Source organism: Lactuca saligna, chromosome 1, assembly GCF_052625555.1.
Source record: "Lactuca saligna cultivar CGN05327 chromosome 1, ASM5262555v1, whole genome shotgun sequence".
NCBI classification, from domain to species: domain Eukaryota; kingdom Viridiplantae; phylum Streptophyta; class Magnoliopsida; order Asterales; family Asteraceae; genus Lactuca; species Lactuca saligna.
In genome coordinates, this window is record NC_136417.1 from 41,129,978 (window position 1) to 41,202,066 (window position 72,089).

Consider the following 72,089-nt stretch of genomic DNA (forward strand, 5'->3'; position numbering starts at 1 on the left):
AGTCGAGGACTTATGACCTTCCAGGGTCGGGTTTGGGTACCGTTTGTAGGCGGAACGCGTGCCATCTTGATGGAGGAGGCGCACAGATCGAAGTTCTCGATCCATCCCGGGGCCACTAAGATGTATTTGGACCTAAAGAAGGAGTATTGGTGGCCCTGTATGAAGAGAGATGTTGCATGGTTCGTAGAGAGGTGCTTGACTTGTCGCAAGGTTAAGGCCGAGCACCAGCGTCCGCATGGTAAGTTGCAACCGTTAGAGATTCCCGAGTGGAAGTGGGAACAGATCACCATGGATTTTATCACCAAATTGCCGAGGACTGCTAGGGTTGTCGATGCAATTTGGGTGATTATGGACAGGTTGATGAAGAGCGCTCATTTCCTTGCCATCAGTGAGAGCTCTTCTGCGGAGAGGCTGGCAGAGTTGTACGTGAAGGAGGTGGTATCGCGGCATGGAGTTCCGATCTCGATTGTCTCAGATCGAGATGTGCGTTTCACTTCCAGAATTTGGAAGAAATTTCATGAGGAATTGGGTACGAGACTGCATTTTAGTACCGCATACCACCCGTAGACCGACGGGCAGAGCGAGCGGACGATTCAGACGCTCGAGGACATGTTTCGGGCATGTGTACTGGATTTTGGCGGGAGTTGGTGTTAGATTAGTGTCTAAGTCCATAACTATATTGCTATGTACTTGACCCGATGGTACATGGTCCTTTTGGGTTGCCTTCACCAAAGCAACTTGATAGGATGAATTATGGAGAGAAAGGATTAAATATGATTTATTAATATATTATGAGAATAATATATTAAAGGAGAAATCATATTGTTTAATTAATATTAGTTAAGAATTAATAAGAATTAAGTTTATGGCTAAAAGAGATTAATTAAACTTAAGGGGCTTGAACTGTCAATTGTATGATAGTTGAATATTGAGCTAATGGACTCCATATTAAAGCGGTAGACGAATTCTATTGGGAAACCCATTAGAAATCGTCCTAGGGCCTTTAAGAAAGGAGTCCATGGGTTGCTTAGGGCTTAAGCATCCAAATTAGGGTTTCCTTGTTTGACAACCCTAATAGCTTCACTATTTAAAGATCCCTAGAGCACCAAAAACGTGGGCAAGTAACTCCTTAGGGTTTTGGATGGTTTTTGGGTGTCTCCTTCTCTTCTCTTCTTCATCCTCTTGCTCTTGGTGTTTGTGAACCATTAGAGGAGTGATATTTGTGACTCTAAGCTTTCTAAAGTAATTACAAGAAGGATTTAGGATTGTTATTGCTACATAACAATCAAGGTACGATCTAAACACTAATTCATATGTTATATTAATTATCATATACTAGATCTAGGGTTTAAAGTCTTGGATGAATAGCATGTACAATAGAGAAACTTAGATCCAAGCATTAGGGTTGCATGAGCACATAGGATGTTCTTATGGCTAAAACCCATCAGTGGTATCAGAGCCTTGATTGGTTTCTATTGTATTGATGCCTTGGTTATTTGTTCAAGCCTTAAAAATTCGTTTTTTTGCCCCCTGCCTGATGAACTCGGCGAGTAGGCCTCAACTCGGCGAGTACAATGTGGTACTCGGCAAGTTCGAGCGTCAGATGGAGCTATTTTCAGGATTTATTGCTGTTTTACTCATGGATACCTGCCTTATCTGTTTTAGGTCATTAAAATCCGATTTTATACATATTTATGAGTATATCCTTGATTAAACAAAAGATAATTACCAATTGATTAGATAATAACTTCCTTATATGACAAAGTTTGATTATTTGTATTAATTAGGTAACTTACTTTGCAAGAAATTGAAATTAGGTCAAATATAGATAATGATGAAATTAATTGTTTGATGTATATTATTTGTTATTTGACCCTTATGTTATGAAAAGTTTCAATTTTCCCCTTTAGGTTTTATAGTTTGAATTTGAACTCAAAAGTTTTTGTTTTGAAATTTAAATAGTTGAAACCCTAGTGTTTTGAAAAGTCTCAAACTTGTCCTCAAGTTTTGGAATTTAAATTTTGATTAAAAAGTTTGATTTTGAAATATTTAAATTCTAAACCCTATTGTTTTGAAATGTTTCAAAACTTGCCCTCAAGTTTTGGAATTTAAAAGTTGATTAAAAGTTTAATTTAGGAATGTTAAATTCTAAAACCCTAGTATTGTTTTGAAAAGTTCAAATCACACCCTTATGGTTTTATTAATTAATTAAGGTGTATAATTAAAGGAGATTTAATAAATCCATAAAGTTTTGGTTTACAATTTAATTGAATTAAAAGTATAATTGTTAAATTTGACCACATAGTATTTTAAAAGTGTAAACTACACCATATACTATATATAACATTAAAAGTCTAACATTATATATATGTATGAGTAAAAATCAGTCTTACCGTTAGTAGGCCTCATTTACGAAGCTGGTATGTAAAGGGTGTTTAAGGAAATTGCCTATAAAATGGCGATTGAATGGGTATCCACTCTTACCCACCGCACTCTTGACTAATGGAGGGTCGTTAGCCGAACGAGTAGGATAGGACAGAAACCTTCCATTATAAGTATAATGAAGTATAAAAGTAACTAAATGCTTTCATAAAATTCCCAATCTTAGTTACTTTAGGTAAAAGTGAATTGATGCAATTCCATGAAATTACACTTTGTGCCCTTGCGAAGACGTTAGTGGAGCGTGTGTGGTTAACCGACACACTAAATGGTTCTAAGCAAAGGTAGCAAAGGGTGACTCAATGTTTGTCATAGTTCGGTGGAGCGTGTGTGGTTAACCGGCACATCGAATAGGTTACTGTAACATTGGGGGCACCATGTAAGTTTGCATGGTTATTCACACCCACTTTGTGAACCTCGACATCCCAGTCACAAACTAGAGGGGCATATCGAGATTTAAACATGCCATTGAAAAGGCTCAATGAATCTCAAAGGATCTAGGAGCTTTCAATACATTTAAGACTTAATCTGTTTTTCGTTTTTCATGGTGGAAAATTAGTGAATCGTCATTCACTTACCTTCAAATGTTATGCAATTAGGGTTACGACATCCCTCTCCTGAGTTGTGGAATATTGTCTTGGGTCCTAGCATTAATATCTCATTTGGGTGATTTATTAAGGACTCAATCAATCAACTAACTTGAATTTGTTTTCTCCCGTTTTGTATATGTCAAAGTACGACAACTATGATCTTCCCAAATCCCATGGAACAAGCATTCCACATGAAGATGATATTCCACGATTCGATCGAGGAACAAGAAATCGTGCTTCACTTCCTCCTCCTCCTCCCGTTGTTATCCCTAACCCACAAGATCGAAGAATTGAAAGGTTCAATATCACTAAAGCCCTATTGGCAATGAAACATGAAGATGGTAAACCCGTGTGTGCCCACGTTCTAGGAATGAAATCACACATCGATAGGTTGATAATGTTGGGTGCATCATTCCCTGATGAGTTGGCTATAGGTTGGGTTCTACAGTCACTCCCTGAATCATATAATGAGTTCAAAAGAAAGTATTATATGATGGATCACGACGCAAACCTCATTGACCTAACTTACATGCTCATTGCTGTTGAATCAGAAATGGTTTGACAAAGCAATGGAGCATATTTGTTGGGGAAGTCAACCAACCATGCTTCCGAGGACATTCTAGGAGAACCGACCTGCGTTTGCTACCAAGAGAAAGGGCGTTGGATAAAAGTCTGCCCTAAGATCCTGAAGAGTCCAGAAGATGGGAGAGGCAAAGAGTATGGCTGTGCTTCAGGTAAAATCCACTATCTAACTCCATTAAGTTCCTATTCGTTGATTCTTAATATATGATGTGATAAGATTGCATTTGAATGTTTTGCAGGATCAGTGAAAAGAGAGGAAGCTTAATGAAAGAGAAAAATGAGTCTAATAACGAAGAAATGGATCTCGATCGCATGGATTCGAAGATTAGATTTTGAGCTTAGAAAGTTATGATAGAGCTGTTAGGAATATTCAATTACATAGTCTTTCAGTTAATTTTGCATTGTAAGGACAAATGTTTTCCGCTGCTTTTATGAATAAAATAAATTTTGGTTTGACTCATTTATTTATTTATTTATTTCCTTGCAATGAAATCGTTATGAAAAATTGATGTTTGCATATTTCTACAACGAATGAATGTGATTCTTAATTACGATGATTGTGGAAATGTCGAGAATTTACCAAATAGGGAGAGTTTCTCATCGCCCAAGTTTCAGTTGGACAGAAACTTGGAATCATGCAACTTGGTTGCATGATGAATGAGAAATTTTATATTTGGAAATTAGACTAATTCGTTGACAAAGTGTCAAGTGAAGGACTAAGAGATCGAGTACACAAAGTTGTGTGTTGATCAAGTCCACCGCAAGAGTAACAAAGATATTCGTCATGATTTACTAGAGGTTTAGTAAATATGATTATACTTATAAGATTAAGTGTAATTCTGAATTGATTGAAAAGGTTTAAATCAATAGCAGAACGAATAAGAAGAATTAAGTAGGCAGAAAGATAAAAGGTTCTCTATTCTAAGAAGAAGGGAGAGTACCTTTTATGATGAGTCTTAATGATTAAGAACCATATCTCAATTGATCATCTAAGTAAATCTTAGTACAATTGTATGTCTGATAAGAGGAATTGAGAATTGAATAAATGGTTAAATCAAGAAGTCAATCATACTTCGTTCATAAACAAGTCTTAAAGTTAAGATTGTGACATTGAGTGACAAGTCTTAAGAAGGTTTATAACACTCATCAAATGTAGAATATGGAAAAAGTTTTCTTATTCTTGCACATTTGAAATTGGAAAGTTGTGATGTCTTAGATAAGACAAAGATCAACTAGGACCAATTTTGTGAAGTGTTTTGTCTTGATAAAAACTACACTAACTCTTGAATATGTGTTTGTCAAGAAAGGTTTTATTGACAAGAGAATCTTATATATCAAGGAGTCAGTGGGAGTCTTAATGGTCTTGAAAGGTTTCAAGAACAAATCAAAATAAACCTTATCGTCTATCGAACATCACTAGCACACGACTTGAGGTTTACAACCTATCGTGTTGACATTATCTTGTTTCTGTGTCGTTCCAATTTAGTTAATTATGCATGTGAGCCCTATGAGTTCTTATTTAAATGCATAAAAGGCAAGGACCTTAATCAATGAAAAGTACATTGATGGGAAAGGGTGAGTTGCTTAACTACTTGGAAGACATGGTGGGCAGTCGTGTTACCATAAGGCAAGAGATCAAGATTGAGAAAGTTTGGTCCATATAAGTTTGAATTTGTCGTAAACTTTCTTTTTGACAAATTCACATGGATAGGAACACATACACCATTAAAATATAAGTGTCATAAGATTCCATCCTTCATGAAAATGACTATGAGGAAATGCTTTCACTAAGAAAGATTTTAAGAAGATATTGATTGTGAAATTGTATTCTAGAATTCGATTATGGTTACGGTATCCCTTTCCATGATTTGAATTGTGAGATTTGGCAATTAGTCTTAATTATTTAGACACACATACGAGCTATCTAAAAGAAAAGTGTATAAGTTCAAGAGAGTCTTGATAAAGGATTATCATAGCATTAGGTATTAGAAACATGAACTTAAGAAATTCAATAAGTATTGTTTTCCGGAAGTTAAGCTGGTTTCTGAATACATGTCAAAGCTAGTGGAAGCATAAGTGTTATGTTTATAATAATCAACATGATAGTGGGAGCATAAATGTTGTGGTTGTATGATTATTATGGCAAGTATTGCAAGATAACAATATTAATTATAGAAAACAAGAGTTATACTTTGCAAAGTCGCAAGGGTTGAAAAGTTGTTTTGCTATAATTAAGGGAGAGAATATTATGCTTCATTTCAAATCTAAAGGTTTAGGTTGTGGAATGTTAATAAATTTAGTCAAGGATACATAGTGCGTTCTCAAAATTTCGATTATGATTATGGCATTCCTCTTCATAGTTCGAATTATAAGAACGTAGCACATAAAATATTATGATAGAAGATTAATAAAGTATTAAATATTCATGTAAGACATTATGCATCATGTCTCATACACTAAAGGTATAGGATCGATTGAAAATGCTATAATATTTGACCATTCTAAAAATTTTCAAATGTCTAGCACATTAAGAGGGAAAAGGACAATAATCGGTTTTGACTAAGATAATTAAACAACTATCAAAGGACAATCCAAAGTTTGTCGAGGATTGGTCGTTTATGAGTAGTTGGAAGCATGATATTGGATGGACCATATCGACATTATTATAAATAGATAAGATTCTATTGAGAATGAGTTGTCATATGGTAAGTATGGAAAGGTTTCCATATTGGGAGTTGGATATTGAGAATCTATGTCTAGAATAGAAATTTTTATGCAAAAGGATGTTCAAAGAAATAGAGACATCACATCTATGGAATTTTCTTGTAACAATTTCCGATAGAGAGCTTTGTAATTCATTGGCAATAGTCATTGTGACCTTAGTGTAGTGACATTACAAAAGGATCATTGCATAAAATGTTAGAATCTAGCATATTCTATAAGTGGCAAGAATTTGATATTCTTACACTTGTGATAAGGATTGGGAGTTGTGAAATGAGTATGATTGGAAATGTGTTCATTTGATCTATTTCACAAAGTAAGGACCATAGGTAAACATTGTGTGCATGCTAAGAGCATGGGACAAGTATAGTTATAGTTCAAGTAAGAAGTTGATTACCAGAACCGACAAATAATGAGTAATCGATATGGTGATAAATAAAAGGTGTTTTATTTATACTCAAAGGTTTGAGGCCATATGGGATTAGTATTATCCTTTTGTTTCACCTTGCATGTTTTGACTTCCTGAATAATTTAATTGGTTAAGAACAGTCAAATTATTTGAACAGGCCACAGTCGTTCATATGTTGGAAGTAGGTAGGAATGAAGACTGTCGTGAATTGGTGTGTGGATTGTCTAAAGAGCATTAGACATAAGCAAATGTTTGCTGCAACATTCATGAGTGCTTATGAATATGATTTGAGAATTGGATTAAACCCACGCTCACTTGGATCACTTCATGGATTTTATCACGAGTGATTGGTGAGACGATAACATCTTATATTCTTGAAACCGAGATGTGTGAGTTGTATCTTGCAAGTCGGTTGCACATTGATAATATGTAAACGCACCGGTAACTCGGTGTTATAAAACATATTGTTGCCTGTGATTTGTTGAGTGAGTGCAAGCGAGCATTGAGTCAAAGTTTATCCGTTCCTTTTATCCAAAGTAGGATAAAAGCGATATTTGTGGGCCCCTCGATGATTTAGTGATGGAAACTAAGCGCTTGGACAAGCCGGGACTAAATTAATGTGTTCAATTGTAGTCTGTTGTCAGTCTTCATAAATCTGAATTCGGGAAACAACACATAGACAGAGAGAATGATTTAGATCCATGTTTCAGTCTATACGATATCTAGAATGGAGGAATATATGATCCCTTATCTAAAGGACACGCCTATCTGATAAGATCAGAGTTGACAGCGGCTTTAGAAAGCTACGATTGCAGATCAGGATCTGAATTCATTCGCGGAATAGGTATTAGACTTATCAAAGTGGGAGACTGTTGGATTGGTGTCTAAGTCCATAACTATATTGGTATGTACTTGACCCGATGGTGCATGGTCCTTTTGGGTTGCCTTCACCAAAGCAACTTGATATGATGAATTATGGAGAGAAAGGATTAAATATGATTTATTAATATATTATGATAATAATATATTAAAGGATAAATCATATTGTTTAATTAATATTAGTCAATAATTAATAAGAATTAAGTTTATGGCTAAAAGAGATTAACTAAACTTAAGGGACTTGAACTGTCAATCGTATGATAGTTGAATATTGAACTAATGGACTCCATATTAAAAGGGTGGACAAATTCTATGGGGAAACCCATTAGAAATCATCCTAGGGCCTTTAAGAAAGGAGTCCATGGGTTGCTTAGGGCTTAAGCATCCAAATTAGGGTTTCCTTGTTTGATAACCCTAATAGCTTCACTATTTAAAGATCCCTAGAGCACCAAAAACGTGGGCAAGTAACTCCTTAGGGGTTTGGATGGTTTTTGGGTGTCTCCTTCTCTTCTCTTCTTCATCCTCTTGCTCTTGGTGTTTGTGAACCATTAGAGGAGTGACATTTGTGACTCTAAGCTTTCTAAAGTCATTACAAGAAGGATTTGGGATTATTATTGCTACATAACAATCAAGGTATGATTTAAACCCTAATTCATATGTTATATTAATTATCATATACTAGATCTAGGGTTTAAAGTCTTGGATGAATAGCATGTACAACAAAGAAACCTAGATCCAAGCATTAGGGTTGCATGAGCACATAGGATGTTCTTATGGATAAAACCCATCAGTTGGGACACATATTTACCCTTGGCTGAGTTTTCCTATAACAACAACCATCACTCGAGCATTGGTATGCCACCCTTTGAGTTGTTGTATGGAAGGAGGTGTCGGACCCCCATTTGTTGGGGCGAGGTAGGGCAACGTGTGATGGGTAGAACAGAGATAGTGCTTCAGACGATAGAATAGATACAACAGGCCAGACAGAGGTTATTGACCGCTCAGAGTTGCCAGAAGAGTTATGCAAATAGGCGACGATCCAAACGCGAGTTCCAGGTCGGTGACTTCGTGCTCCTGAAGGTATCTCCTTGGAAATGAGTGATCCGATTCAGGAAGAGGGACAAGATGGGACCCCGGTATACTGGTCCGTTTAGAGTGATCGCGAGGGTGGGCAGGGCAGCATATCGCTTGGACCTACCCGCGGAGTTGGACCAGATTCATCATACCTTCCACGTGTCGCATTTGAGGAAGTGTATAGCTGACGAGTCGGCAGTGGTACCATTAGAGGATATCCAGGTAGACGCGAGTCTGAATTATGCTGAGAAGCCGATCGCAATCTTGGATCGGAAGATCAAGGTTCTGAGAAACAAGGAGGTACATCTGGTTCTGGTTCAGTGGCAACATCGGAAGGGGTCCAAGATGACTTGGGAGTTAGAGTCGGAGATGACAGGGCAACATCCAGAGTTGTTCGCGGAATGAGACTTCGGGGGCGAAGTCTGGTTCTAGTGGGGGAGAATTGTAACACCCCGAGATTCAGGTACATTTATTCCACCCTTATTCTTTGTCAATTGGTCATGATTGGTCCTGGAGTGGAGGAAGCCTTGCAAGTGAGTATGTTGGGCGTACCAAAGGGGTACGCTGCGCGTACTCATGCGCTTATTTTGGATACGGAGTCGCTAAGGTACGCTGGGCGTACCCATAGTTACGCCGGGCATACCCGGCCCAGATGCAAAACCCTAATAAGACTTGTGCACTATTTAAAGGCTGCTAAGGCTCATTTCTCAGCCTCTATATCAGTGAGTAAAACCCTAAGAGAGATACTTCCATCGTCCTTAGTAAGTGTGTGTGTTCTTGGAGATAATAGTGCCTTGGTGTGTTATTGAAGAAGGAAGAAAGGAGCTTATGGAGGCTAAAAGCTTGAAGTGTATGTTTGGATCTAAGATCTACAGAGAAAGGAGCTGCATTTAGAGGTATAAAGTTCAAAACTTTCCTCTTATTTTTGGCTGTTGTTGCATGTTCCATTTCTAGGGTTAAAAACCCCAAAGGTGGAGACTTTATGAGTGTAAGGTGCTCCATGATCCGAGATCTATCCCTTTTTAGTAGTATTTGTGGTCTAGATCCATAAAGTTCCCATCTTGGTCGTTGATATGAGGTCATGCTTGAGTTCTATGCTTTCTAGGGTTAGAGAATGAAATGTTTTGGGTGCTAGTGACTTATTCAGCCATGCAAAGGCTTAAAGTCATCGACTTTATGGTTTATGAGGCTTAGAAATGGTCAGATCTAAAAGTTGGATGTGGATCTTAACTGTTTAAGACCCCAAGAGCTGAAGGACTAAAACTAAGTATTACGCCGGGCGTAATTCCAGTACGCGCAGCGTAAGGGGTGGCGCACCCTGATCCTCTGAAGGTATCGGTTACGCCCAGCGTACATGTTCGGTACGTGCAGCGTAACCCGAAATGTTGACTTTTGTTGACTTTTAGGGTTTGGTCAACTTTAGGGTATTTGAGCCATGTGAGGGGTAAAATGGTCTTTTACCCTCATGAGAGTATTAAGAGAAGGGATGGTCTAGCCTTGGGAAATGTGTTGATGTCGAGTGTTTATTTCATATGATTAGGCGAGGCTAGATCTTATCCCACGAAGTCTGAGATTTCCGAGATTTACGAGTTAGCGAACTACACGAGGTGAGTCTTCTCACTATACGTTACCTAGAGTGGTATTTATGTGGACCGGAGGGTCTTATGTGTTATGTATGAGATTATGTGAATGTATGTGTTATGTGATAATTGTATGTTATATGATTGTGTAGACCGGACCGGAAGGTCCAACGATACAGACCGGACCAGAGGGTCTAACGATTTAGACCGGGCCGGAGGGCCCAACGAGCTACGGGACTGGAGGGTCCTACTGAGACACATCGACCGGAGGGTCGTACAGTAGCCTCGAGTGGCGTATGTATTGTATGTGGTATTTTGGGGAACTCATTAACCTCTATGCTTACAGTTGTTGTGTTTTGTGTCTCAGGTACTAACGAGGACCGTGGGAAGGCGCCGACGTGACCCGTACACATTAGAGAAAGGATCTGATTTCTTATGATCTTGGGAAGTGTTATATTTTGATAATTATTGGTGAATACTTTTGAGAATGTTTTTACTTAAATTTGGTTGTTGAAAAACGAAAATTTTGTTTTGAAAATCTCGTCGTTACAGAGATGTAGAACAAATGGAAGAAGCGGTAGTAGAAGTTGTTCCAACTCAAGTGAAAGGTACAGGTGGTGTTTTTCCAGGGTGGTCAATGTTGTGTTTTATTATGGGTTTATGTTTTGGTTTATATTTTAAGATAATGTAGTGGGATATGTAGTCACTATGCATGATGTTGTTTCTTTTGCAATGTAATGAACATTTTACTTATGTTGTATTGAATTATTGTGAAATCGAAGTACAACAACTATGAACCACATATGAATAATAAAATTGTCAATAACCAAGGCTAACTTACACAACCAAACTTGAAAGAAAATATGACATTGACCAATTGTAACCATTGCTTAATGCCCTTGCTTAATTACCAATAATTGTTTACAAAATATGAACCAATATAAGTGGATATGTACCACCATTTACAAAATATAAACCAAAAGATGGTATGAAAAATATGAACCAAAAAATGGTATGCAACAGTTTACATAGTACCACCTTTTACAAAATATGAACCAAAAGATGATAACCCCTATCCCTAACCTATAACTAATGCCTTATCTTCACACATTCCTATACCAAAAGGGTCAACTACCTTCTTTTTCAGCTTCTGAAGAATGATCCTCTCTGAGGGTCTCCTTGTTCTTTGTTGCATACTATTCCCAAAATTCCCTTGTTGTACTGGATCATTCACTGGAACACCTTCTTCATTTCCTTGAACATCTTCAGCTTCAACTTCAACTCCTTCTCCACCTTCATCATTTCCTTGCACATCTTCAGTTTCAACTCCTTCTCCATCTTCTTCTTGTCCATCTCCTTTATCTCCTTCTCCATCTTCTTCTTGTCCATCTCCTTCATCTCCTTCTCCATCTTCTTCCCCATATTCTTCTTCTCCATCTCCTTCTCCTTCTTGTCCATCTCCACCTCCTTCCACTTCATCTCCTTGCCCATGTCCTTCTTCTTCTTCATTACCTTTTCCATCTCCACCTCCTTGTCCATGTCCTTCTTCTTCTTCATTACCCTGTCCACCTCCTTCCAGTCCACCTTCAACATTGGCAGCCTAAAACAGAAAAAAAAAATAGTAAAAAACACTTGATCATATACATAAACACTAAATGTAACCTTACCATATATCCAAACTCTTCTAAATGAGGTTTTGTAATTCCAAGGCATCTCATAATGTCTACATTAGTGTAACCTTATTTCCTCAACTCTATAATTTGTTGTGTATTTTAATCCATATCTGCCATATCCAGCCCATCTCCATCACTCATCACATCTACATCCACCATCTCTTCATATTTATATTCTTCATTGACCCTTTTATGGGGTGATACTGTATTTGAGGTTTCATCTCTTTCAAACCAGCTATGAAAGTCACCCCCACCTCTGGGTACCCTACCACCTCCTCTATTTCCCCTTATCTCCCTCTACCACGTCTTGTCCATTGGATTAGACTAGGGTCCAATCTTGGCCTGCCTATTTTCTTCTTGGGTTTAGGATCTGGTTCAACATGTGGATTTTTATAGGTTTTCTTGTTGTGCCCCTTTTGTTGACAGTTTTGACATTGGACAGTTCTGCCCTTTGAGGACACTTGAGAGAACTTGTCATCCCTCTCTGAGTCATGCCTTTTCCTTTTCACAGTAGGCCTGCCTGGCATCCTCCTCTCTAAGGGGGGGGGGGGGTAAGGGCTTAATATAAGGAGCTTCTGTCCATAAATTGCTGCCATTAACAGGTAGAATGTTAGAACTATAATTTGAAATGTACATTGCCTTACCAAACCACTTGCTGATAAATGTCTTTGGATCCTGATGAGTTAACGATAGATGCTTGGGCATGGACACGTGGTATCCCGGATACATCCCAAAGTCTACATGCATAACTCTTTTTCTCTATGCTGACTCCAGATGATTCAAGACTATTTATACCTGTAAATTCATTTTTTCCACTAGGGTGTACCCTCCAAAACCTGCAAATAAAAGTTATTACTAAATTAGCATAAAAGTTATTAATAACTTAGCATAAATGTATACAAAACAAGGAGAACTTACTTCAATTCCTCACCAAATTCTTCCATTTTCTTAATTACAGATGGACACACATCTCCTTCCCATTTTTCAGCTAACTCCCTGAGGTTGTAAAACATGTCCATCATATATAGCCTTATCTCTTCAAGAATGGTCAGTAGTGGCTTCTTCCTAGCATCAAGTATAACTGCATTGAAGCATTCTACCATACCATTTTCTACAGCCTCACAGGCTAATCTAGTGGAAAAGAAAGCCCTGCACCATGTATTTAGCTCCCTTGCCATTAGATGTTCATAAGCACCTGGGCTAATCTGTCTAATCTCATCCATGTGATTCTTGAATTTCCCCTCTACAGTTGATTTGGTAGCCTTCCAGAATAGGTTCCTTAACTCAATTCCACTATATACTTTTCTGAAGTTGGTATAGATATGTCGTGCACACTGTCTATGCTCAACATATGGTAACACCTCCTTTGTTGCCTCAAGAAGACACATGCCCCTTCCTGCATCTATTCCAAGGTAACCTCTAACAACTGAAGGAACCACTTCCCGTTAAACTTATTCTCAATGTCAACTACAACCCAAGCTATGGGAAAAACTTGATTGCTTGGGTCCCTACCTATGGTTGTTAATAATTGTCCCTTACACTGCCCTTTCAGAAAAGATCCATCAATTCCTACTACCCTTCTACAACCCATCTTCCACCCTTCTTTGATTGATTTGAAACATATGTACATCCTTTTGAAAATAGTTGCACCATCATTGTTGTCTTCAACACAAATTTTAATGGTGGTGTCTGGATTGAATCTTAGGAATTCACCACCATAATCCCATACCCTTGCATAGTGATCACCTAATTTTCCCTCAATCATGGACATTGACCTACATCTAGCCCTATAACTCCTTACCCATGAAATCTTAGTGTGAAATTTGTGTTGAACTTTTTCTTGGATTTCCTTATCTTTCAAATTAGGTGTCCTAATAAGTTCTTTAAGGAATTGTCTAGCTAACCATGTTGGTCCCATAAGTTTTCCATTGTTAAAATTCTTGACACATATATGATGTGGATACATTTTCTTTATTTGGAATGACATTTCAATGCTCATCCAAGAGGCTTTAACATAATAAGGACAACCGAATTTCTCATGATCACTAGCACACACACAATGTAGTCTAACACTATCACATTTATTAAACCTAATCTGATAACCTTTAGATATGGCATGATTTGTTAAACAGAGTTTAAGTTGCTGTGGAGATTCATACCTTTCTCCCTCTTGAGGTTTCATTCTATTCCATTTCACGTTTGGATCATGTGTGGAATATTTAAACTGAGCTTCACTATCATTTTCCTCTTCATCCACAACTTCATCTACATTTTCTTCCTCCTCCTGTTCGTCATCCAAAGGTTCTTCTTCCACGGGTGCTTCATCATCTTCAACATTCTCGAATAATGGGATTATGAAGTCTTCATCTTCATCGTCAAGAGACAGTGAGTTCAAGAACTCATCTCTACATCTCCTACTATGTTTCTTTAGAAGGTCTCCATCTAGTTCCATGTCGATTGTGTCAAAGTCCAACACACCTTCCATCTTCAAGGCTCCAACTCGTATCTCCCTCGGACTCGAATTCGTATCTCCCTCACAGTAAAAACCCTAGAATCGTCGCGGTAAAAAGAGAGGTTTTTCCATCTCGATTAACCCTTCTTCATTTAATGATCTCCTCGTCATCTTCCAAGTAAGCGTTAGTAGCCACATCAACTCGATTACCGACTATTAAATGAGTTACCGGCAGAAAAGGTCAATCGGGTTAATAAATGCCAGTAATTCAGGCTTTTGTGTCAAAAAAAATTAGTTTGGGACTTTCGTGTCAACTGGATGAAAATATCGGGATTTTACTGTATATATCCCAATTTAAAATGGCAATCAACTATCGTTATGGTTCACGATTTTGGTCTTTTTTTATATTTTTACCAATAAACATACCTAAATTTTTCAAAAAAATATCAATATGACCGGTAATGAAAGCTTACTTCGGTTTCTAATGACTTCTTCGGTGTCCGAGATACTATATTAGGGTAATGATGTTTTTCAAGTGTACGTATTTACTTATTTTTTGTTGTACATATTTGACGAATAAATTTATATTAATATCAAATTTAGTTAAATTTAAAAAAAAAACTATTTTAAGTGTTTCTAAAACATAAATACATTTTTTTTTCAATGTCCTCATATATATTTTTTCCAATGTACTCTTACATATATATATATATATATATATATATATATATATATATATATATATATATATATATATATATATAGTTTTCACATATTAGTGTTTTTTAATATGTCTTCACAAATTTGATTTCTATTTTTTTACTTATTTTTTTCCAACTATTTAAGGTTCTAAAAACTCTTTTTTTACATATTAATTTTTATAAAACTATAAACAAAAATACTAAATTTATATTAAAAAGGCTATAAGAAAAAGTTTGGGCTACCATTTATATATTATTACAAATCGGAAAAATATAATTAAGTTGATCATGTTCTATCCAGATTCATAATGAAGAAAGTTGAATTGGGTGTTTATTGGTCCATTAGGCCAAATTTGGAAATCCTAGTCCAATATGGACTCAAACTGGGATTCTTAGGGTTTTCAGACTCTTTGATAAACATAATTGATGAATCTCAATGAGCATTGAGTGAGATTTACTTAAAGTACATGTTTTCCAATAGATGAACGATTACACAGGAATAAAATTTCCTAGCTAAAATGCTAGTTGTGATATTATCGTACCAAAAGACATTTGGTCTAACGATGTAGGAGTTCACTGACAAGTGTTCTTATCATAAGGTTAAAGACTCAAGTTTCGTTTTGGACGAAAATTTGTAGATTTATAACTAAAGAACTAGTGGTGTACAAGTTGTTAAAAAAGATTTAAAAATAAAAAAAAGTATGATAAATTTGAGATTTTAAAATAAAAAAGTCATTTTTTTTCTATAATAGTTATTTTTGTTATTTTTCTATAAATATTGCAACAAAAAGTGTTTGAATTCTTTTTCACATGTTATGCATGGCTCTGTGTTATATATATATATATATATATATATATATATATATATATATATATATATATATATATATATATATATATATATATACTAGGCAAATATCCATGCGTTGCGCAAAATACAATAATATATTTGAAATCTTTATAAATATATGTTTTTAAATATATCATTGATGTTGTTATTAGCTCTTATATAAAAAATCTTATAATAAGTTGTTATAAACATTGTTTGTTTTGAATTATATAATAATATAGACATCTTTTAGAATTTTATAATCTCGATTGTTTCAATGGCCTCTACATGCATGTTACTCATGGATAAAATTAAAAAGTGTTTAAGTCATTTTTGGTCACTTAACTTTTGATTTTGTGCTCATTTGGTCACTTAACTCTTTTTAAGTTTTAAAGTATCATCAAATATTTGACTTTATGCTCATTTAGTCACTTAACTTTTTTTTGGTCACTTAAATTTTAGATTTTTGTTCATTTAGTCACGTAACTTTTAAAATTATGCTCATTTAGTCACTTAACTTTTGAAAAAATTTAAAAGTTTTAGTGACTAAATGAGAACAATTTTAAAAGTTAGGTGACTAAATGTGATAAAACCAAAAATTAAGTGACTAAATGAACACAAAACCAAAAGTTTGATCACCTTTTAAAACTTAAAAAGAGTTAAGTGACCAAATAAACACAAAACTAAAAGTTAAGTGACTAAAAATGTCTTAAACCCAATTAAATGTAATACATGGTTTAATGATGTTTTTAGTTGTTGTTATGGTTAATTAATTTCAAAAAGTTTATTTGCTTAAAAATTTAATTTCTATCACTGTAATTAATTAAAACATCAAACATTATTGTTGTTTTTAAAGGTAACGATATAATTTTTGTATATAATTTTACTTTTAACTTTTTTGTTGTAAGTTTAAAACATCCCAAAATATGCTCCCAAAAATTTCATTTTTAAAATAGATAAAATAGTGTTTCCAAATATCATCCATACATCTCAACAAAAAGCAATGTATCAAATTTCATAAAAATCAGAGTAAAGTATCATATGTGGAAACCTGATGGTGCGTGCGATGCAGTCGACCCGAGCTCTTCCGTTTGCAACCGGAAGTACCTGAAACATAAATTGAAAACAGTAAGCACAAAGCTTAGTGAGTTCCCCAAACTACACCATACCATACATAATAAATCACATACTAGGCCCCCGCCCGACATTGAGCCCCACTCATTTTACAGATCTGTTATTATCTGGCCTCGCCTATCACTGGGTCCCACCCGCTATACACATACAATCAATATCACAAAATCATTTTAACACATATAATGATCATAACACTAGCATATGTTCCAGTCCTCATGCCCAAATCAGGACAATGTCGTTGATTGGTGGATCATACATTTGTCCCCTGCCTAAGCCCCGATTAATTTAGCTAATGGTAGAGGTACATGCACCGTTACTAGAGTTGGCATGTGCCCATTTGTCACCGGGAGAAATTTCCACACATGTTCCAAGCTGGACACTGGATAATAGGGCTAGTCCAGTGTAGGTTGGAACCTTAGTGGGGAGTTGGATTGTATGTGTGTTCCACTCCTTCGGGCATGTAGCTTTCAACTACTGATGCCTACTTCGCAAATTATTATGTTTTTTTTTATTCGCACAATAACTCAACCCTATATATATATATATATATATATATATATATATATATATATATATATATATATATACACACACACACACACACATCTTCTAATAACCAAAACCAAAAAATTTCAAATGTCTCTTTTTTAAAAAGCCTATTTGTCACGTGGTATTTTTCTACACATTCTCCAGTTTCCAAGTTATTTTTTTTGTTAACATATCTACTTTGATACAAAATTATCTTAATAACAATATAACATAGTATTTTCAAAATTATTGAAGATAATCTTTTAAAAATACTAAAAAATCTTAGATTGTAATGTATCCCAACAATTCAGAGATATAGTATCCTTTTACCTTATTTACCTAATCGCTCGTTTATTTTTCATATCATATATATGGATTTTTTTTACAATTATTAATATTTTTGTTTATATAGATTTTTTATAAATACAGACCATGGTTTCCACGGGTTATAACATTATATATATATATATATATATATATATATATATATATATATATATATATATATATATATATATATATATATATTACCTATAAATACAAACCATGGTTGTCAAAATCGCGATCCTGATCGTAGGATCGTACGATCCTATGATCCTATGTATGAAAAACGATCCGGATCGTAAAAGGATCGTATTTTGGGTAGGATCGCAGGTAAAATCGTAAAATCGTAGGTAGGATCGTACGATCGAGATCCGATCCGATCCTACCTTCCTTTAAAAAAATTTTTTCAAATGAAATTTTTTTACCATTTTATGTCTTTTACCCTTTACCAATCTACTATTTATCATTTTTATTGTGACTTATGACTAATATTTTAAAGTTTTTATAACTTTTGAACGAAAAATTAAATGTTTGAAATATTTTTTATGATTAATATTATAAATTAGAATTATATTCTATTTTGTGGGATCTTAGGATCTCGATCCCGATCTTACGATTCCGATTTTGCAAACCCAAAAACGATCCTAGGTAGGATCCCGATCTTGACAACCTTGATACAAACATAAATCAAAACCTATTCCCTCGAACCTATATTAATCTTTATATTTCTCTTCATAGTTTTTTTTTTTAAAAAAAAAACTCTAAAGAAATAACAAATTCATTACAAAATTCTAAGTTGTTAACCATTAGTGAGACTGTTGTTAAGTAAAATGTAATGTTTTAATTTTTAATGAAATGTCATGTTTTTTAGTTAATATTTATTTTTTATTTTATGTGATTTTTATATTTTTGAATTTAAAAAAAAAAAAGAAAAGAAAAAAATTGATTGGTAAAACATCACCACACCTAGTTCATAGGTAAAATTTATAAAAACTGTAAAAGCTTATATAACACCTACATGACACACTTTTACCACGGGCAATAAAATTTAAAAATAAAATAAATAATAATAATAATAATAATAATAATAATAATAATAACCTAAGCCTTTAGCCTTAACGAATCTACATAACCTACTTTAAAAAATAATACATTGCAACCTATATTATACAATTGATTATTCATAAATGTATAGCCATCATCGCCCCTTCATAAGTCAAAAGGGGTTGCGACACATTTCATAGAGAGTCAAAAAGGGGTTGCTAATTTGCTAAAATTATTATTGTTATTGTTATTATCATCGCAATTAACACATCAATCACAATTCACAATACACAACTTGCTTTTCTAGCTTGTTTTCCAGTAGTCTACATGAATAACAATAATATGGTGTTCTAAAACTCATAATACAAGATAAAAACTCATCATCAATCATCAATTCATCATGATCATCATCTATTTGTGTTGTGCATGAAAGTTTTCAATGCTTCCATACCATGACCATTGAAAACACAACCCTGCAACACGCATCAAACCAGCTGAAATAACTTCAACAAAAGCCATGAGATATGATCTTTGAGGGGAAAGACCAGCAGTAGCTACTGACAACATGAATCCTTCCAAATTACATGGGACAAAAAAACTCCCAGATTTTATCCCACTCCATGCTTTTTTTGCCACCTCATCCGCTTTCATTGCACCTGATGATGCTGCTATGATGCTTGTCAAACGTGGCTTTCTTTTATTCTCTGTAATAAATAACCACAAAAAAATGTGTATTCAAGTTTAATATTCTTTTTCCAATTTTATCAACACAAATGAAAATGCAAACAGTAGCAGTTTCTAGAACCTTCTGCAAGACCAGGTGTGTCTGTGTCTGGAGGGAAGATAACTGAAACATGAATGTTGTCAGCAATCACTTCTTGTTGCAGAGCTTCTGCTAAACCCCTTAGCCCAAATTTACTAGCTGAATATGCTGTATACCCATAAATGCCAACCTAAAAATAAAAAGTTTATCAAGAAACGTAATATAATGATCCTTCAAAGCATTAAACAAAAATAATAGAAATATTAGTCATCTATGAGGTAGTTTGTACAAGAACTTTGAGCCTATTTCTAAACCACACAGCAGATGTCTTCAAAGCAGCCACTGATACAACTTAGAAGATGCCTTATATACATGCTTATGAAGATCTTTACACAAAGTAGAATGACCATTTGTATAGATAGAGCATATTCAAATTGCCAATTCATAAGATTTGAGAGCTAGCTGTCATATTCAACTTGCACATATGCTATTAGCTCATTAGCAATTGATCAAAAAATACCAAACAAATGTTCTAATTGCAACAATTTGTACAAGCAACTTCCATCACCAAGCCATTTACCCATTTAAGATCGCAATTTCAATTCATAAACCCTAGCTGTGTAGTGGCAAATATCGTACGTTACTACTTAATCGGTCTGAAAGTAACAAAGCTTGAAGAACACACACAGTGACAGAATGTACCTGACCGGCCTGAGATGACATGAATGCGATCGAAACTGGCTTCCGATCAGTCCGGCTCTTCATAGCCGGCAACGCCGCCTTAACCAGATTAAAAGTCCCGATCAGATTTATCTCAATCATGTCTCTAATCTCCTTCATCTCCTGATTCTCAAGCTCTTGAGCAACAAACACGCCTTGATTACAAACCAAAACATCGATTGGACCTACACTATCCACTGCTTCCTTAACAGCTTCAAAGTCGCATACATCGGCACTCACAATAGCGACATCTATGCCAGTTGAGAGGCGGATAGATGCCTTGGCTTCCTCGAGCTTCTCAAGGTTACGTGCTAAGATAGTAACGCGAGCACCTTCAGCAGCGGCTTGGTTAGCTAGAGCTAGGCCGATGCCGCTGGATCCGCCAGTGATCAATACGTGGCGGGATTTGATTGGGATTTTGATAGGGCGAGGACGGACGATGAGTTTAAGGAAGATAAGAAAGATGATTGGAAGAAGAGCGCAAAGAGCGAGAAATGAGAGATCGGAAACTGCCATGGATGCTGTGAGAAGAGCTGAGTGATGGAGGAAACGGAATTAGAGGATTCAGCGGAGAAACCGAACTGAAAAAACGACGAAGGGGGAAACTTCACAGAAATCAAACCACATGGGCCATGTTTCAAATTTTACATTAATCAATTGTATTTTTGTTCATATTTTATTATAAAAAATTATAATTGCTTACTAAATTTTATTTTATGCTTAAATTATATCTTTACAATCGGTCGTAATAGGTTACAGTTCAAATGACATATGTGTGGTGTATTAATCTAGATGGTATCTATAAGACTGAAAATTTTACTTAGAAGAGTAATCAATTGTTATTTTTATTTATATTTGTTTTTCTTACATCATCGACAACTAAACTCTAATTTTGTATTCAAATTAGACTTTTATCACCAGCAATAGCTTTTATTGTTCAAATCGTAATATAGAATCCTTACAGCTAAACCCTCACTAAATATGACAACCCAAAAATAAGAACATTTAATTTTTTATAATCAAACATTTATGTTGTGTTTTTTTAATTGACATGACACGACAGAATAATTGTTTGTATAACATGAAGACGACACAATGATGTGTTTTTGTTTTGGGAATACGAAAAAGACTCGATTAGAACACGATAAAAATGATTGACAAACATGAAAAAGATAAATAAAATAAACCTTTAATTTATTAAATTCATAATTAAACATACAAAAAAAATACAACAAACACATGATAATATCATGTCAAAGTTTGAACACAAACACCACAAGAGAGGACCTGATGTTTTTTACACTTAAAATGTACATGAAACAACAAAAATACGCGATATAAAACGAAATTTAGACAAAATTGAAATTCAAATTTATGTTTGTCATATTCCTTGTATTTAAGGAAGGTCTTGTTGTGAGGTGCGGACGCAAGAATTAGTACTATGTGTTGCACAAATTTTTACATAAAAAGTTAAAAACATAACAATGATTAATTACAATTTAAATTTATCATATTCGTGGCATCTTTTGAAAACGCTTCGTTAGTTTTCCAGTCTCAACTTGTACAAGTGTTTTATTCTCAACATATCAAAACAATGCGTCGTTCAAAAAATCATCTAATATGAGTCCGAAATGCATATTTTTTTATTCCAAGTATCAAAAACCTTGGGAAACAAATGCATCTCTTCCTCATCTTTGATAAACAATATGTTTTATACTTTTTTCACAATATATTGCAACCAATCAAAATCATCAAACCAAGAAGGAATGAATCTTCTTAATCTATCACCTACTTTCTTTTTTGGTAACTTATGTACCCTTATTTGACAAGTTCCTTGAAGTCCATCTCTTACATTTGATTTGTAACTTGTAACCTTTAGCCTATCCGTCTGGTCCTTTGGAATATCTTTCAAATCAACACTATCATTAGGTTTATTAGAGCATGGTGTTTGTAGAACTGCATTAGAACATGAAGGGATTGATAGATTGATGTTTGGTGTTTGTAGAGTTATATTAAAATTAGAAACCGAAGGAATTGATTAATTGATGATTTGTGTTTGGAAACATCCTTCATCACTTTCATTATGATTAGGTCTTAGTCGTTTGGTAGGAAAATCCCTTAGCTTAACCTATAAAAACATAACAATTTTACCTGATCAAACAATTACTTTAATAAAACATAGAAATTTCACCAAATCAAGCAATAACTTCAATAAAAACATAGCAATTTTACATAATCAAATAATAACTTCAGTAAAAACATATACTTTCACATGAGTCAAACAATAACTTCAATAAAAACATATCAATTTTGAATACATAAAAGAATTGGTAAAATTTCAAAGTATCAATAATACTTACTTGCTTCATTATAGGGGTTGGACCTTAGAGTGAATGATGGAGTCGATTTTGTAATCAAGAAACACAAACTTGCCCTTTAGCTTTGTAAATTATTAAATGTTGATGCAGGCAGGGAAGGAAGAAACACGAAGGAATAGACAAAGGGAAGAAAAAGTGAGGTCGAGGTTGCCTCGTGATTTTTTTTTTCTTTCTTCTAATTGTCGACCGAACACTATCAAATAATGATTTGGCTATTTTGTATAATTCATTTTATATTTGGGGCTTTGAGCTACAAATACAATTAATAATGGATTAAAACATTGGGCTCCTAATTGGCTAATTATAAGTTGTAAACTTCTAATTATATTTTTGAGCTTGGTAATCTTTGATAGAGTAATACATTTTTTTAAAGAGTTGCACAATTTTTTTTTACGTAGTTGCATAATTTTTTTACGTAGTGGCACAACAAGTAAAAATAAAAAAAACAAATCGAAAATTTTTCCACTACATACGGGATGAATAGATGTTGTCGGTACCATACCGGGCACCTCACAAAAACCACCACTATTGGTTTTAATAGTTGTATTCTATTATTGAAGTGATGAAACCGACAATATGGGTTATTGTCTCCCACAAGGGTATATTTTGACACAAGAGTATAATGTTTAATAGTGTAAAAAAAATTATTAAATATGAACAAAGTGACTATTGGTTACCATTTTAAGTTATTTTTCTAATGTCATATATTATGTAGATACCATGTGGATGTCATGTATATGTCAATTGGATTTTAACCTACTAGAACCGGTTGTAAATGCATAATTTTAACGCAAAATAAGAGTTTAATTGTTACGATATTTAAAAAAATGATTAAATGGGAACAAAAATGACGGTTACCGAATTCTCCTAAGATATTATTATTTATCTTCACATTAAAATTTAGCGATTTGTGTTCTGTATATATATTTTGATCGAATTTTGTTTAACCTATATTAACTACTAAATTGTCATTTATTGTTTACTAAATATTAATCTTAACCAACAATAAGCAATTAAGCGGACATCACCCTTATCAAAACCGTATATATGAAGTGGTAATAGGGGGAGGGGAACAAAAGGATAGGACATCATTTGAATTTTGCAATTGTAAGCGTGTGTATATTATAACATGGGCAATCATCGAATATGAAAGTTTGTCAAAGGGTCGTTAGAATCTCGGTTATTGTCGGTAAATCAACATTAATTTGATGTTAAATCGTGTACAAAGTAAATATCTAAATATATACAAAGGCTAGTTAATAATACTATTAAGGCATTAGCCCTAAAACTTAATGGGATCAAACTATATTCGAAACTCAACACGATGTAGTTATGTTAGTATGTTTAATTTGTAAATTAACAATAAAAAGTAAAAATAAATATCAGTGGATGTTTTATAAAACTCTACCTATGAATATGAAACCATATTTACACAATTTTACTCATGAAAGAAATCACATTTATTTGATTTTTTTTTCTTCATATTTTAAACATCATTTTCGACTCTATAACTTGTAATGGTGCATATTTACACACCTCTTGTCCTTCCCTACTTCGGTACCGAACATATGGGACTGTGTTCCCGCTTCTCTTGCCTCTCATATTTTTCCTCTTTGTTTCCTTTCCTCTCTGTTTCTTTATTTCTTCCAATTTTACAAGTCTTCAAATTTTCAATTCTAAGCAATTGTAAAATGTTGAGAGTAAAATGTCATTTTTGAGTTCTATCAACCTTACAACAATATCGTTATGGACTGTGACCATTATTTTGAATTAGGAGAGTTCTTTTAAACAAAAACAAAGTTACACAAACTCCACCTTCGCCTGTTTATAGTAACTTGGAATGGATAAAATGATGGAAATGATCACACTCCAATCACATAACTTTTATCTATCAATAATATAACATGGACTTCTATGAATCCAAACCAAAAACAAAACTAGACTGAAAAAGATAAAACCAAAACCAAAAAACTATGAATCTGAACCAAAAAAGGCAAACACAAAGAGCATGAATGATGAATCAATACCGATCCAAGATTGAATAACAAATCTGAAACTGATCCGTAAATGAATAAAGTACCAAACACCGTTTTTTTGTGCAATTGTAATTTCATGTGTAGGCGGTGGGCACTTCAAGGAAATGGGCTACGATATTGGGTTCAAGTACTATGGGCCAATATCCAAAAGGTGCTACTTATAGATTTGGGTGTTTTAATATTTTCAACGTTATTTATTGTTAGCATTTCAAGTTGACAGTAATTAGTTTTCGTATTTGGATAAACTGATTTTGATATAACTATCCAATTAACAACATGTCAAATAAGCGGTGTTTGATAATAGTTTTATGATTAGTCGTAACTTTAAATTAAAGATTTCTAAAAAGAATATACTTGTTGGAATTAAGGAAAACAATATTTTAAATATACATATTCATAAATTATATATAAAGATATCATTTAATCAATGGATACATCACAATTAATATTTTAAACATAAATAATTCAATAATATATATATATATATATATATATATATATATATATATATATATATATATATATATATATATATATATATATATATATATATATAGGGTTAGGTTCATTTGAGACCACCTATATTTTGTGAGACCGTGAAATGCATTTTTTTATTTTTTTTATTTTGTTTTTTATTTTTTTAGTTAATTCATGTTCCGAAAATAATATTTAAAAAAAGAATTTTTTGATTTTTCCATTTATTTTGCATTTTAAAATTATTTTTAGAATATATGTACAGTGTAATATTCTATTTAGAATATTTCACATATTTAAAAAAAAAAAATAGAATCTTTTTTATTTTATTTTTATTTTTTTTAGTTAATTTAAGTTCCGAAAATAATATTTAAAAAAAAGAATTTTTAGATTTTTCCATTTATTTTGCATTTTAAAATTATTTTTTAGAATATGTCAGTGTAATATTCTATTTAGAATATTTCACGTATTTTTCAAAAAAAAAAAAACGGAATTTTTTTTTTATTTTTTTATATTTTTTTTATATATTTTTAGTTAATTTAAGTTCCGAAAATAATATTTAAAAAAAGAATTTTTGGATTTTTTCATTTATTTTGCATTTTAAAATTAATTTTAGATTTGGTCTCACGGTCTCACAAAATTAGGGTTTCAAATGAACCTGAACCTATATATATATATATATATATATATATATATATATATATATATATATATATATATATATATATATATATATATATATATATATATATATATATATATATAGAAAAAAACATCATAAATGGTCCCTGTGTTTTCCCAGATTCTGAAGTTTAGTCCCTGTGGTTTAAAAATCTCATAAATGGCCCCTGTGCTTTCAAAACTTTTGACAGATGGTCCTTATTGCTAACTCCGTTAAGTTTTATCCATTAACTGAAGGGCATTTTAGTCATTTCATACCACAGGGACCATTTATGAAGTTTTTCTCTTATTTACAAAGGGGTCTCTCTTTCTTTCTCTCTCTCTCTCTCTCTCTCTCTCTCTCTCTCTCTCTCTTTGACGCCTGCTTCCCCCTACTTTGTTTCCCTCTCTTGAGGAAATAGTCAACCAAGCCACATTCCTCCCCTACGGCAAATCCCAAATCGAGTTCTACGTCGACGACCTGGTTCCATGGCTAGAAAACCAGACCTCGAACCTTGCCACCGGATCCGCCAACGTGTTAGTAACCATTGCCATGGACGCGTTGGTGCCAAGCTCTAACACCCATCTGCAAACGCTGCGGCCAGCTGCTAATGGCTCCGTGGTTCACCCAAATCGAAACTAGAAACCAAGTTACGATACATAGTGACGCTTACAGTTGGATTTTTTGGACATTTAATTTGACACTCCCAGTTAGGGTATTTTATGGTGTCGTGGTGGAGAAGAAGGATGGCCGATCTCCTCCATCAATTTCATCAGGAACCACTTACGATTTCTAGGGCTATTCGAAATCATCCGGTTAGGATCTGCCTACGATTTCATTATGAACAAGCACTCATTTGATTCTTGGATGAACACATCTTCAGATTCTGGTACTTATAAGTCCACTTCCTCCCATCTCGGTTTTCCGATCACAACCAGCGCATTCTGGTTCTTCTTCCTCAATATAAACTCAATGGAAATCATTTGTGATCTTTATTCTCAATGGTAACTTAAGAATCAGAATCCTAAATTCGAATAAAAAACTAAAATAATGTTTGTTTTTGTTTCTGTAAATCAGTTTGAGTTAGTATGTGGGTGTTCATCCTACCATAAATTGATTTGTATGTGGATGTTTATCTCTCATTGTTCATTCAGTTGTCTTTATATGTTGGGGGTCTTGTGATTCTGGTGCTCCGGTGACTCCACATATGAGTTTGGACTCTCCATGGGAGGTCAAATAAGGAAAAAGAAGTTGCAGAAGGTGTTTGGACTCAAAATTTTTTTGTAAATTTGGTGGTTTTCAAGTTTAATTGTATTTATGTATGTGTAGTTTAAGTTGTAGGTCAATAAGGAAAAAGAAGTTGCAGAAGGTGTGGTGGATGGCTGGATTGTCGCAAAACGAGAGGAGCAGTCTCTCTTTTCCGACGACCCTTTGTGGGTCTTGTTCTAGTTGTTGGCAACGATAAAGCGAAGGGAAGAAGAGCAACAGTGGATCGCAACAGGGAAATGGGGCTTAGGCTGCTAATTGTCGGAGGTATAAGGTGGGAAAATGGGTGCTGGCAGTGGTGTTTCTTGGTGGTTTACCGTGGTTGAGAGTGATTCTTCATCGGTGGCGGTTTGGACGATTTTTTTCTTGTCGGACATGAGCTAAGAAAGAGAGAGAGAGGAGGTGGCTTGGAGAGAGAGAGAGAGAGAGAGAGAGAGAGAGAGAAAGAGATTATATATTAAATAATTATATTTAGTTTTTTCTTTTTTTAAAAAAATAACTGAAAAGATCAAATATGGTCCCTGTGGTATGGAATGCCTAAAATGCCCTTCAGTTAACGGATAAAACTTAACGGAGTTAACAATAAGGATCATCTGTCAAAAATTTTGAAAGCATGGGGACCATTTATGAGATTTTTAAACCACAGGGACTAAACTTCAGAATCTGGGAAAACACAGGGACCATTTATGATGTTTTTTCATATATATATATATATATATATATATATATATATATATATATATATATATATATTGTTACTTGTAATTTTTCAAGTAAGCAAAATTTAATGAACATTAAAAAAAATTGAAAAGTCAAATTTATACAACTAGCAAAATATTAGATATATAAACAAAATTGTAAGGATATATTTTTGTAACCAACCAACTAAGTTCAATATTGTACTTTCTATTGAGTAACAAAATATTAGACAGAACTGCAAAATTAGTCCCTGTGGTTTGCAAAAAACTGTGGATGAAGTCCAAAAAGTTTTCAAATTGCATCACTAGTCCAAAATCACAAACTTTCTGTGGATTTGGTCCTGAAAAACTTGAAATGACCATTTTGCCCTTTTAATTTTTTTTTCTGTATTTTTTCATATTTGTTTTATTACTTTATTAATTAAAATTTAAAAACAAAAAAATTAGGCCCACTACCCCACCCTCACCGTGTCCTCTCTCTCTCTCTCTCTCTCTCTCTCTCTCTCTCTCTCTTTCCCTCCTAATCTTGATGCTTCTTCTTCAACAATCTTCCTTAACATTCATCAATAAACACACAAACGCAGACATACGATATTCCCACTGCCACATGTGATCTTCTTCTTTTCACCACATGAACAAAAATCCCACCAAACTCCCTCTCAACCTCACTCAGTCGTAGGATCAGAAACAATAGAAGCAACAAAATTTTCTGTTTAAAATCCGGTATCTCAGCTTCAAATTCATTATCCAACATCTGCAAATCAAGAAGAATGCTCATCTCTGTATGCAATTTAGGAATTCGACCACCAAAATTTGTTACTCTAAACTTCAATTTCCCTCAACAGCCTAATATTTCTCACATCAGGCAGCAATCCTCCAAAATCATTGTTCGCAAAAATTAGGGTTCGAATGCTTGATACCTCCGCCAAAATTTCCATGTCGATTGTCCCTGTTAACACCATATTCTCGAGCTATAACCCTAACACACTCAAATAGCTCTCTAATCGGCGAGCTCTGTTTTCTTTTCTTCGATCTTTCCATGATAACCGACAACTTTGAGATGAATGATGATTTGGTTGTTTTTTTACTTCCTTGCACATGTTTTTAATGGTTCATTCGATTTGATTAAGGGATTACACAAGATTGATATAGACAACAAAGAATTTGTGTATACACGATTCTTATAAGGGTGGGAATAGCTTATGAAGAACATTCAATGGCGTAGGCAAACAATAATAGCTCCTCGGGTAACAAATAGGTGAATAGTTCAAAGGAAGCTCAAATAGATCAATTACACAAAGAGAAAATGAAAATGACGTTATGAGTTATTGATTTGAGAGATGCATCAGTACATATAAAGAAAAAAAATCAAAGCAGTAAGAAAAAAAATCAAAGCAGTTGAGCTAACATAAACTAATGGTATCTGAAGATTGTATCTTCAAAGGAGAGAGAGAGAGAGAGAGAGAGAGAGAGTGTGTGTGTGTGTGTTTATTTTTTATTTTTAATTAATCAAGTACTAAAATAAATATGGAAAAATACAAAATTTTAATTAAAAGGGCAAAACGGTCATTTCAAGTGGCTCATGGACTAAAATAAAAAAATATGTCAAAATTTAGGACCAAAACCACTGAAAGTATCAAAATTTGGACTAGTGGTGCAAGTTGTAAACTTTTTGGACTTCATCCACAGTTTTTTGCAAACCACAAAGACCAATTTTGCAATTTAGTCAAAATATTATTAATAAGAACAATCTTGTTGAAAAAGCCATTTTTAGTGGTTTTTGCAATGCGAAGAGCATTGAATGTCAGACTATCATGTCGTAGTAATAACAAGTGTATCAAAACATTGTCGTTGACTATTGTTGAGTCTTAAATTGTGTGACATTGAAGATATCTCTAACCAAACCCGGAAAATAAAAGAATCAACATGAACCAATGTTTTGTCTAAATCAAATCTGGTGGGCAACAATTCTCTAAATCAACATATTAACTTTTATTGGAGCCAAAATACTCCAACGAGTAAAATGATCCCAATAATAAAAGTTTACCTACCAATATATCTCATTGCGGATACCAAAAAGCATTTAACCTACCGGCTTTAGAAGTTGAAAGATAGGTGTCTCTCCCAAATGTTGAAAAATGTATAAGCTTTCTAAAAAAATATATACTTCCTTGTAGAGGAAATCGTGTAAAACTCATTCGAATCAAGATGTCGCATCTAAATGTTTGCTTAATTTGACAACACCAACAACTAAATAGCTTCAGTAAGACCTTCCCATTGTAATTGTTCGGCTTCTCCCCTAGGCTGGCAACGCCAATGCATAACCCACCTAGCATGAGAAATCCTATCTTTGACTAGACACTTCTTCTCCTCTACACAACAAAGAGTATAGTCGATCCAAATTGAAAAAAAAAAGTCTCACCACAACAAGTATCTTGCTAAAAACCTATCGAATGATCATTGTCCACTTTTCTTCTTTAAAATAGAATAAACAAATACTTATCTTTATCTTGTTAATATTTTGCGATTATCAATGTCTCAACCTAAAAATGTTATGTAGCTAAATTTAGACCATACGGTATGGGTCATAACGAGAAAGGAAGATGTTGACATGGATGCCTACAACGCCGTCATAACCGGGGGAACCCCCCCCCCCCCCCCCCCCCAACTTGTTACATCTCGTCATGGCGAACCTCGTTGGTGTTGTGACGAATTGAAACGACAATTTTTTACGGGGGAACACCAACTTTTTGTTTTGTTTTTCTTTTTCGTTTTTTTTCCTTTGGTGTTGCATCTTGTTGCTCATTTCTCCACTTGGTGTTATAACACCACTTGCTTATGTGGCATGTGAGGTGACACAACTTGATGTTGCACCTTGTTACCCACACCCAATGCTCTTAGTGAACTTGGTGGTATATATCTTGTTAAAAACAAGATTTAACTTAAATCAATCTATTTTCAAAACATACACTCTAACTAGTAACTAAATGTGTGTGTGTATATATATATATATATATATATATATATATATATATATATATATATATATATATATATATATATATATAGGGTTAGGATCAAATGTAAATCACAAGTATTGTATGAATGTATGATATAACCATTAGATTTATAAAATCAAAGGATGTAATTTTAATGTACATTTTACTAACATGGACTAACATTCATTATATATTTTCACTAAATTAATTATTATGGTAATAATGATAGTGTATTAAAAGAGAGAGAGAAAAGAAAGTAACTACATTTTAGCCAATTAAATAAAATTAATTAATAAAAATCACTCATGTCGCATATTTTATTCAGCATATTAAAATATAATATATATTTTTTTAAGAATACGACGTTATTCTATATATATGAACATATATTTTCATTCTTTCATTCTTAAAGAATACAATTTTCATTAAAAAAAATTAACATTCTTAAGGAATACACGTTCATATAGTAGACATTAAAATTTCATTACTTTAAGGAAAAAGTATTGCAGTATGATCAGTAATAAATACTATAAAAATAAGAATTATTCTTAGAACATAAAACAATCATTTTTATATCGTAAAACAAGAATATATACAACAAATCAAACAATATACATAACTTTCTATACTATATTCCTTAAGAATAAGTTGTTGTATATACTACATTCTTTATATCATATACAATATTCTTTAAGAATATACAAAGAAATTATACTTAATTCCTTAAGAATTAATTTGCAAAAAAAACTAAATTGAAATAGGTATAAACTATATATTTTATTATTTTAGAATCGTTTAAATAATTAGATTTATATATTCTTTATAAAAAAATATCCAAACAATCAATTCTTACTTAATGTATATGAACACCATTACTTAACCATTATTTAAGACTTGGGTTATCGCAACATATGCATCAAAAATCAAAACCATGAATCCATTATTTATTGATAAATCCTAATAAATAAATAAATAAAACAATCTTCAAACATTTACAATAAATATTAACAAAAAAAAAAAAAGTCAATTTGCACCTTATTTTTTTAAATAAGCAATAGCAGCACTATGGTTTTTGAAAACTTACTTTTTCAACTATTCTATTATAACCGATTGATTTTTGCTAAGAAACGGTTCCACATATTCAAACACAAAACTGATGCATTCCAAATATATAACTTATTTAATTAATAGAAAATAAAAAATTACTTTTTATATTGATTGGATTATAATTGATCACACATTCACACAATATTTAATGGTTATATATGATCTTAACTTTATATATATATATATATATATATATATATATATATATATATATATATATATATATATATATATATATATATATATATATACACAAAACATAAATAAAACACAAAAGATGCAATATGAACAAAAATTGTAATTATCATAAAAATTATATAATATATGGATGAAAACTATAACTATCATATAATATAGGATGCGAACAGCTAATTTTCACCTAGTACGTCAAATATATTCTTAGTTTAAACTGACGAAACTTGTTGTATATAATGATAAAAGAAATAATTTAGACAGATGTTGCCATTTTGACGTAAAATAGGCATGTTATAATTTGTAATATAATTAAATTTAATTATATATAGCAACCGAGTTTGGGATCGTAAATATGAAGAACGAAAGTTTTGATAGCAAAAATGTAAAATTGGAAACAATAAAAGCTTACAAAGGTCATATACAAGTGTTAGTGTTAGCAAATAAGTTAGATAATTTAAAGTAGTATTTATGTATATTTATCACTATCTTTGTTTACCTACTCTATCTCCTAAAGTATATGGGTGGCTGTCGTAATTTTTCCTTCATATAGTGATCTATCTCCTCTTTAATTATATAAGTTTAATTGACTATATCATTTACATGGTATTAGCGAGGGATAAGCATAAGCAGATACTTATCTTAATTAACTGAACTTAGAATCGGAACCTGCGATTCTTAAAACATTGGAACCGGAACTAACAGGTAGCGGTTCCAATATTAGGTGTCCGGTTCATTAAATTTGTTGAATTTTTAAAACTTATAAAAGTATATATATATATATATATATATATATATATATATATATATATATATATATATATATATATATATATATATATATATATATATATCATAAACTTACAAGAAATCTACTTATAACATCAATATGCTAAAAGAATATTTCTATGAGTTAAAATTTAACTTTGAACATAATAGTACATTATGTATACCGTCTACAAATTCATTTTGAACATCTATAGTTTAAATTCAAAATGAAAATTACACTTGGACATTTAAAGGTTCAAAACAAATTATTCAAAATTCTAGAATTTTAAGTGACCTTATTCAAGATATTGTATAAAGTATGTGATATATATATATATATATATATATATATATATATATCGGTTCCGGTGGGTACCCCAACATATAGCGGTTCCTTAAAAATCAGTACCGGAACCAAAACACCTTAAAGCAGTTTTGATTCTTGAATCGGCAGTTTTGAGGCAGATCTAGTTCTTCAAGCAGGTATCCTGCTCCGCTACTTATTCCTAGTATCAACGATTCCTTTCTCCCTCCCAGATTATATTTTTTAAACCTACCCTTCTCACTTATTCAATCTTTCTTGAAATCTCACCATGGTCACATCTTATTATTATCTTGTTGGTCTCTTTCCCATGAATACCTAGTTACATATGACGACATTTAATCTTTCCTCCAATATCTTCTATGGAGAAATCATATGTTCCCTATTTTCACTTACCATAAGTTGTTAGGACACATCGATGGTGCCTCATCTTCACCATTCCCCACCATTATTGATGAAGGCAAGACTATTCCTAATTATGAAGCACTCCAATAGACTAAATTTGATCAGAGATATGCCATCCTCTTGTATTCCTCTCTGACCAAATAAGCAATTGTTGAGGTTCTCGACCTTCCTACTGCACAATAAATTTGGCTTGCACTTGAAGCTCTCTACAGTAATGCTTCTGTTGAACACATTCACTCATTGTATGACTCTCTTCACCAAATCACAAAAGGTACTTCTATTTCTGATTATTGTCATCAATTCTTAGTGATGTGTGACAAACTCTCTATAATTGGTCACTCGGTTGTAGAAATTGACAAGTTGCACTGGTTTCTTTATGGGTTGGGACCCTCCTATGAAACTTTTTCCACTGTCATAAGGGCTACAAAACCCATTTCGATTTTTGGTGATTAGTTACACATACAAAAGTCATTAACTATTCTTACAATCTTTACATGGTTTTCCTATACCGTCGGTTCTCTTTCATGCCTAAAATACTAAAAATAGTTATGCACAAGGTTGAGATCATTTGCTTTATTCTCGAGGTAATAATTCACGTAGCAGGGGACTTAGTTAAAGCCGGCGACCTCCGACTACAAATGGACATTATGCATCGTCTTGCCCGAATCTACATACATATACTACCCAAGAAACTTCATCAAGCGAATCATTAGAAAAGGTCTTTCATACATAATGCCATGTCACCACCAATACCTGGGATTGGCATGTTGATTCGGGGGCAACAAATCACATGAATCCAATCAACTTATGTTTGGCAACGGTAAGAAACTTCCAATTACTCTTATAGGTTCATCGAATATTTCAAATCACCTCCATTACACAACATTATTGTCATTCCTAATCTCACCAAGAAATTACTTTCTGTAAGGAAACTAACCACTGGTCACAAGTTCGATGTTCTATTTTCTCAAACATTTTTCAATATTTAAGATCAAAAAAGAAAATAGGTACTCGCTAAAGGAAGTTGTGAGAATGGTCTTTATATACTCAAGGTTGAACCCTAAGCGTTCTTTGCTACTATCGGAGTTTCCAAACGAGTTTCTTATAAGGTATGGCATGCTTGTTTAGGTCATGTGTCTTTTAATGTCATTTCTACTTTGAATAAATTAGGTGTTTTTATCTATTACTTCATTGAACTTTGTGTCAACTTGCTTAAGGACAACAATTATCTTTTTCTACCAATTCTAAACGTTCATCTAATCTTTTAGACTTGATTCATTGTGATTTATGGATCCAACTCCAATTTGTTCCAAAGATGGATATCGGCATTTACTATTATGTTATTTTTCCTATCCTCAACTACAACAGTCAACAACAACATCTATTAATTTATAAACAAAAACGACATTCAAATAAGATGCACACGACCCATGCGGAGCATGGATAACATATCTAGTTGTAATACTAAAAGGGTCTAATAAGAGTATTGCATAAATGGTCAATGTGCAATAGCAATATTACAAAATGGTCCCAATTTTAACAACAATACATAAATAGTTCATTTGTAAGAAAAAATTATAGTAATAGTTCCGATTTAATTATGAAATTACGTAAATAGTTTCCGTGTACAAGAACATTACGTAAACAATGGTTCAACTGTAAAACGCAAACAACTCTACTAGTTGCTTTTACAATATAATGCTAAAAAGAGTTATCCTGCTTGTGGTATTGGAAGGAAGAAATAACTTTTACCAAGTAAATGCATTTCATTGTACAAATAAATTAGTATTGTGTGCTCGTGACCAACATCATGACCCCAACCATATTTTTTCAAACTTCAACCATATCTCATCGACTACCCGATTCCAATAAAGTAAAAGTCCGACCATTCTCTAAAGTCAAAATAGATTAGTCATATTCAAAAAAGAAATGCAACGTTTCTTTAGAAGTAATTACAAAATACAATAACTTTTACAACAAAATGCTAAAAGGAGTTGTTCTACTCGACTACTTGTGGACCTGTGGTTTTGGTATTGGGAGGAAGAAAAACTTTTACTAAGTAAATGCATTAAAATTGTACAAAGTACAACAAACTGCAAATAAATTACTATTGTGTTTTGTGTGCACGTGATCAACATGATGGTCCCACTAAAATATTTAAACTTTTAAATAAATATAAGTCAAACTTTTGTCAAAAGTCAAACTCCCAAAGCTAAAAGAAAACGTCACTGCTTACGTCACCTCTCACTTAACTCGATAGACTTAGAACTTTCGGACCCCAGATTTTTATAAGGCCCCACCCCACCATTCACCCCTTCTTCCTCTACATACCCTTTCACCCCTCTTCTTTCTCTTTTGTACAAAAACACCCCTCCAAGTAACAAAACTAACCCACACAACACCCCTAACCCAACCCATAACCCCACCACCTTAGTATCTTTTCCTGCACCCACCCGCACCTTAAAATAACCCGACTTGGTCCCATCCAATACCTCAACCACTGTTTGTATGGGGTAATCTATCGTATAGCAGAACCCAGATGTGTTACTGTACACCGCACCCCAGCACGTGCACTTCTCTTCGCACGTGAGCTCACATTTCTCTAAAGAACTCATGATCGTGTACGCCATTATCTCCTTGTTTGGTAACTCCACCCCAGTTCTTCTCAAAACTCCATACTTCTTCCCGCAAAAGTCGCCGCCGGAGGTACCACACACGCCGGAGGAGTACGCCGTCCTGTTGTCTACGCAAGAACAACCTTTACCTGGCTGACATAAACCGTAGGGTCCACATGAGCTTGGGAGATCACACAGATCGTAGATTTGTTTGAAATCAACAACCCATGATGATCTTGTCCAGTAATATCCGATCAGGTTTCCGTCCGGTTCGAGACGAAGTCGCCGTGAACCGGTTCCCGGTTGTTGGAAGGTGCTGAACGGCTGCACGTCGACCGGAGTTGAACCGTTTTGGTACATACCCAGAAACCCGTCCGGGCTGAGCATTGCCTGAATGGGTCCATGGTCTTTCAAGACGCGAGCTTTAGCTTCCATTGGGTTATGCTGGTAGTAAAGATGACCCGGATCGGAATTATCAATGAAATTAACATAAAACCCGATAAAATCGGGTCCAAGCTTCATGGAATACAACCCATTTGAAGAAACCAGTGTCATGGCACTAGTGAAAATTTGATTCTCCATGAGGGTATTATAGGGAGAGTCAAAACTCTGCCATAGGATTAAAGAAGTGTCGCCCATGGTCTCTATTAACAAATTGGAGGTGTTGGAGAGGCGAACACGGTAGCCGTCGGTGTAACTTGACCATAATACCCCTGTGTGAGAGTCTGAAATTACAAGACTACCGTTAAATGAGAGACGAGTCCGGGAGGACCACCGCGCCAGAGGACTTTTTCCGGCGATCCAAAGCTGCTCCTGAGATGGGACATGGATTATAGCAAGAGCGAGTTGAGTTCGATCAACTCGGAGGAAACCTAACGAGTAGTTACCAAGTGAGTCACCGAGTAGAGGTTGGAATGATGATATGGATGAATCTGGGGTGGCGGTGAATCCTTTGAGTAGCTCTTGGGTGGAGGCTATGGCGGAGATGGGATGAGATAGAAAGGTGAGAAGGAGGAACAACACCGGAAATTGAGTCAACCCAGAAGGGATAGTAATCTCCATGGTGAAAAACTAGGAGAAATTATATCATATTTGTGTGGGAGTGTGTGAGCAATGTGGTGTCAAGTGTGTGTATATTTGATCTGCATGGAAATAATATTATACTGTGCAAATGGAAATAATATTATAACTTAATTGGTTTAATTGAGGTGAGACTTTTTGCCCCAAGTAGAATGGTTATTATATTTTTAATTACTATAAAAAAGTTTATAAATGTTTTATTTATAATCTTATACCCATTTAAATAATATTAAGTTTTTTATTATAGTTAAATTAACTAATGCAAATTGTCGATTTAGGTCAACAAAACAAAGAGAAGAACACTTGGGCAGAGATGCTGTTGTCATTTCCGTTGTTATTAAAGACTCATGTTATATATGTATCGAAAACAAGGTAGCAGTTGGGTATCAAGTGCTTCGATGTCTTTTACGAACTCTAATTTGGAGTTTAATATCTTATTATTTATTGATCATATAAAAAGCTTCGTATCAACGACAATAAAATTGGTTTTTTTTTTTATTTTCTTATAAAGAAATGCTTTTTAGATTATAGTTGACGAAAACTAATATATATATATATATATATATATATATATATATATATATATATATATATATATATATATATATATATATATATATATATATATATATATATTACAAACATACAACCAACCAACTTCATATTTACGACAAGACTAGGCCAAAACCTATTGAGTTATTGGATCCCATCATACATCATCCCATGCTTAATGTTGGATGATATTTTTCTTACGATATAAATCCATACATCAAATTTTGATAACCATTTTTTTTTTTCTGTCTTTTCTTTGCATATGTATAGAGTTTAAATAAAATGTCAATGATTTTGAAATAGTATTAAACTAGATTATGACTCTTGTAAACGCGATATATATATATATATATATATATATATATATATATATATATATATATATATATATATATATATATATATATATTATATGTTTGGATATTTGATATAACATAAGTATACAATTGTTAATTTAAACTAATCATACAAAATGTTTCAAAGATAGAAATATTGTTTAAAAATTGCAATCATTAATCATATATATGTACTAATATTGAATCTTGTAATTGTGATTTACACACTATAGACAACACCAACACCAAGTTTTTTGTTTTAATTTTGCTAAACTTTTTTTTTCATTTAATAATACTTATTATATGTGTTAATATGCATCTGAAACGAAAGAAAATTCTAAGTAAAATAACAAGTATAAACAATAATTATTTAAAATTTACATCAAGAGACGTTCAAACGATAACCATTTCCAACACTTGAAAAGACTTTAACATCATCATCTAAGTTGTCGGGTAAAAACTACAAAAAGAAATAATCAAAATGTTGAAAAAAAATAATAAAAAAATAACTTTTTTAGAATTCTTTAGAATATAAGATAGTATAAATATATAGCAATAGTATAGAATGAGCACCTTATTTGCCAACTTTCTCCATAAATTTAGCAATAAGTTCACCGATCTCCCTTTCTCTACATACACACACACTCTTCTTTGAGCTTTTCTTTATTCATAGACGATAGACGATAATTGAATGATAATTTATTGTTTATATAATCTCACCGTCATGAAATATGGATGCAAAACATATGTTGCTTCTATTAGACTAATTAAATCTACAAATTTGATTCGTACGAAAAGAATGAAAAAAGCACCTCGGTTTTCAGATGTTATTTTCCACGTTTAATAAACATTTGAATGAAAACACATTGATATATTCTGGTTAGGGAGGATGGAGTCATGGTAAAATGGGGAGGTACCATTGGTACCGACACTACTCCCATTTTAGTAGGCTGAGAGGAATGGGTTGTTTATGTAGCTTCACTACCCCGTTTCATCCTCTTTCTTTCTTTACTCTCTATCTCTCTCTCACTCTCTTTCTCTCTTTGTTTCTCTTGTACCATGTATATTAAAAATTGTATCTTAGTTGTTTTGTATTTTTTTTAATTTAGTGAGTTGAATAAGATGGAAAAGATAAGGTATCCATCTATTGTGAGTTGGAAAGATGGAAGAGAGAGGAGAAAGAAAAGTTGATGTGGCAATAGATTTGAATGAGTTTGTAGTGAATGACTCCATGTTCCCTAATAAAAACAATTTACCATAAATGGTCACCAAGTATTCATTTAGACACAATCAAACATATGATAATTTAATTAGAGAAAACATAATGAATTGTGTTTTAAGCATTGCAATAATCAATTTTATGGCAAATTCAGATAATACGATGGAAATTTTGAAATTCGGATACTATCTAAAAATGAGCAACCATCCAAAACACAAGTTCAAGATAAATCGACAAAAAGAAGCTACAACAAAAGAACCGAATAGATGACATAAGCATAATATAAGTATGACCAATTCTATATGTCACTTCTTTTCGGCGGCATCCCTACCCTTTCTGGACAATCACATAATATTTATAAGAAACTTGACATATTTATATCAAAATATATACCATGACTGGATAGATATTTTAAGTGACGGAAGGTGATCAATTTAATAACTATTATATTTATGGAAGATAAAAAAAAGAAACAATGAAATATTAGTTTTGAGTGGGTGAGTAGTGAAACAAGAGATGCTCAAATTACCCATTCAAGTAGTGGTCAAGAAAAAAATGATTACTTTCTACATCCCTACATAAGAAGAAACTGTTTATTTTTTAAATCCATAAAAAAAAATAAGAAAAAAAGAAAGATAATTTCAACAAAAATATCATAATGAAATAAGACAAGATGATTTCAAAGATATAAATGGAAGATCTTGCAACATATCAAGATCGCCGGTAGAAACAAACAAATCAATAAAAAGTACATCTGTATTTTATATGTTTTAAACTAATTTCAAAGAGATAAACCTTTATGGGCTTAAAGATCATTGTGTCTATTAGAGCCAACAAGTTTCTAAAACTCTACTTGAATGCAGTACACAAGTAGTAAATGTTATTGGTTTTTGTACCTATGATTCATAGTATTAGTGACAAAGATGTGAAGTTAGTTGTTGCCACATTGGTTGTCTTGAAACACCGATGCAAATGTAGGCGGATCAGAAGTAGAGCACAATACAAAACAAAATATGAAAACATCCAACGACTGCGGTCCTGATAATCCCTCGATCTCACATCTGACCCTTTGGGTCTCTTGCCTGAACATGTGGCTACTTGCACCTCCTCCGACTTCCTCTTTCTGATGTGCTCCAGATCGATCTCCCTTTCCCTGGCCCGAATAATCATATCCTCCAGCGTGTTGCAACTGGACCTGCTCACAAACTCCATGATGTCACTCATCAGCATCTCGTGATATCGAGCCTTCTTCATTTCCTCGTCCGCGACATACTGCGGAACAAGAAGAGCCCTCTCCCTGAACTTGGCGGTGATTTCCGTCACTGTCTCAGTAGTCTGCTGGAGGTCCTGAAACTCCCGTGTTAACTGCTGCACCTCAATAACTGGTGCAAACTCGACCCTGAACCTAGCCGAGAAATCAGTCCATGAAATCGCGTCCAACGTGACATCATTTCCAATAGCATGACCAACCTCCTCCCACCAATCCCGTGCTTTGTCATTTAGAAGACACGAGGCAAGTCGGACCTTGTCCCCCTCGGGACACCGGATCATACGGAAAGCGTTGGCGACATTAGCTAACCACCTGCTGCTAGCAATTGGGTCCCTGGTCCCATGGTAATCCGGAGCTCCACAAACCCTGAACTCTCGGAATGTTAAGGTACGCTCCCCCACTAGAGTGATCATCTCAGCGCGAAAAGCCCCTAACTTCTCATCCAGAAGCTCTAAAATACCCTCCTTGACCAAACCAAAGATCACAGGAGTCTGGTTTAGAATATTGCGTGTAACCTCAGCTGATATCAACTCCCTCATCCGCTCCTTGAGCTGCTCGACTCCTGATCCCTCTCTGGCGCCTGATCTGCCCACTGGTCTCTCACGCAACGTCACCATGCTGAAAACATATCATAACTACCATCAGAATATTCCTTACTGACGAGGGATCACACACTCACTATAAGTTTCCTGGTCTCATCTTGGCCCTTCTTGAATCGAGTACAAATCCTCTGCTTTCAGTAGTACGGGTCCATACTTCCTTCCACATTTAACCGTACTTTCCTCAAGAATTTCCTCAACTCCACCAAGTCCTATCTACTCACACTACTCCCAGCACCAATCTCATCTTAGGCTTGCCCTAGGGTAACCTCCAACCCGCACCCAGTCCTCAGCTACTGAAGGTATCTTTATAATGCCAATTAACGACTACCTGAATACCATCACATGTGACGAGGCTCATATAATCCTTCGAGTAAAGGACTCATCCCTACAACGGTTAGACTCAAACAAGAGCTACGCAATAGGTCCAAATCCAACACTCTGAGATTATTCAACCCCGGTCACAAGTGACTTGACGCATTCACCTAATGGCTAACTCCCATCACTCAGAGTCCCACTAAGCAAAAAGCAAAGCAAGTAGCATTCAGACAAAAGGAAAATCTAACCAGAACATAATCAAACAATTATATCCACATAACATAAATCTGTACTAGCATGCAATTTAAATCTCATACACATATAACAGGCACATAAGGCATCATTCCTAGATCTTCAGTCCTAGTCTAGCATGCAGTTCTCATACTCATATCATAACATAAATTGGTATGGATAATTTGGGGTACTTACTTGAGCTCGGTTGATTGCATGCACCACACCCTTTTCTCTTTTCAAAGTTATTCTCTTTATACTTTTCTAAAGTTGTTTTCTTTGCTCAAAACCTCTTTACAAAATCGATTTTCCTTTTTGAAAATTTATGTACCAATTCCTCAATTTGAGTCCAGGAACACCCGAGGGTGTATCCGAATCCCTCAAACCAAGTCTCTGATACCAACTTGTGACGACCCAAAAATCCATACAAAAAATTTCATTTTTAATTAATAAACAAAACACAAGTGTCAACCATTCATACAAAACATATCACGGCAGAATATCATGTCCAAAACATTATTTTATTTTATCAGAGTAAAGATCCCAGGCTAAATAAACAATGGTGTGTGCCATGCGATCACCCCGAGCTCTTCCCTTCGCTACCGGAAGTACCTGAAACCAAAACTGAAAACCGTAAGCATGAAGCTTAGTAAGTTCCCAAACGTACCACATACCATGCATAATCACATACTGCAAACAATGGGCCACTCCCGCTACATCGGGCCTTGCCCGCTAAATCGGGCCCCATCCGATCCCAGACCCAGCCTGGCTTAGAGCCCCGCTCGGTATACATATCTGTTTTAATTTTGGCCCCGCATGTCTCTGGGCCCCGCCTGCTAAACGCATGTAAACATATAACCATATCCCATAACACATATACTGAACATACCCTACTGCATTACTGTCCTAAGGCCTCGCCTGTCATAGGCCTCCCCCCTGTCCTGCTACTAGTGAGATACGGAACCCCATCCACGCTCAGATAATGGTGGGGTACGGTACCTCGCCCACACCTACCTCCCTACCAGGTGCATACAAGTATCACACAGACAACAAGTATAAATTATCATGCAAACATTCCTGGGGCACCCGCCCAGCATCGGACCTTAATCCGGAATCACATACTAGCATACAGTGCCTAGGGCTAACCCCTGCGTCTTCCTACTCATAAACTGCATGGGTCGACATTATGGCCTTAGACCCATTCACACAATGACGAGACTCACATTACACTGCTGAACCCTTGCTGATATCCCTCTGGCTGCTATGTGACAGTTCCTGAACTGCTGCTCCTTCGGCTTCCCGAGCTAACAACACCAAATATCACTTAGTCCAATACATTAATCCATCTTAGGGTAAAATGACCATTCTGCCCTTGTTCCAACTTGGTCCATATCTAATGCCCAAAACCAAGGCCCAAAACTAATTAAGCTTCCCTAGCCCACTAGTAGCCCATTAATGACCCAATTTGCTCTATTGGGCCCAAACTAATGACTCCTGATGGCCCACCAGTCTAATGACCCAAAGCATGGCCCACTACACAAAGCCCAATATAGACAGAGTAAGCGGGGCGTACCCCTTTATACGTTAGGTGTACTGACATGATGGCAAGTACGTTGGGCGTACATGCATGTACGCTCAGCGTAATCCTCCTGTTAAGTCCTTTTTTCCATTAGGTGCTTAATACTTCACTCCAGAGGCTACAAACTCGGATTCAGGTTCCTTTCCACGTCTTATTCCATAAAGTCACTGACTTGGTGACTTTACTTGGCCCTAAACAACTCAAACTCCAACAATGATCCTCTACTTTCATAAAGAGGGCTAGATCTCATGCATGACTATGAATGGACAAGCAACTTCAAAACTTTACTGCTTATGGAATGCTTTTAGCCTTGAGGGTGGCAACCCTAGACTCAAAAACGAGATTCCATCATAAAGATCAAATCTTGGGACCCAAAAATGACTCCAAAGCTAGATCTATGCACCTTTAAGTAAATCCATGAACTTTATACCTCCAAGAAGTCTGAAATGAAGCAATAACCCCAGATCTATATCTCCTCCTTCAGTCCACCACCTTCCTTGTTCTTCACTTTCTTGAGGAAATGGCTTTACAACACTAGAATATTCTCCAAAGGCCTCCAAAGCTCCAAAAACACTCAAAGGAGGGTTAGGGTTTCGTAGCAGCTCTTTAGGGTGGAATGGAGGCTGAAACTTGAGGGTATAACATTCCTTATATAGTGGCATGCCCTAAAATTAGGGTTTCTGGACACTGAGCGTATGTTGGGCGTACATCCTGTATGTTGGGCGTACGCCAAAAAGCTCCCGCATCCACCTCCTTTCATACGTTGGGTGTAACCCAGCTTACGTTGGTCGTACCCACGTGCCTCCTTGTAGCACCTGGTTTCCGGTATGTGAATTTTATTTGAGCATTGCCCTATTTTAGCCTTGGACTCGGCGAGTCATAAGGTCCGACTCGCCGAGTAGGGACGAGACTCAGGACACGTTTAAGTGGGCGACTCGGCGAGTCCATATCCTGGACTCGGCGAGTCACCGCTGCTGGATGAAACCCTAAGTTTCAAGGGTTTGCACCCTATTTAAACCCTCATTCCGCCCCAACTCGTCCCCATTCACCCCCCCAGAACTCCCCAACATTGTTTTCCCTTAATTCCTTGAGAGATTGAAGTGCTCTTGGTGTGTTCTTGAAGGTTTTGAGGAGAAAGAGGTGTAGATCAAGAAGAGGAAAAGGAGATCAAGCATCTTAGTGTCATTTCAACATATTCCTTGAGGTATAGCTCGTTTCCCCTCTGTTTTCAAGCTTGTAATCCCTTTTTGCTTCATTGGAGTCCTTCTTGGGCTCTTCCCCAAGCTTGTTTGTGCTTTGTGGGTGATAAAAAGTTGTTAGCCTTTAGATCTAGGCATGATTTAGTCCCTGGAGCTTGGATCTATTGCCTTTATGGGGTCATATTGCATGAAAGCCCTAGATCTACCTCTTTTGGTGCACTTTGAGCCTTAAAATCCATATTGGTGAATATCTACATGTAAAGTTGGAAACTTTACGTGTGAATTGTGTCCTAGAAGCCCAGATCTGTGAATGGCATGGACTGGAATCGAGCAAATCGGTGTATTTGATGGATGCATGGCTGCGACTCGGCGAGTCATATATGTGACTCGATGAGTCTGGTCGCGAGTCACTGAACTGGTCCCTTTAAGATGTATCGAGTTGAGCCGTGAGTCACAGGGGGTGACTCGGTGAGTTGGAAGCTGAACTCACTCATGATAGGACTCGGCGAGTCAATGCCCTGACTCGGCGAGTCCAAGGCAATCTTCATAGATCAAGAACAAACTCGGCGAGTTGTTCATACAACTCGGCGAGTCTTAGCATATGTGTCCTTCGGGTGAAGATGAACTCGATGAGTTGTTCATACAACTTGGCGAGTAGGATGAAGGAGTTGAATGATAGTTTAGAAGATGAACTCGTCGAGTCACAGCCCAACTCGACGAGTAGAATCAGGGACCCAGGACAATAGTTTGCTAGGGACTCGGCGAGTTGGGTCAACTAAAAGTTGACTTCGATTTGACTTAGGGCTAGACCAGGGGTAAAATGGTCTTTTTACCCAAAGGACAGTTAGCAGTGTATGATTAAGTATATTGTGGGAATTACAGCCGGGGAGTTTCCGGAGCAGCAGCAGCAGTAGTAGGTGATCAATTCCCACACAGACCAGCAGCTATTTCGAGGTGAGTTTCCTTCCAGTAGTAACGGGTCTAAGGCACCAAGGCCGGCCCGTATAGATGAGACGTTAGTATTATAGTGTGGGCTGAGCCCGTATCTATTAGTTGAGTTGATTGTGTTATATACCAGCATGATAGAACTGTTTACACTTGTTGTCTGTGCGATACTTGTGTGATATGAGTTGGCGGTTGAGTGTGGGTGGGGCCCGTATCTCTCCGAGAATGGAGTGTGGGCTAGGCCCGTATCTCCCAGGTAGCGAAGTGTGGGTGGGGCCCGTATCTTCACGAGTGTGGGTGGGGCCCGTATCTCTCAGAAAGTGAGGTGTGGGCGGGGCCCGTATCTTCACGAGTGTGGGCGAGGCCCGTATCTCCTAATTGCATGTTATATGTTAAATGCTTGTATGGTATGGGGTATTATGGGGGAGCTCACTAAGCTTTGTGCTTACGGCTTCAGTTTTGGTTTCAGGTACCTCCTCAGCTAGGGGAAAGGAGTCGGCGCGGTAGCAGCATGTCACACACACACTCTTCGGTTTCCGCATTTACGAGATTCACTGGGATTGTACTCTGATATTTGATGGGATGTATGGTTTGACTTTTAAAACATGGTTTGCGATGTGTTATGGTGTGATCAAACAATGTTTTTATTTATTAATGTTTTCTAAAGTAATATTTTAAAATGAAATTTTTGGACATGAAAATTGGGTCGTTACACTCCTACTTTCCAGGCATGACCCTTCTTTGCCAACTTTTCCATTGAGGTGCCATAAATGACAACAACTTCTAAATGTTATAACTCCATCCTAAGTCCGTTTCCGACGAACTTTATATCCCCGAAAAGGTGGCGAGAAGCCCTACGCTTCTAGCAACACACCTTGGCCCGGAACCTTCTCGAATAAAACTCAAAGGCCATAAATGACCAAAACGCCCGTATCCTTGGCTTCTAAAATCCATAAATGAATATTTTAGAATACGACATTACATACATATCCTCGAATCTCTTGGCAGATGCAAACATCAGTATCCCTGATCCTCCGTACCGTTATCTGTGATACAAAGAAACTGAGTGAGTCAGGCTTGGGAGACTGTTAAGAATGTAGGGTTTTCAATCCACAATATTATAATTAATTTTTTTATTTTGTATTTCGCATCAAACAAATAACTCAATTACTCATTCTTGTTATTCTCACTCCCTAATCCTAAAATGACGATCTCATGGGACCTATCTGTGACATCCCCAAATTTATAGTCATTTTAAAACTTTTTGTTTATACTTTAAAACAGAGTTTGTTCATGAAATGCGGAGTTTGGACCCTAAAGTATTTCCGAAGAAATATTTTTCATTAATATTATAAAATCTTGGGATGACATAACTGATACAAAACATAAGAATAAACATACCTTACATGAATTTACACTAATGATAATCTCTCAATGTAAAGTATCTTCTCAACGATACATGTGATACAAATAAGTTGAGTGGGTCGGGTTGGGAAACCTATTGAGATACACAGGGTTTTCAACCCACAATAATATAGTTAATTTGTTTAGTCATATATTTCATGTCAAACGGTTAACTCGATTACCCATCCACGTTTTCTTATTTATTCTTCCCTAAGGGGTTATCCTAGGGTCATCATTATATCATGTTTACATACCATTGCCTACATCACATTTCCTTATATGTTTATTGCTAAGGACTTTTCCTAAGGGTCATCACCTACATCACATAGACAATACTATTTTAGGGATTACTCCCCCAATACGTGTCCAATAAGGGTTATAATATCATCGCATGAATACATCATTATTACATTTCCTGAACTCGTAATTCATCACCTGTAGGTTATGAACTTGTCGATGTTTCCACATGACTTGTTTAGATTAGTTAGTGGTCACCATCTATACTCTGGTAGATGACTACATCGCAACATCATGAGTCAATGTCCGAGCATCTGCTAGTCATTTCCTATTTATTATCGCCTATTTATTATTACCTATCTATCATCACCTATCTATCATTTCCTATCTACCATTACCCAATACATATTGTATAATACTTATAGGATTAAAATAGTTAAATATCATCTCATAATATTTTATCTAACACGTAAAATTTTTGGCACGGATAATAAGAACATAAAGCATGTAGTTATCTAGATACTTCATATCTATGTGTAAGATGAAAATATCTATGCACTCACTTGAAAATTTGGATGATTCAAGATTTTGTTAGCACTTCGCTTCGTACTTTGAAAAGACCTAGACTCGTAGAGTACTAAGTCTTAGTCTAGTTCCGTAATCTTGGTAAATATAATAACTATAGTCTAGATTCCTCACTAATCCTAATCTCTACATCGAGATCTATCAAGTAAGGATCAGTCAGGCAGGTCCGTTAGGAGGCAGGATCATTTCTGCACATAGCCTTTCTGAAATCTAACAACCAAACCAACGTGACCATTCTAGACACCTCTCCTGTAAGTAGATCAATCAGTATTATAACTGGAATTACTGATAAATATTATTTATAGGTTCATAATAATGACTTATGACCATAAATATAAGTTAGAGTGAAAGAATGAGAGAGTATATTAACTTACAAAGGTTTTAGCAAAAACTAGGAAAATTACTCAGACAGAATCTCAAAACCAAAAGTTCCTTTAAGTTGGGCTCTTAGAGACCTCAAATTCTTGCAAAAATTCCCTAAATACTAAGAGAAATTTGGGCTTTGGAGACAGAATTCGAGAGAGTTTATGAGGAATTTTGTGAGGAAAGAATGAGCACAAGAAAGTTATTTATAGACAGGTATGGGAACAGACTCATTGCGCACGGCCATGTGCGTGCCATGCATATGGGTTTCGTGGCTCCTGAGGCTTGCTGACATGTGGCAGGAGTTGGGTGGGTCTGTGTGGTGGCTTCTAGAATGTTATGTGTGAGGCGCATGCGCGTGCAACAAAATTCAAGCTTCAAAATTGAGTAACTTCTTCATACAAACTATGTTTTTATGTTATTTATATCCATGTGTAGCTATCTATGGGATCTACAACGTTCGTTTAGATTCTGTTAGCTAATTTTGAATTTATTTGTTTTACACATACTTAGACTGTTAAAGCCCATATAAAATGCATAACTCTCTCATCAAACATTCGTTTTCGACTGTCCTTATATCGTTGGACTCCTATTAAGGAGATCTTCAATTCTCATTTATATTGTTTTGGCTAAAAATTGACCGATCTAAACTTTGATTTCTGAGCTGTATACTAGTACGTTGAATCTTAGAAAATCATAACTTCCTCTCATCAAGTCAGATTTAGACGTTCTCTATATGCACACTCTCGGTTTAACAACTATTATGACTCATTTATATCACTAAGGCTAAAAAGTAATTTATCAAAAATTCACTTTTTACGATATGCAGAGCCGTGTCGGTTTAATCGCAAAACTTCGAAGAAGCATAACTTCTTCATATGAAGTTGGATTTTAACGTTCTTTATATATACGGAATCCTTGTCACATACACAATAAATTTTGTTAATATTATTTTTCCTAAATAATCTTCTATCAAAAAGCCATTTTTGTGATTATTATCTCTAAATTAACTAGCTCGAATCTACGGATGTTACACTGTCCTAAAGGATCGTTTAGTAGATAGTATTGCTTTGGGTATTCCTTAGCAATGTATGTCAATAAGGCAACCATGGAATAAATAGAATATTCGTATGAATGTAACATCTATAGGTCGTAGGCCTACCCATGTGTGGTTCATCTTTCACCTATAGGTCGAAGACCTGCCATGTATGGTCTGTTTAACATCTACAGGTCAAATACCTATCCATGTATGATTTGGTTAACGCCTATAGATCATAAACCTACATGTGGATGACTTATTAACACCTATAGGTTGCAAGTATGTCCATGTTTTGTCAAACTTGTCTACAATAATCTGTGGTCATCCTTTATACCCTACTAGATGACTAATCACTAGTAATATAATAGTACCAATGTTGGCTACAACCTCACATAATATTTTACTTTTCATAACCATTTACTACCAAATATACTTTAGGTATCATAAAATACGAGATTCACTGGGATTGTACTCTGATATTTGATGGGATGTATGGTTTGACTTTTAAAACATGGTTTGCGATGTGTTATAGTGTGATCAAACAATGTTTTTATTTATTAATGTTTTCTAAAGTAATATTTTAAAATGAAATTTTTGGACATGAAAATTGGGTCGTTACAAGTTGGTATCAGAGCCCTGGTTTGAGGGATTCGGACTCACCTTCGGGGGTGTCTGAACTCAAATCTAGGGATTTAAAGAACTTTTTAGAAAATGATTTCGAACAACGAGAAAAGAGTTTAAGATAGAACAAAAGTGTGTGTGATGTGCGCAACCGGCCGAGCTCAAGTAAGTACTCCCCAAAGTACCCATACCAGTTTATGTTATGCTTATCAGCTTTTGTAGAACAACATGCTAGAATAGGGTTAAGGATCTAGGAATGATGCCTTATGTGCCTGCCTTATGTGTTCTATCTATATGTGAATTGCATGCTTGTATAGTGTAGACAGCGGTAGGGTAGCCTGTTAGGGTTTTCCTGGTAGTATAAGCTAACACGGTGTGCTAGTTCAGTTCCTCTCTATGAGAGTGGAATTGTTTGAAGTCGTTTTTCCTTGTCCGAATGCTGCTTGCTTCGTGCTAAGTGGGACTCCGAATAATGGGAATTAGCCATTAGGCGAATACGTCACACCACATGCGATCAGAGTTGAATAATCTTAGAGTACCGGATTTAATCCTATTGTGCAGCTCTTGTTTGAGTCCAACCGTTGTAGGGACGAGTCGGGTACTCGAAGGATTATCTGAGTCTCGCCGCATGTGATGGTGTTCGGGTGATGGCCAATTGGCATTATAATGAGGCCTCCAACAGCTGAGGACTGGTTAGAGTAGAATTAGAGATCTCCCTAGGGCAAGCCTAGGATGAGTATAGCTTTGATCAGCAGTAGTGAAGGGGATCTGGTGGAGTCGAGGAATTCCTTGGAGAAGGTACGGATAGATGTGGAAGGTAGTATGGGTCCCGTACTACTGAAAGCAGAGGATCCGTACCCGAACCAAGGAAGGCCAATATGAGACCAGGGAACCTGTAAGTAGTTGAGATCCCTCAGAAAGTAGCAGTATCACTAATGAATATTATGATGTTTTGCAGAATGGTGGTACTTCGACCGAGACCGACAGATGGCGGTTCAGGAGAGGGGTCAGGTTCGGGATCAGGCTCCGAGCCGATTGACGAGAGGCTACGTGAGTTCATCATGTCGGAGATCACCAGGGGCATCCTTGAGTCGACCCCCATTCTCTTTGGGTCGATCAAGGAAGGGATCATGGAGTTGATGGAGGATCGCCTACGGGTATTCAGGAGCGATTTAGCCTTTAGCCAGTCAGGATCTCGCACACTGTCCTTCAAGGACTTCAGGGGCAGTGGTGCGCCAGATTTCCATGGGGTGAAGGACCCCATTATCGCCAGGCGATGGATTGCAGATATCGAGTCTGCCCAGTTGACTAGCTTCTGCCCCGAGGGGTCGAAGGTGAGGTACGCAGCAGGGTGTTTACGAGACCGAGCCCGGGATTGGTGGGAGTCAGTGGGTGACTCGTTGGGAGCCTCAGCTATCGAGGCAATGACCTGGTCGGACTTTGTGACCAGGTTCAGGGCAGAGTTTGCACCGGCGGTCGAGCTTCAGCAGCTGGCCAGGGAGTTTCTAGACATGAGGCAGACGACGGAGACTGTGGCGGAGATCACCGCCAAGTTCCGGGAGAGGGCTTTATTGGTGCCCCAGTATGCCGGTGACGAGGATATGAGGAGGACTCGTTACCATGATATGCTACGAGCTGACATCCGGGAGCATGTTAGCTTTTTGGCTTGCCCTACCCTGGACTCTATGATTGCCAGGGCTAGGGAGAGGGGAAATAGATTTGGAGCACATCTGGAAACGGAAACTAGAGGACGGTCAGGCAGGAGGGGCTTCGGGGAAGAAGCCCAAGGGATCAGACGGTAGACCGAAAGGTCATTCAGGATCGAGCCGCTGTGGGAAATGCGGCAGGACGCACGTGGGGATATGTAGGATGGGATCAGGAGGCTGCTACAAGTGCGGCAAGACAGGGCACTTTAGCAGGGATTGTACTGCCCCAGCTTCAGCTATTCAGACATCCGAGTTGCTGTGTTTTCACTGCAACCAGAGGGGCCACAAGAAGGCCAATTGCCCCCAGTTGTCAGTTGCAGCGCCAGTGAAGGCGCCGGCTCCAGCGACCCTGCGGATCACGGATGGTCGGCAGGGCAAGGCAGAGGCTCCAGTGGTGAGGAGTCGGGCATTTCAGTTGACTGCCGAGGAGGCACGCGCCGCGCCCGATGTGGTGACGGGTATGATTCTTTCCTTCTATCTTTTGTTTTATGATGTTATGGTATTGATATGTGCTCCGTGTGTATACATGTGTATTAGGATCGTTCCATGTGAACGACATCCCGGTTCAGGTATTGTTCGACTCGGGTGCATCCCGATCGTTCGTTTCTCTTGCTCTTAGCAAGAGATTTCATGAGAATTCAGGCGAGTTAGATTGCCCGTTAGAGGTAGAGATTGCTGACGATCGATCGGTGCGAGCATCGATGGTGTTTCGAGATTGTGTTCTGCGACTGTTTGAGGAGCGTTACCTGGTCGACTTGGTTCCCATCCCGTTGCGTGGGAACAAGGTGATTATTGGTATGGATTGGTTGTGCCCTAATGGGGCAGTGATAGATTGCGCGCAGCAGCTAGTGCGAGTCAGGACACCAAGCGGGGGAGAGTTAGTGATTCATGGCGAACGGCCGCAGTGTGGACCCACTGTATGTTCAGCAACGAGGGCTAGGCGCTACCTTCAGCAGGGATGCGCGGGATATGTCGCGTATGTGATGGATACCCGGGAGGCGGGTAAGGCGACCATGAGCGAGGTCTCGGTGGTTCGAGATTTTGCCAATGTTTTCCCGGAGGAACTACCTGGGATACCTCCGGAGCGACAGGTGGAGTTCAGGATTGACCTCATTCCCGGTGCGGCTCCGATAGCCAAAGCACCGTATCGGTTGGCTCCTCCCGAGATGCAGGAGTTGTCTACGCAGCTGCAGGAGCTGCTAGACAAGGGATTTATTCGTCCGAGCAGTTCACCTTGGGGAGCCCCGATTCTGTTTGTAAGGAAGAAGGACGGGTCGCATCGGATGTGTATAGATTATCAGGAGCTGAACAAGGTAACGGTGAAGAACCGATACCCGCTTCCGAGGATTGATGACCTATTTGACCAGCTTCAGGGAGCATCTTGGTTCTCCAAGATTGACTTGCGTTCGGGCTATCATCAGATGAGGGTCAGGGAGGAGGATATGCAGAAGACCGCGTTTCGGACGCGCTATGGTCATTACGAGTTCGTGGTGATGCCGTTTGGGCTCACCAATGCACCTGCCGCGTTCATGGACCTCATGAACCGCGTGTGTAGACCGATGCTGGATCGGTCTGTGATAGTCTTTATCGATGATATCTCTATTCCAAGACTCGGGAGGAGCACGAGGAGCATCTGAGGGAGGTATTGGAGACCCTGAGGAGGGAGAGCTTGTATGCCAAGTTCTCCAAGTGTGAGTTTTGGTTGCGCGAGGTGCAATTCCTTGGACACGTCGTCAACCAGAACGGGATTCTGGTTGATCCGGCCAAGGTCAAGGCCGTGATGAGATGGGAGATCCCGAAGTCTCCATCTGAGATTCGGAGCTTCCTGGGATTGGCAGGCTACTATCGGAGATTTATCCAAGATTTCTCCAAGATAGCCGTACCCCTGACACGACTGACGAAGAAAGTCGTGGTCTTTCGGTGGGGACCCGAGCAGTAGGCTGCGTTTGAGATGCTGAGACAGAAATTGTGTGAGGCGCCGATCCTAGCCTTGCCTGAGGGCGTAGAGGATTTTGTGGTTTACTGCGATGCGTCCATTTCGGGGTTGGGCGTAGTTCTGATGCAGAGGGGGCATGTCATTGCCTACGCTTCGCGGCAGCTCAAGCCTCACGAGGCGAACTACCCGACGCACGATTTGGAGTTGGGGGCGGTGGTCTTTGCCCTCAAGATTTGGCGACATTACCTCTACGGGGTTCGGTGTACCATCTACACGGACCACAAGAGTTTGAGGTACCTCATGGACCAGCCGAATCTGAATATGAGGCAGCAGCGGTGGTTGGACGTGGTGAAGGATTATGATTGCGAGATCCTTTACCACCCGGGGAAGGCCAATGTGGTGGCCGATGCGCTTAGCCGCAAGACGGTGCCGATCAGGGACGTTTGCTTGAGGATGACCGTGGTGACTCCCCTATTGGAGCGGATTCGGGAGGCTCAACAGGAGGCTATCAAGGAGGAGCATCGGAAGAGCGAGCGTGTGGTGGGTCAGGTTTCCTCCTTTGATTATGATGGCAGAGGACTTTTGACACTACACCGTAGGGTGTGGGTGCCGTATCACGGTGGCATGCGTCAGATTTTGATGGAGGAGGCGCACAAGTCCCGATTTTCTATTCATCCCGGGGCGACGAAGATGTATAGGGATCTTCGTCCGGATTACTGGTGGCCTTGCATGAAGCGGGATGTGGCATGGTACGTCGAGCGGTGTTTGATCTGCAGGAAGGTCAAGGCCGAACATCAGAGACCGCATGGCAAGATGCAGCCGTTGGACATCCCACTGTGGAAATGGGAAGATATCACGATGGATTTTATCACAAAGCTTCCCAGGACCGCACGTGGAGTGGATTCGATTTGGGTCATCGTGGATAGATTGACCAAGAGTGCTCACTTTATTCCAATCCAAGAGAGCATATCGGCCGAAAAATTGGCCGACATCTATATCAGGGAGATTGTGGCACGGCATGGAGTGCCAGTATCGGTAATCTCGGACAGGGATGTGCATTTTACTTCCAGATTTTGGAAGAAATTCCATGACGAGTTGGGCACTCGTCTGCATTTCAGCACCGCCTTTCACCCGCAGACAGATGGTCAGAGTGAGCGGACCATCCAGACTTTGGAGGACATGTTGCGGGCGTGTGTGTTGGATTTCGGTGGTAGCTGGGATACCTATCTTCCCTTGGCTGAGTTCTCCTACAACAACAGCTATCACGCGAGTATTGACCGACCACCGTTCGAGATGTTGTATGGGCGGAAGTGCAGAACCCCGATATGTTGGGGTGAAGTTGGCCAGAGAGTCATGGGAAGCACCGAGGTGGTGCTAGAGACGACCGATAGGATCCAGCAGATTCGGAGCAGACTTCAGACTGCACAGAGTCGGCAGAAAAGCTACGCCGATAGGCGTCGATCCGACTTGGAGTTCCAAGTCGGGGATATGGTTCTCCTGAAAGTGTCGCCTTGGAAAGGTGTCATTCGATTCAGGAAGCGGGGCAAGTTGGGCCCAAGATTCATCGGGCCGTTCAGGGTCGCAGCCCGGGTGGGCAAGGTGGCGTATAGGCTGGACCTGCCAGCCGAGCTCAGTCAGATCCACAACACCTTTCATGTTTCGCAGCTGCGGAAGTGCCTGGTGGACGATTCAGCAGTAGTACCATTGGAGGATATTCAGGTTGATGACAGCTTGAATTACATTGAGCGCCCAGTCGCAATACTTGACAGAAAGACAAAGGCTTTGAGAAACAAGAGGGTAGAACTAGTAAAGGTGCAATGGTATCACACCCCCGAACCAGACGGCGGAAACGTCCGGGGGCTATCGTGACTCATTGAATACCATTACAATGCATATATATGAAACATAACATTATACATCACCAACATTTGGAATTGATACAACTGGTAACGTTTACATACATTACATTGTTCCAAAAATTACATTCAAAGAAATAACTGTTTGGTATTACTTAAATCATAGCAAAACGTCAGCGAGTACAAATCATCTTCACTTTATCTGTTACCTGAGAATACAAGTATTTTGAAAAACGTCAACATATGAAATGTTGGTGAGTTCATAAGTAGAGTTTGAAATCCGATGTGTTGTTTGAAAACCTTTAGAAAATCCGATATTTTCTAGAAATTGAATGGTGTAAAAATAATAAGTGATGATCCATGAGTATGCTTGTTTGAATTCTATAGATGTAAGCGCAAGGGTTGTGAAGTTCGATAGGCAATTGGTAATCGTTATTGAAATTCCAGGAAAACCCGACGTTTTCCCATCGTTGTATCGTTGTATTCCGGAGGCATCGAGGGTACAGAGGGTGGTGAAGTGTTGGGACAAGCGTTCGTGAAAACGACAAGTCAACAACCTTACAAGCGATCCTTATAGGCATCACTCGTAAATCTTCACGCGACTCGATCCTACCGGACTTGTTAAGTCCCACGACCGGAGGGAAGGAAAAAGGTACGAAACCTTCGGGGTTTCCCCGCGTCGTCCGAGACCAAATGCAATTGCCAAGGGCCCGAAGCCCAACTCGCAATCGTGAGTTACAGACTTTACTAGCAGCACTGAAGGACCCTTGGGGACCAGCAGCATATTGCCATTGAAAGTCCTGTTACGTCATGTAGGGTCGGTAAAACCCAACACTTCGTAAGAGAGAGAGAGACCTTCGGGCCTTAAGATCAGGTCGTTGGGCTAGCTAGGCTCAACAGACAAGATTTTACACTTTTGAGGCCCAAAGATGGTGCGTAGACGTCTGTGCACACTCGCATGTAATCGTAATCGTTATGGTTATAAATCGAAATGTCGTAACTTCGTTGTGTTAGTGATTTTGGATTTTTATTGGTTCGAGACCGAACCAATTCGTTTGACAACGACTTTTGGTATTATAGTATATTGTATTTCGTCGACAAGCGTGTTACCATCAATTGGTCAAATTGCATGTATTAACTAGCCTTGAAGATTTTCTGTTTTCAGCCCCTCCTTGATTGAAGGATTTACTCTTTTTACCCCGTTATTTAAAAATATTCCGGTTTGGTCCTTAAATCAATTTTCTTGTCATTTTTATACCAAAAATTATTGACATAAGTATTTTTCCAGCAAACTTATCATAGAAAACAGTTTAAGCCCTTGAAACTTCAGTTTTCTCGGTTATAGCCCCTATTTTTCGCAACTTTTGCATTTTTGACCCAATTTGGAAAAATTTTACAATTTTGGTCCCTTTTAGATTTGGAAAGCATTTTAACCCTTTGAAAAGCATATGGAACACTTATAGCCCACTGTTTTACAGAAAAATGCAGTTTTGGTCCTCCAATTTAGAAAATTTCGCATATTGGGCCCTATTGGGCCGAAAATGTCACATTTAGCCCAATAAGCTTGGAATTTATGTTTTTAGCCCTCTAAATAGCATATTTTCAGAAAAATACATTATGCAAACTGTTTTGACTCATCACACCCATCAGATTTCTAAAGTTTCATATTAGGCCCTTCAAATTTGCATTTTCAACATTTTATGTCAAAAAAAAATGAGTTTTTAGCCCAAGTTAAGTGTTGTTAAGCTATTTAGCCATTTTCTTAGTATACTTTGCATGTGATAGTCTATTTTGTGCTATGATAGAATGTATGTCTCGGTTTTTAGCATATCACCCTAGATCTATCAATAAAATCATGCAAAAATACAAATAAGCATAGAAATCAACCACAACATACACATAATGATGGATCTTCACATTTTCTTGTATTCTCCCCCATAAAAACTCATAAAAATCGAAAATAAGGGGATATGAAACTCACCTTGGGTGTTGATTCGGTTTTTGGAAGAAAGAATGGAAGAAATGAAGTGATTTTTGGCCTTAGCACCCTTGATGAAGTTTTGGAGTGTATGAAGCTTTCTAAGGTGCAAAATCACGGTTTTTGCATGGATTAGGAAGAGGTTTTTGATAAACAAAGAATATAAGTCATAGATCCAAGCAAATCCTTACCTTAGATGATGATTTTATGGAAGAACTTCCTTGAATGCTACCTAAATTTCGAGTCTTTGGATGAAGAAGAAGAAGAAGCCTTGAGTGAATTTTAGAGAGAGTTTGTGAGTGTTTTGTGTGTGTGTGGTGTTGCTCTCGGCCGAAACAAGGAGAGAGGAGAGAAAAAGAAGTGATCTTGATATGATGTTTGCTTGGAAACATGAATTATATGCATGGAAGTCCAACATATAAAGGTGAGGTGGCAACCCAAGGTCAACTCTCCCTTTTCCTTGGGCTTGGGCCGAGAATGGGGAGAGAAGAAGGAAAAATTGGGCTTTTTGCCCCTAAGCCCAACATTAGAGGTAGTTTAGGGTATTTATTGGCCTTATAAAATAAAATTGTGATTTTTATGCTTTATTAAGCTAGGTTAGGTTAAATTATGGATCAAAGCTTGTGATTTATTTCATTCTAGGCCCAATATGACCTAAAATGTTGAAATAAATTAGTGTGGGTCCAATTAGAGCCCAATTAGGGTCCTAAGCCCATGATAGTCCAATTGGAAGCTTATTGGTCCATTTGGATCCAAATAGGAAGTCCTAGTCCAAAATGGACTTAACAAGAACTTCTAGGGTCTCCAATTGTTTGATGACTACTTGTAGTGCTTGTATATTGTATTTGATTGAAGTTTTTGATTCACATTAGGTTGAATGTATAGATTACATGACACAAAATTTCCAGTTGTGACATCATCCCCCCGTTGGAGGGAATTTCGTCCCGAAATTCTGTTTGAAAGCTAGGTTTGAGAAAACTAGAATAGGTGAGGGTACTTTTGCTTCATTTGGTCTTCGCGTTCCCAAGTGAATTCTGGCCCACGCTTTGCGTTCCACCATACCTTCACAATCGGGATGCGACTCTGCTTAGTACGCTTCACCTCCCTGTCCATGATTTCGATGGGTTCTTCAACAAACAGGAGATTCTCATTGATTTCGATTTCATCCAGAGGAATGACAATGGCTTCATCTGATAGGCACTTCTTCAGATTAGAGACATGAAACACGGGGTGTACACCATTTAGCTCTGAGGGTAGTTGTAGTCTATATGCTATCGGACCAATTCGAGCGGTGATTTCGAAAGGTCCAATGTATCGCGGATTCAGTTTTCCCCTTTTTCCGAAACGTATAACCCCTTTCCAGGGCGAGACTTTCAATAGTACTCGATCACCGACCTGAAATTCTAAGGGTTTTCGTCGTTTGTCAGCGTAGCTCTTTTGTCGGTCACGCGATGCTTGCAGTCGAGCCCTGATTTGAACGATCTTTTTCGTGGTTTCGCGAATGATCTCAGGTCCCGTTAATGTGTTGTCCGACGCATACACTTTTGCTAGCTGGGTGTCACCTACCTCCGCCCAACATAACGGTGATCTACATTTACGCCCGTAAAGTGCTTCGAAAGGAGCCACCTTGATGCTCGAATGGTAACTATTGTTGTATGAGAACTCGATTAATGGTAGGTGAGTATCCCAAGACTTTCCGAAGTCTATCATGCATGCACGGAGCATATCCTCGAGTGTTTGGATAGTTCGCTCACTTTGACCATCCGTTTGAGGATGATAAGCGGTGCTCATATCAAGGGTTGTTCCCATCGCCTTATGAAGTGATTGCCAAAATCGGGAAGTAAACCTACTGTCCCTATCCGAGATAATGGATTTTGGCACTCCATGGAGTCTCACGATTTCTCGTAGGTACAACCGTGTCAGTCTCTCCATCTTGTAAGATTCTTTGATTGGCAGGAAATGGGCAGATTTCGTCAGTCGATCGATGATTACCCATATGGTATCCAGTCCGTCCGACGTCTTGGGTAGCTTGGTGACGAAATCCATTGAAATCCCCTCCCATTTCCACTTGGGAATTTCCGGTTGCTGCAACAATCCTGATGGTTTCTGGTATTCCACCTTTACTTTGGCGCATGTAAGGCACTTGCTAACGTAGGTCGCGATTTCCGCCTTCATGTTAGGCCACCAATAGTGTTGTTTAATGTCCAAATACATCTTATCAGAACCGGGGTGAATGGAGTATCGCGTCTTGTGGGCTTCCTTCATGACAACATCTCTAAACCCTCCCAGTTTAGGGACCCAAATACGGTTCATGAAGTAGTATACCCCATTCTCCCTTGTTTCTAGGTTCTTTTCCATCCCGCGTAATGCTTCGCTAGCTTTATTTTCCATTCTCATGGCCTCCGACTGGACCGACGCGATTTGAGTGGCTAGATGAGATTGAATGGTGATTGAGAGAGTTTTCGTACGACGGCTAGAGTACTCCTTCCGACTTAATGCATCAGCTACTATGTTGGCCTTGCCTGGATGGTACTTAATCTCGCACTCATAGTCGTTTAGCAACTCAACCCATCTTCGTTGCCTCATGTTTAACTCCTTTTGGTTTAAGATGTGTTGGAGACTCTTGTGATCTGTGAAGATGGTGCACTTTGTACCGTAAAGGTAATGCCTCCAAATTTTTAGGGCAAAGACTACAGCTCCCAACTCTAGATCATGGGTTGTGTAGTTCACTTCATGCGTCTTTAGCTGGCGGGATGCATAGGCTATAACTCTCCCATGTTGCATGAGAACGCAACCTAAACCCTGATTTGACGCGTCGCAGTAGACTACAAAATCTTCCGTTCCCTCAGGTAGGGATAGTACTGGTGCGCTACAGAGAGCTTGCTTCAAGGTTCGAAATGCGATTTCTTGTTTGTCTGTCCATTTAAATGGTACGCCCTTTTGCGTAAGCGAGGTAAGTGGCTTGGCGATCTTAGAGAAGTTTTGAATGAATCTCCTATAGTAGCCTGCTAATCCCAAGAATTGACGAATTTCCGTGGGCGTTGTCGGGATTGCCCAACCTTCTACCGCTTTGACCTTAGAGGGATCCACATGGATTCCATCTCGGCTGACTACATGGCCTAGGAAGTTCACGCTCCGCAACCAGAACTCACACTTGGAGAGTTTGGCGTATAGCTTTTCTGATCGTAGGGTTTCTAAGACTTGTCGGAGATGTTGGCCATGCTCTTCCTTGTTTCGAGAATAGACAAGGATGTCATCGATAAAAACAATGACAAAGTTGTCGAGAAACGGTCGGCAGACTCGATTCATTAGGTCCATAAATGCGGCGGGGGCATTCGTTAGACCGAAGGGCATTACGACAAATTCATAATGTCCGTAACGAGTTCGGAAAGCGGTTTTTGGAATATCCTCTTCTCGGACTTTGAGTTGGTGATACCCGAACCGTAAATCTATTTTAGAAAAATAACTAGCCCCTTGGAGCTGGTCAAATAGGTCATCGATTCGTGGGAGTGGGTAGCGGTTTTTGATTGTGAGTTTGTTTAACTCTCTGTAATCGATACACATTCTAAAAGATCCATCTTTCTTTTTGACAAAGAGCACCGGAGCTCCCCATGGTGAATAACTAGGTCGGATAAATCCCTTATCCAGAAGTTCGCTGAGTTGGCTGGATAATTCCTGCATTTCGGCAGGAGCCAACCGATAGGGTGATTTAGCAAGAGGAACTGCTCCTGGGATAAGGTCAATTCGAAATTCGACCTGTCTTTCTGGGGGCACTCCCGGAAGATCTTCAGGAAATACATCTGGAAATTCACATGCTACTGGAATGTCTCGAACGCTAATTTCCTCCTTGGTCTTGTCCACCACATGAGCCAGGAACGCCAGATTGTTCCTTCGTAGATATTTTTGTGCCTTGACACACGAAACGAGACGAAGGTTCATGCTAGATTTGTCTCCGTAGACCACTAGGGTTTCGTGATTTGGGAGACGAAGACGGACGGCCTTCTCGTGACACATAATGTCGGCATGGTGGGGGCTTAACCAGTCCATACCGATGATCACGTCGAAACTCCTAATTGATACTGGCATTAGGTCTATTCGGAAGATGTGTTGATTAAGAGTTAGGGTACATCCGACATAGATTTCCCCAGTGGATTCGGTTTTTCCATTGGCCATTTCCACCGTATAGGCTTCATTTAGCTTTTGGGGAGGTTGTTTTAGTAAGTGTTTAAACTTATTGCTTACGAAGCTTCGCTCCGCTCCGGAGTCAAATAAGATGCATGCATAAGCGTGGTTTAAGAGAAACGTACCGGTAACAACAGAGGGATCCTGAATAGCTTCCCCCTGACCCACGGTCATCATCCTTCCTGTTCCTCCATTTCTTGAATTGTTGTTGTTGGGACAGTCTCGGCGGACGTGTCCAGTCTTCCCGCATCCGTAGCAGGTGTAGCTAGGCCCTGCGCTGATGCCGCTGACAGGGGCGTTGTTGTTGTTGCGAGGGTTGTTGTTGTTGATTCCCTGATTTTGGTTGTGGGGAGGGTAAGCTTTGCAGTACTTTGCAGTGTGACCCCTTCGGTTGCAGTTGGTGCACTGAAAATCCTTGCATTCTCCATAATGATGGAAACCACACTTGTTGCATTTAGGAAGATTATCGGAATAAGGTTTGGAAGTATTTGAAGTGGCTGAGGTTGGAGCATGTGGTGCGGCTGGAGCTGATGTAGTAACGACATTTACCGCCACTGTCTGTTGTTTCTTGAAGGTGTCGGGGCCCTGACGCCCCTTCCTCTTGTTGTTCCTTCCCCTCTTGTCATCTCCTTCCTTCTTCTTCTCAGCCTCCACTGGTTTCTCTCCCTTTTTGTTATTATGGTCGTACAACCTCTTCGCCAATCTCTTTGCGCTGTCAAATGTTTCTGGGTTTGCAGCTATCACATTCCCTTGAATTGGTGATGTGAGTCCCCAGATGAATCGCTCGATCTTCTTTCCTTCCGAGGTGATCATACCCGGGCACAACAGAGATAGTTCGCTAAATCTCGATATGTAGGCATCGATATTCGCGTTTTGTACAGTGAGGTTCCATAGCTCTTGTTCCATCTTCTGTATTTCGCCTCGTGGGCAGTACTCTGCCATCAACATTTCTTTCATTTCTGTCCAGGGGATAGAGTTGGCTACAGGGAGCGTCATGGATTCTACATGTCCATTCCATCAGGTGAGCGCCTGATCCACAAAAGTGCAAGCTGCGAACTTCACCTTCATGTGCTCAGGGCAGTCGCATATCTCGAATATTGATTCCACCTTCTCGATCCAGCGTTTCAGAGTGATCACTCCTCCAGTGCCATTAAAAGTTCGTGGTTTGGCGTTGGTGAAGTCCTTGTAGGTACATGCCTTGGTGGATCCTTGATTCATTCCATTGTTTGAGCTCCCGACTCCTTGCCCATTGACCCCTCCATTGTTCCCTTGTTGAATTTGTGCAATAGCTGCGGTGACTGCCGCAGATACAGCTGCCTGGAAGGCGGCTGAGTCGACCTCAGGTGGGATTGGTCCTGGGTTTCCGCGAGTAGTTGGGCGAGGCATCTTTCTGTCATGAAACGGAAAGATGTTGAGTGTTCGTGGGTTCTGTGAGGTTGCGACCCTACTATCTAGGTGTATGATACGAACCTAAACGTTTCTACTATCAGGCATACAATCATAACGTTCCAACACATGACAAGTTGCAACATCGAAATAAAACACATAGAAATTTACTAATATTATCCGCATTTGATACATGAAAATTTGCTCGTAAGAGCATACATAAGTAATGCTAATCCGACAGCATAACGGCTCCATGAGTAGTGTAGTCACTTAAACATAGAGTCGGAGTACATAACATAGTTCCTAATGATCTACTATGATGAGTCTATCCCTAGCCTCGATGAGCTGCGTCCTACTATAATGGTGAAATCATATGCCGAAGTGCTGAGCTAGCAGCTGCGCCATCTCTGTCATGTCTACAATAACCTCATCCCTCTCAAGCTCTGCTCGTACGGCTCGCGCTTCCATGACGAACAGTTGTTGTCGTAAGTCGGCAATCACGGCTTCTGGGGAGTGGTTCTCCCGCGAGGGATCCACTGGTGGGACGCGGGGATTCCGTCGCGCTTCGCTACCAGGAGATGCGATGTGACCCGTGTCTGGGGCCTGATCCTCCTTCATGTCATCGTCGGTCTCCTCGGACTCGTAGTCGGTGTCCATGTACTCATCTGGTTCAATGTCGTAAGCCCCCTCTTGATTCCCTCCTGGTTCGCCTTCGAGTACCCCGTGTGCCTCAGGGGCTTGGAAGAACTGAATGCCCTGATGCTCTCCCTCCATGACGACTGAGAGAAAGTATGCGAATAAGCTATCACTTTCCTATGATTCTAATGCTACGGCGCAAGCTAAACCGACATCCTTTTCTTGGTGGTAGGGGTATAGTTTTAGGTTCCCTAGCTATCCCGATCTCATCGGGACGTGTATTAGCTTTACCTTGGAGAGAATGTAGTTGATCAAGCTACATTCACTCCTTGGTATTACTAAGAACAGTCCCAATTTAACCGAGATACCTGCATTATTGTGTTTGATTCGGCGTTATGTTCTTATTCCTAATACAAGCAAGCGTATTTTATTTACTTGTTTTGTTCAGAGTTATGTTAGTCCCTCTTTTTGGTTTATAGTTGCATATCCGAGTGCGGCGAGATATGCTAGTTCACTATAAACAATGCTCTGATACCAACCTGTCACACCCCCGAACCAGACGGCGGAAACGTCCGGGGGCTATCGTGACTCATTGAATACCATTACAATGCATATATATGAAACATAACATTATACATCACCAACATTTGGAATTGATACAACTGGTAACGTTTACATACATTACATTGTTCCAAAAATTACATTCAAAGAAATAACTGTTTGGTATTACTTAAATCATAGCAAAACGTCAGCGAGTACAAATCATCTTCACTTTATCTGTTACCTGAGAATACAAGTATTTTGAAAAACGTCAACATATGAAATGTTGGTGAGTTCATAAGTAGAGTTTGAAATCCGATGTGTTGTTTGAAAACCTTTAGAAAATCCGATATTTTCTAGAAATTGAATGGAGTAAAAATAATAAGTGATGATCCATGAGTATGCTTGTTTGAATTCTATAGATGTAAGCGCAAGGGTTGTGAAGTTCGATAGGCAATTGGTAATCGTTATTGAAATTCCAGGAAAACCCGACGTTTTCCCATCGTTGTATCGTTGTATTCCGGAGGCATCGAGGGTACAGAGGGTGGTGAAGTGTTGGGACAAGCGTTCGTGAAAACGACAAGTCAACAACCTTACAAGCGATCCTTATAGGCGTCACTCGTAAATCTTCACGCGACTCGATCCTACCGGACTTGTTAAGTCCCACGACCGGAGGGAAGGAAAAAGGTACGAAACCTTCGGGGTTTCCCCGCGTCGTCCGAGACCAAATGCAATTGCGAAGGACCCGAAGCCCAACTCGCAATCGTGAGTTACAGACTTTACTAGCAGCACTGAAGGACCCTTGGGGACCAGCAGCATATTGCCATTGAAAGTCCTGTTACGTCATGTAGGGTCGGTAAAACCCAACACTTCGTAAGAGAGAGAGAGACCTTCGGGCCTTAAGATCAGGTCGTTGGGCTAGCTAGGCTCAACAAACAAGATTTTACACTTTTGGGGCCCAAAGATGGTGCGTAGACGTCTGTGCACACTCGCATGTAATCGTAATCGTTATGGTTATAAATCGAAATGTCGTAACTTCGTTGTGTTAGTGATTTTGGATTTTTATTGGTTCGAAACCGAACCAATTCGTTTAACAACGACTTTTGGTATTATAGTATATTGTATTTCGTCGACAAGCGTGTTACCATCAATTGGTCAAATTGCATGTATTAACTAGCCTTGAAGATTTTCTGTTTTCAGCCCCTCCTTGATTGAAGGATTTACTCTTTTTACCCCGTTATTTAAAAATATTCCGGTTTGGTCCTTAAATCAATTTTCTTGTCATTTTTATACCAAAAATTATTGACATAAGTATTTTTCCAGCAAACTTATCATAGAAAACAGTTTAAGCCCTTGAAACTTCAGTTTTCTCGGTTATAGCCCCTATTTTTCGCAACTTTTGCATTTTTGACCCAATTTGGAAAATTTTTACAATTTTGGTCCCTTTTAGATTTGGAAAGCATTTTAACCCTTTGAAAAGCATATGGAACACTTATAGCCCACTGTTTTACAGAAAAATGCAGTTTTGGTCCTCCAATTTAGAAAATTTCGCATATTGGGCCCTATTGGGCCGAAAATGTCACATTTAGCCCAATAAGCTTGGAATTTATGTTTTTAGCCCTCTAAATAGCATATTTTCAGAAAAATACATTATGCAAACTGTTTTGACTCATCACACCCATCAGATTTCTAAAGTTTCATATTAGGCCCTTCAAATTTGCATTTTCAACATTTTATGTCAAAAAAAAATGAGTTTTTAGCCCAAGTTAAGTGTTGTTAAGCTATTTAGCCATTTTCTTAGTATACTTTGCATGTGATAGTCTATTTTGTGCTATGATAGAATGTATGTCTCGGTTTTTAGCATATCACCCTAGATCTATCAATAAAATCATGCAAAAATACAAATAAGCATAGAAATCAACCACAACATACACATAATGATGGATCTTCACATTTTCTTGTATTCTCCCCCATAAAAACTCATAAAAATCGAAAATAAGGGGATATGAAACTCACCTTGGGTGTTGATTCGGTTTTTGGAAGAAAGAATGGAAGAAATGAAGTGATTTTTGGCCTTAGCACCCTTGATGAAGTTTTGGAGTGTATGAAGCTTTCTAAGGTGCAAAATCACGGTTTTTGCATGGATTAGGAAGAGGTTTTTGATAAACAAAGAATATAAGTCATAGATCCAAGCAAATCCTTACCTTAGATGATGATTTTATGGAAGAACTTCCTTGAATGCTACCTAAATTTCGAGTCTTTGGATGAAGAAGAAGAAGAAGCCTTGAGTGAATTTTAGAGAGAGTTTGTGAGTGTTTTGTGTGTGTGTGGTGTTGCTCTCGGCCGAAACAAGGAGAGAGGAGAGAAAAAGAAGTGATCTTGATATGATGTTTGCTTGGAAACATGAATTATATGCATGGAAGTCCAACATATAAAGGTGAGGTGGCAACCCAAGGTCAACTCTCCCTTTTCCTTGGGCTTGGGCCGAGAATGGGGAGAGAAGAAGGAAAAATTGGGCTTTTTGCCCCTAAGCCCAACATTAGAGGTAGTTTAGGGTATTTATTGGCCTTATAAAATAAAATTGTGATTTTTATGCTTTATTAAGCTAGGTTAGGTTAAATTATGGATCAAAGCTTGTGATTTATTTCATTCTAGGCCCGATATGACCTAAAATGTTGAAATAAATTAGTGTGGGTCCAATTAGAGCCCAATTAGGGTCCTAAGCCCATGATAGTCCAATTGGAAGCTTATTGGTCCATTTGGATCCAAATAGGAAGTCCTAGTCCAAAATGGACTTAACAAGAACTTCTAGGGTCTCCAATTGTTTGATGACTACTTGTAGTGCTTGTATATTGTATTTGATTGAAGTTTTTGATTCACATTAGGTTGAATGTATAGATTACATGACACAAAATTTCCAGTTGTGACATCATCCCCCCGTTGGAGGGAATTTCGTCCCGAAATTCTGTTTGAAAGCTAGGTTTGAGAAAACTAGAATAGGTGAGGGTACTTTTGCTTCATTTGGTCTTCGCGTTCCCAAGTGAATTCTGGCCCACGCTTTGCGTTCCACCGTACCTTCACAATCGGGATGCGACTCTGCTTAGTACGCTTCACCTCCCTGTCCATGATTTCGATGGGTTCTTCAACAAACAGGAGATTCTCATTGATTTCGATTTCATCCAGAGGAATGACAATGGCTTCATCTGATAGGCACTTCTTCAGATTAGAGACATGAAACACGGGGTGTACACCATTTAGCTCTGAGGGTAGTTGTAGTCTATATGCTATCGGACCAATTCGAGCGGTGATTTCGAAAGGTCCAATGTATCGCGGATTCAGTTTTCCCCTTTTTCCGAAACGTATAACCCCTTTCCAGGGCGAGACTTTCAATAGTACTCGATCACCGACCTGAAATTCTAAGGGTTTTCGTCGTTTGTCAGCGTAGCTCTTTTGTCGGTCACGCGATGCTTGCAGTCGAGCCCTGATTTGAACGATCTTTTTCGTGGTTTCGCGAATGATCTCAGGTCCCGTTAATGTGTTGTCCGACGCATACACTTTTGCTAGCTGGGTGTCACCTACCTCCGCCCAACATAACGGTGATCTACATTTACGCCCGTAAAGTGCTTCGAAAGGAGCCACCTTGATGCTCGAATGGTAACTATTGTTGTATGAGAACTCGATTAATGGTAGGTGAGTATCCCAAGACTTTCCGAAGTCTATCACGCATGCACGGAGCATATCCTCGAGTGTTTGGATAGTTCGCTCACTTTGACCATCCGTTTGAGGATGATAAGCGGTGCTCATATCAAGGGTTGTTCCCATCGCCTTATGAAGTGATTGCCAAAATCGGGAAGTAAACCTACTGTCCCTATCCGAGATAATGGATTTTAGCACTCCATGGAGTCTCACGATTTCTCGTAGGTACAACCGTGTCAGTCTCTCCATCTTGTAAGATTCTTTGATTGGCAGGAAATGGGCAGATTTCGTCAGTCGATCGATGATTACCCATATGGTATCCAGTCCGTCCGACGTCTTGGGTAGCTTGGTGACGAAATCCATTGAAATCCCCTCCCATTTCCACTTGGGAATTTCCGGTTGCTGCAACAATCCTGATGGTTTCTGGTATTCCACCTTTACTTTGGCGCATGTAAGGCACTTGCTAACGTAGGTCGCGATTTCCGCCTTCATGTTAGGCCACCAATAGTGTTGTTTAATGTCCAAATACATCTTATCAGAACCGGGGTGAATGGAGTATCGCGTCTTGTGGGCTTCCTTCATGACAACATCTCTAAACCCTCCCAGTTTAGGGACCCAAATACGGTTCATGAAGTAGTATACCCCATTCTCCCTTGTTTCTAGGTTCTTTTCCATCCCGCGTAATGCTTCGCTAGCTTTATTTTCCATTCTCATGGCCTCCGACTGGACCGACGCGATTTGAGTGGCTAGATGAGATTGAATGGTGATTGAGAGAGTTTTCGTACGACGGCTAGAGTACTCCTTCCGACTTAATGCATCAGCTACTATGTTGGCCTTGCCTGGATGGTACTTAATCTCGCACTCATAGTCGTTTAGCAACTCAACCCATCTTCGTTGCCTCATGTTTAACTCCTTTTGGTTTAAGATGTGTTGGAGACTCTTGTGATCTGTGAAGATGGTGCACTTTGTACCGTAAAGGTAATGCCTCCAAATTTTTAGGGCAAAGACTACAGCTCCCAACTCTAGATCATGGGTTGTGTAGTTCACTTCATGCGTCTTTAGCTGGCGGGATGCATAGGCTATAACTCTCCCATGTTGCATGAGAACGCAACCTAAACCCTGATTTGACGCGTCGCAGTAGACTACAAAATCTTCCGTTCCCTCAGGTAGGGATAGTACTGGTGCGCTACAGAGAGCTTGCTTCAAGGTTCGAAATGCGATTTCTTGTTTGTCTGTCCATTTAAATGGTACGCCCTTTTGCGTAAGCGAGGTAAGTGGCTTGGCGATCTTAGAGAAGTTTTGAATGAATCTCCTATAGTAGCCTGCTAATCCCAAGAATTGACGAATTTCCGTGGGCGTTGTCGGGATTGCCCAACCTTCTACCGCTTTGACCTTAGAGGGATCCACATGGATTCCATCTCGGCTGACTACATGGCCTAGGAAGTTCACGCTCCGCAACCAGAACTCACACTTGGAGAGTTTGGCGTATAGCTTTTCTGATCGTAGGGTTTCTAAGACTTGTCGGAGATGTTGGCCATGCTCTTCCTTGTTTCGAGAATAGACAAGGATGTCATCGATAAAAACAATGACAAAGTTGTCGAGAAACGGTCGGCAGACTCGATTCATTAGGTCCATAAATGCGGCGGGGGCATTCGTTAGACCGAAGGGCATTACGACAAATTCATAATGTCCGTAACGAGTTCGGAAAGCGGTTTTTGGAATATCCTCTTCTCGGACTTTGAGTTGGTGATACCCGAACCGTAAATCTATTTTAGAAAAATAACTAGCCCCTTGGAGCTGGTCAAATAGGTCATCGATTCGTGGGAGTGGGTAGCGGTTTTTGATTGTGAGTTTGTTTAACTCTCTGTAATCGATACACATTCTAAAAGATCCATCTTTCTTTTTGACAAAGAGCACCGGAGCTCCCCATGGTGAATAACTAGGTCGGATAAATCCCTTATCCAGAAGTTCGCTGAGTTGGCTGGATAATTCCTGCATTTCGGCAGGAGCCAACCGATAGGGTGATTTAGCAAGAGGAACTGCTCCTGGGATAAGGTCAATTCGAAATTCGACCTGTCTTTCTGGGGGCACTCCCGGAAGATCTTCAGGAAATACATCTGGAAATTCACATGCTACTGGAATGTCTCGAACGCTAATTTCCTCCTTGGTCTTGTCCACCACATGAGCCAGGAACGCCAGATTGTTCCTTCGTAGATATTTTTGTGCCTTGACACACGAAACGAGACGAAGGTTCATGCTAGATTTGTCTCCGTAGACCACTAGGGTTTCGTGATTTGGGAGACGAAGACGGACGGCCTTCTCGTGACACATAATGTCGGCATGGTGGGGGCTTAACCAGTCCATACCGATGATCACGTCGAAACTCCTAATTGATACTGGCATTAGGTCTATTCGGAAGATGTGTTGATTAAGAGTTAGGGTACATCCGACATAGATTTCCCCAGTGGATTCGGTTTTTCCATTGGCCATTTCCACCGTATAGGCTTCATTTAGCTTTTGGGGAGGTTGTTTTAGTAAGTGTTTAAACTTATTGCTTACGAAGCTTCGCTCCGCTCCGGAGTCAAATAAGATGCATGCATAAGCGTGGTTTAAGAGAAACGTACCGGTAACAACAGAGGGATCCTGAATAGCTTCCCCCTGACCCACGGTCATCATCCTTCCTGTTCCTCCATTTCTTGAATTGTTGTTGTTGGGACAGTCTCGGCGGACGTGTCCAGTCTTCCCGCATCCGTAGCAGGTGTAGCTAGGCCCTGCGCTGATGCCGCTGACAGGGGCGTTGTTGTTGTTGCGAGGGTTGTTGTTGTTGATTCCCTGATTTTGGTTGTGGGGAGGGTAAGCTTTGCAGTACTTTGCAGTGTGACCCCTTCGGTTGCAGTTGGTGCACTGAAAATCCTTGCATTCTCCATAATGATGGAAACCACACTTGTTGCATTTAGGAAGATTATCGGAATAAGGTTTGGAAGTATTTGAAGTGGCTGAGGTTGGAGCATGTGGTGCGGCTGGAGCTGATGTAGTAACGACATTTACCGCCACTGTCTGTTGTTTCTTGAAGGTGTCGGGGCCCTGACGCCCCTTCCTCTTGTTGTTCCTTCCCCTCTTGTCATCTCCTTCCTTCTTCTTCTCAGCCTCCACTGGTTTCTCTCCCTTTTTGTTATTATGGTCGTACAACCTCTTCGCCAATCTCTTTGCGCTGTCAAATGTTTCTGGGTTTGCAGCTATCACATTCCCTTGAATTGGTGATGTGAGTCCCCAGATGAATCGCTCGATCTTCTTTCCTTCCGAGGTGATCATACCCGGGCACAACAGAGATAGTTCGCTAAATCTCGATATGTAGGCATCGATATTCGCGTTTTGTACAGTGAGGTTCCATAGCTCTTGTTCCATCTTCTGTATTTCGCCTCGTGGGCAGTACTCTGCCATCAACATTTCTTTCATTTCTGTCCAGGGGATAGAGTTGGCTACAGGGAGCGTCATGGATTCTACATGTCCATTCCATCAGGTGAGCGCCTGATCCACAAAAGTGCAAGCTGCGAACTTCACCTTCATGTGCTCAGGGCAGTCGCATATCTCGAATATTGATTCCACCTTCTCGATCCAGCGTTTCAGAGTGATCACTCCTCCAGTGCCATTAAAAGTTCGTGGTTTGGCGTTGGTGAAGTCCTTGTAGGTACATGCCTTGGTGGATCCTTGATTCATTCCATTGTTTGAGCTCCCGGCTCCTTGCCCATTGACCCCTCCATTGTTCCCTTGTTGAATTTGTGCAATAGCTGCGGTGACTGCCGCAGATACAGCTGCCTGGAAGGCGGCTGAGTCGACCTCAGGTGGGATTGGTCCTGGGTTTCCGCGAGTAGTTGGGCGAGGCATCTTTCTGTCATGAAACGGAAAGATGTTGAGTGTTCGTGGGTTCTGTGAGGTTGCGACCCTACTATCTAGGTGTATGATACGAACCTAAACGTTTCTACTATCAGGCATACAATCATAACGTTCCAACACATGACAAGTTGCAACATCGAAATAAAACACATAGAAATTTACTAATATTATCCGCATTTGATACATGAAAATTTGCTCGTAAGAGCATACATAAGTAATGCTAATCCGACAGCATAACGGCTCCATGAGTAGTGTAGTCACTTAAACATAGAGTCGGAGTACATAACATAGTTCCTAATGATCTACTATGATGAGTCTATCCCTAGCCTCGATGAGCTGC

The 72,089-nt window shown here is 38.2% G+C and overlaps 3 protein-coding genes across 3 annotated transcripts; all 3 read right to left on the minus strand.

Moving 5' to 3' along the window:
* Positions 1-13,349: 13,349 nt before the first annotated feature.
* Positions 13,350-14,432, minus strand: LOC145005249 (uncharacterized). Its single transcript, XM_078964316.1, has one exon. The coding sequence runs from the start codon at positions 14,430-14,432 to the stop codon at positions 13,350-13,352; it is 1,083 nt and encodes a 360-aa protein (XP_078820442.1).
* A 4,749-nt stretch (positions 14,433-19,181) lies between these two features.
* On the minus strand, positions 19,182-21,060 carry TSC10A (NAD(P)-binding Rossmann-fold superfamily protein). Its single transcript, XM_078982348.1, has 3 exons — positions 20,425-21,060; positions 19,765-19,912; positions 19,182-19,663 (listed from the first exon to the last, which is right to left on the minus strand). Exons 1-3 carry the CDS (start codon positions 20,956-20,958, stop codon positions 19,371-19,373), a joined length of 975 nt encoding a protein of 324 aa, XP_078838474.1. The 5' UTR covers positions 20,959-21,060; the 3' UTR covers positions 19,182-19,370.
* A 14,605-nt stretch (positions 21,061-35,665) lies between these two features.
* On the minus strand, positions 35,666-37,506 carry LOC145033845 (PAN domain-containing protein At5g03700-like). The gene has a single exon (XM_078982352.1). The coding sequence runs from the start codon at positions 37,423-37,425 to the stop codon at positions 35,986-35,988; it is 1,440 nt and encodes a 479-aa protein (XP_078838478.1). The 5' UTR covers positions 37,426-37,506; the 3' UTR covers positions 35,666-35,985.
* Positions 37,507-72,089: the final 34,583 nt, after the last annotated feature.

Bases quoted from the DNA above. Each gene is read 5' to 3' on its own strand.
- TSC10A (XM_078982348.1), bottom strand. From the start codon at position 20,958: ATGGCAGTTTCCGATCTCTCATTTCTCGCTCTTTGCGCTCTTCTTCCA. The intron at 19,913-20,424 runs GTACATTCTGTC...TTTTATTTTTAG, and splicing joins TGTCATCTCAGGCCGGTCAG to GTTGGCATTTATGGGTATAC. The intron at 19,664-19,764 runs GTTCTAGAAACT...TATTTATTACAG, and splicing joins CACACCTGGTCTTGCAGAAG to AGAATAAAAGAAAGCCACGT.
- LOC145005249 (XM_078964316.1), bottom strand. From the start codon at position 14,432: ATGGAAGGTGTGTTGGACTTTGACACAATCGACATGGAACTAGATGGA.
- LOC145033845 (XM_078982352.1), bottom strand. From the start codon at position 37,425: ATGGAGATTACTATCCCTTCTGGGTTGACTCAATTTCCGGTGTTGTTC.